At 32.8% G+C, this 72,089-nt stretch overlaps 4 protein-coding genes, 1 long non-coding RNA gene and 1 pseudogene across 6 annotated transcripts in view; 5 read left to right on the top strand and 1 right to left on the bottom strand.

The window, feature by feature from the left end:
* The window catches only part of LOC111624142 (mucin-2-like), a 15,348-nt gene extending 11,267 nt beyond the window's left edge, over positions 1 to 4,081 (top strand). Inside the window, exons 5-6 of the mRNA XM_023366935.1 lie at positions 753 to 1,101; positions 4,078 to 4,081. Of these exons, the coding sequence (XP_023222703.1) occupies positions 753 to 1,101; positions 4,078 to 4,081 (353 nt within the window). The remainder of the gene's footprint in view (positions 1 to 752; positions 1,102 to 4,077) is intronic.
* A 113-nt stretch (positions 4,082 to 4,194) lies between these two features.
* On the top strand, positions 4,195 to 5,320 carry LOC111624146. Its single transcript, XR_002756523.1, has 3 exons — positions 4,195 to 4,866; positions 4,959 to 5,066; positions 5,228 to 5,320. It is a non-coding gene; the product is annotated as an uncharacterized LOC111624146 (long non-coding RNA).
* Positions 5,321 to 31,251: 25,931 nt separating this feature from the next.
* On the top strand, positions 31,252 to 32,658 carry LOC111624141. The gene has a single exon (XM_023366934.1). It carries the CDS (start codon positions 31,252 to 31,254, stop codon positions 32,656 to 32,658), a length of 1,407 nt encoding a protein of 468 aa, XP_023222702.1.
* Positions 32,659 to 34,933: 2,275 nt separating this feature from the next.
* On the top strand, positions 34,934 to 45,220 carry LOC111624132 (patched domain-containing protein 3-like). Of its 2 annotated transcripts, XM_023366927.1 has the most exons (4): positions 34,934 to 35,295; positions 36,794 to 37,111; positions 42,611 to 42,711; positions 42,812 to 45,220. In XM_023366927.1, the coding sequence occupies exons 1-4, from the start codon at positions 35,136 to 35,138 to the stop codon at positions 42,821 to 42,823; spliced, it is 591 nt and encodes a 196-aa protein (XP_023222695.1). In that variant the 5' UTR covers positions 34,934 to 35,135; the 3' UTR covers positions 42,824 to 45,220. The 2 variants fall into 2 exon arrangements, with proteins under 2 accessions (XP_023222695.1, XP_023222694.1); XM_023366926.1 differs by having other exon boundaries at positions 42,611 to 45,220.
* Positions 45,221 to 54,011: 8,791 nt separating this feature from the next.
* LOC111624139 lies at positions 54,012 to 55,199 on the top strand. The gene has a single exon (XM_023366933.1). It carries the CDS (start codon positions 54,012 to 54,014, stop codon positions 55,197 to 55,199), a length of 1,188 nt encoding a protein of 395 aa, XP_023222701.1.
* Positions 55,200 to 70,222: 15,023 nt separating this feature from the next.
* On the bottom strand, positions 70,223 to 71,483 carry LOC111624138 (annotated as a pseudogene).
* Between the last annotated feature and the right edge of the window lie 606 nt (positions 71,484 to 72,089).

The following is a 72,089-nucleotide window of genomic DNA, read 5'->3' as shown; positions in this document are numbered from 1 at the left end:
AAAAAAAAATAAAATTGTGTGGCACCATATGTTTTCAGATTATACAAAGAATAATTTTCAGGATAGAGATGAATTTTTTAATACTAAATGAAATTAACGAATAAAATAGTCATTAATCTGACCCCGGTCGAAATATAACACTCGACTCCCCCCACTTCTCTCTCCACCTACTCAACCTTAACTTACCAAATTTAGTAGGACAATTCTCCGAAGAAACAAACCTCCGTGGAAAAGTGAAGAAATATTCGACTAAAAGCGCAGAAATTAAATTAAACTGGGTGAACAAAATCGTACAAAAATACCCACTTTCCATCTGTTCTTGATGCTCAGCAGGGAATCGAGCTAGCTTGCTTGGCAGACAAACATACAAACAACCACAGAAAAGAGGGAAACTAAAGAATTTCAATGACAGCGATTCGAACGTACAAATAGCTAGAACGTTTTGCGAAGTAATGACTAGACCGATTTGAACGAGATTTTGAATGTTAATAAAAGTAATAAAATGGCGTGTCGTGACGAAAACATAATTTTTAAATTCTACTTACAACGTGAGATATCGAGCTTCAAAATTCATCTCCATGTTAAGTCAATGGAAAAATTTTGTTTGTCTTTAATATTTAGGATTTGTCATATGCCAATTAAAAGACATTCAAATTGCTAAAACCATTAAAATAAAATTTCAAGATAAATATTAAGANTTGTACACCAAGGAAACTTTTTTATGACCACGAATTATTGGATCCTTGTTTTAGATGTATCATTTCAACCTTATGACGAACAATTATACCTGTTGAAACGACATATCCAACTACTAACTACCTTAGTGCAACGACAGATGCGATGGGATAACTCTACTCATCTACCGGCATCACGTTGGACTCTGTCGGCCGATGAAATCACTCTTTTAAAAGCTACCCTGTTAGATTACGAAGCGGATTACAACGACCTCAAAACTCTTGTTACCCTCAATGTTACTCGAGGAAAACGTGGATTAATAGACACCGGAGGGAAACTTTTAAAATATCTCTTTGGAGTTGCTACAACAGAAGATATAGAGATCCTTAATGAAAATATAGCCCGACTAACTGAAACTAACGAAGAGTATATACACCTCCTTCAGTCGCAAGCGACTCTCCTTAACGATACCTTACGGATTGCAAAAGCCAATCGACAACAAATACAGGCCCTAATTAAGAAACAAACACTTATAGAGAAAACCTTAGCTCAAACCCAATATCACCTTGCCTTCGAATCAGCAACTCGATCTATAGAATTTTCTATCCGAGAATTCCGAACTCAGATACTTGAGATCCGAAACGCAATCGAGACTTTGGAACAAGGTCGACTTAGCACCTATTTTCTTCCAAAGGAAACATTACTGAAAACTCTAAAGGAAATACAACTACATTTACCGGAGGGATATGCGTTTTTGGAAGCGCCAAGACTAGAAACAATGTTCAAATACTACCAATGGACTTCTATTACGGCTGTAGCCGTCCCACAACTGCTTCGTGTTTTTGCGAAGATTCCACTCGTTACNTTTAAAATTTTGGTGGCGTCATCTGTTATCATATTTTATTTTAAAAAGTTTTTATAATTTTAACTATTATAAAATGGCAAAAAGATTAAATTTGAGGGGGGATGTGTTTATAAAAAATTGTTAATGCTAATAACGAGTAAAATCGTCATTAAGTCCGACTCTACTCGAGATAGACACGACCTCATTAACCTCGAGCCCCTCGACTTTCAACCACTAAAATTTAATAATATCAATCACCTAATACACAAACCTCCCTTTAAAATCTAAGAAAATTTTAGCATAAAGCACAAGAGTTATCAAGCTTCAAAGAGAGTAAACAAAGACATGCCACACGCACTAACATACAGAAATACCCTCCGAATTTCTTTTAATTTTTCGACGTTTCAGAGTGTCCTATGTCCAAAACTGTAAAAATGTTGGGGGGAGGGGGTAATTTTTTTCACTGATCTCCACACTTTCCCACTGTTATGTACAGTACAACAGTAGCAGAAACACTTAAGAAATAATCAATAGAAGTTTTTAATAATGAAAACAATATATATTTTGTACACTCGAATATATCTATTCATTTAATATTGCAAATATATAAGAAATTTATGAAATTAGATTGTTATGTTTACAGAACGTATTAATCTAGAAACTTTTGTTTACTTTTTGCTTATTACGTGTAAATATTTCTTACGCTGAATAAAGAGAAGATAATGAAACGTTGACAGAGAAATTAATTATGTTTACTGAAAAAAAAAGCTATTTTCTTGAATTCATTACAACGTCCTTACGCAAGTAAGTTTTTTGAAGCACATCAACGAATACCCTGGTTACGTACAGAACAAAACTGTTGAATACGCTATGAGTGCTATTTCTGTTCTGGAAATCTTTCGTGAAAATCAATCAAAATATGACAGAAATGTAAGTATAGAGAGTAGATGGAAACCTTTACTTAAAAATATGACACTTTTAGGACTGAAACTATTGATAGATAAGAAGCGATTTACTGTGCGCACCATTATTGTATTGTTAGCAGCGAGGATATATACATGTTTCTTCGTATAACAAAGATTATTTATTAATTTAAAACAAAATTTATCAGCGGTAGATTTAATTTTCATGTCATTTGTCGTTTTTTTCATTATATCATTTTTCATTTCAAGAAAACTGAAATTAATTTCCATTTTTAAATTCCAAGTTGTTTAATTAAGATATCAGAATTAAAAATAAAAAGCAATGTAGCCACGAGATATCAAATTGTCATGATTACACTCATCTGGCTGAATTGTCTCGTATACAGTTTTACTTATTTTATTGTTTTGTAAAAGTAGCTTCGATTTCGTGTCGTTATTCTCTTTCCTGTAACGAAAACAGAATAGAAGAATTTGCTTTCAGGTTTTTCATTGGGCGATTTCAATAACTTTCCAGGTTTATAGGATGGGGAATGTGGTTGAATGCTTAGTATATGTAGTGTGGCGCTTATTTATACCCTAATTCTCTGTCAATTGGAAAGTTTTAAATAAGCATTTTCTTTACTTTACACATTCACATATTTATAGTGTATTCTCTTAAGGGCGTATATCTTGTTTTTCATTTATATTTGCTATTATGAATTTACTGCTCAATCAATATGGTTCCCTGTTTTATTCTTTATATTGCTACAGTATTCACAAAATTAAAAAAAAAAAAAAAAAAACATTTACTGATTACAGGGCACTAAGAAGACCTTTTTAGCAAGCTTATTATAGGTTGGCCAAACCCACAATAAGACAGACAGGATAAGGGGAATACCTCAAAAAGAATTTCTGGGGATTTTCCATTTGTCCGGATTCCGAACTCGGTTGTTCAAAAACAAAAAGCTGTCAGTCTAACTGTATGGTTATCCGGCTAGTATCAATTAACTCGAATTCAATTAATTCTAATATGAAATCAAGTAAATGTAATATATATAATATTTTTAATATTACGATTTATCATATGCAAATACCGATAGAGGAATTGATTTGAATCTTCAAACTGAATTTTTATTGATGTAGATTTGAATTTCGTTTCAAGTATTTCATGTTAATACCACGTAGAAAATTTAAAATGTTTTCTCTAAATTATTAGAAAATTCAGAATGTATCTAAAGATTTTTAGAGATTTGAATTTACAGAAATATTTTCTACGAAGAATATAATACAAAAGTATACGTTAAAATAATAATTCTAAAAAATCGTAAATTTTAAGAATAAACGAGTTAAAACCACTCTTTTTTATCCGATTTCAAGAAAATTAAACACAGAGATGGATCACAATTTCAAATTATTTAAAAAGAGTTTTAATTTCCACTTCAATATATTCCTGTAACGTTGTTCTATTAAAAATTTTTGTAATTCCATTTGATTAAAAATACATTTCTCTTAATTTCTATGGAACAATATGATTTATAATTAATCACTTTATTATTATTACAAGTTTTCTCGTACTTACGAAACAATTGTTTTTCATTTTGTCTTATGATTGTAACATCTAAATAATTAATTTTACAAATTTTCTCTTTTTCATAGGTGAATCCAATATTTTTATTTAAAGTGTTTGCATAAGTCTGTATTTTTTTATACTATATTTACAATCTGGTATACACTGTAAATAATTTTTAATATGATGTTCTAAATTATACAATATAGAATATTTAAAATCCACTAATGGTCTATAAACATTTCCCACTTTGTGGGTTTTAAGTCTAATATTAAGTTGTGGAATACGTGCATTATTAAAGTTCATTATCTTCTTATAATTTTGACTCGTAAACTCTTTTTTATGTATTTTCATTCCTTTTTTTAATTTCTTCTATTGGATCACTAGGTAAAAGCTCATATTTATCAGTATATACGCCACGGTTAAAGATTGTGGATCGAATAGAGCTGGAATTAATATGATAATGCTAACTTTATTCAACATTTTGGTTAAAGAAAATAGACCTATCGATGTCATAACGGTTAAAGCTGACATTATCGAAAACCGAATACGATTTGAAATTCGGACGTAATTTACCCCATTTTGGAGAAACGAAAGAAAAAACTCAGTATTCCAATTTAGTCAAATAAACTGCAATTTTTCTAATGCAAGTTGCACAAATAAAGAAACAATTCTATTTTTGAAATTAACTAGAAGTTATTCATTTTCTACTTATGAAGCGGATAAAAATAATTGTTGCATGATAATTTAGCAAAATGTCATTCCATTTATCAAAAATGCTATACTGTACAGTATATCAGGGATTGATCATGATAATAATAAATACAACTTGACTACATATTATAAAGTAAAAGAATATGGAAACGTTTAGATCAAAGGTGAGAATTGCAGATACTGGGAATTATGAAAAATGTTCTAATTATGCTAGACAACAAAGGAGACGACAATAAAGGCGAGTTTTCTATAACAGAAGCCAGTGGCAAATCAGAAATCGATAGAAGAGAAAAAGGATAAAGAGAAAGAAACATAAAAAATTGGATTGAACAGAACTCATATACAAGTATTATAACATGACACGGTAAAGTATTGTAATCGTCTAAAATTTTTATTTTCGTAGCTGTTATCAAATAATATTGTAACCGTATCAAATTTGACCTAGCGGGTTTTTGAATCTCAAAGGTTTATGGCCTTTATATTAGGAGACGATGTTTATCTTTAATCAGCGTTTTTATCTTCCAGATTTACTCGTGTTTAAGTTATGTTTCTATTTCGTACCAAGTACGTTTTCTATATCCTCATTTGACTGGTTTCCTGTTTGTAATAAAAGTTAATACAGTAAACTGATGTTTTTGGAATCTATTTCTATTTAGACAAGTTTCCGTTTAATTCAGCTTTCACTTTAGAAAGGTTTACAAACTTATAAACATATGGAAAAACAACAAATTAACGGAGGAGTTTTATGGATCAAAGTTGAATGCTTGTGGAGTACACTTTCAGAAAATTGTTGCAAAAATATATTATTAATATACATGTTGTCTGTCAATCATTTTTCAACAATAGAATAATGAAAACTTTTGTTAAATAATATTATTAATATACATGTTGTCTGTCAATCATTTTTCAACAATAGAATAATGAAAACTTTTGTTAAATAAGTAAACATGTACCCTATTTACAATTCGTTTAATGAGAAATATATTGAAATTTACTGTCGTATTATTTATTACACTGCCGTCAGGTGAAACAAGAATTTTTTTTTTAAAGAAGAAAATTGAAATTTTGGTTGCTGGTAAGTACGAGATACTGTATATTAATATTTTATTTTATCATTTGGCACTAAGTAATGACGCTTACATTACGCTTTACATTTCGCTACGTTTTGTACTTGTAGGTCTTCGTTTTCCAAGCATATTTCTGTAATTACAGTTGAATGGGAAGTTTCTAATAAATAGAATATTGTACTGCCATTATTCTGATTAATACTTCTATTCTGCATTGTTCAGTGTGTTTTTCAAAGCACTTTGTATTGGACAAGAGCCAACGCTTTGTTTTTTCAATTTGCGTTTTCCAGAGTAAGTCTATTTGTGTTTATTTTTCCGATAGATCAGTAGCGAATTATATCCCTCTGAGGCTTTAGGCACTGTTTTGTTTTAAGGCCCTTCATATAAAATTGCTTTTCTTTATTAAAAAAACAATAAAATTCTTGAATAATCACAAGGTTTTTCTTTATAATATATATTATGTAACGTATACTACATTTTTAGAAGCATATTACGTTTTCGCTATGTAATTTTTGAAGCCGTTCGAGACGAGGTGTGGACGTCCACCAAGTGCGCCTATAGTGTCACTGCTATTGTATCTATTAAGTTGCTTTTATCTTATTCTAATTTCCAGTCAAGATATATGTCGAACTTTACGGCATATAAGACGTAGTTTCATTTCAACACGGAATATTTAAGAGAAAGTATTTATGTATTTAAAACTTCTGAAGCACGACTACAGACACGATAGTAATTAATGAAGTATCTAATAAATAAATAACTACTCTCAAAATATATTTTGATTGCAATAACTTTCTAAATCAAAATGTTATGTAAGTACATAAAATCCTCCATTAATGTTCGATAGCGAACTAATCGAAGAACTTCAAAATTGCTGAACTGGAACATTGTTCATTGTCATTTTCTAAGTTGTTCCACATATTAGCCAAGTTGCGGCCGAAGTTTTCATTTGTAAAACGTAAACGTTCGACGTTCACGTTTTACAGATGAAAACTTCGGCCTCAACCTCGCTAATAACATTGTCAAAGAACTTACAAAATTACAAAGTTTTTATTGTTACATTTGTTACATTAACAATAAAAACTACCTATTGTTTTAACAAGCATATCTTTAAATATCCAAATATTATACAAGAAATTTCATTATATAAACTATAATACTATTTTTTTTTCAGAATTAGAATACAACCAATGTGTGGACGATAAATGAATATTACACTACTTTCGCAGATAATTAAACAAAGTTAAAGCAAATAAAATAAAATATTGAAAATTAAACAACACGAAATAATTTTCGGTAAATTTCTCTCATATTTACAGTAAATTACAAGCAATTATTTACAGTGAGAATGTCATAATTCAGGCTGCAATTTTCAATTATATTTCAATTCACAAATATGCTATCTAAATGTGGTATAGATTATCATGTATCTAACACCGTTCTGAAGATAAACAACAGACGGACGAACGGACAAATGTCAGTGGGAATGTACTGGTCTGTAATTTGAAAATTGCAGTGAAATAACGCTTTTAATAAAGTTTATTTTCGAACACATTTTGTATATATTAACTAGCAGATCAGCCCGACGTTGCTCGTACAAAAAATTACAACAAAATAGATTTACATTATTAGATTATTTTGTACTTCTAACCATTCTATTATATTATACGTGGTATTATAGTAGTCGTCCACCCTATAACACTGTTGATAATTTTGTTTTATATGAATTCCATGTTGTACGAGTCACTTAGATTTTACAAATACGTGTGTCGTTCACAGCCCGGCACATGTGGTTATAAAATACGTGGGGGTCGACTGTATTTCTTTTATATTTACGAAGCTTATCTTACTAAAATGTTTATCACAATGAGTCACGTATAGTGACAAACTTTTATGTAAGATAACTTTTGTAAATATAAGACAAATAATGCAATATACCAAACAAAAACGAAAACCATATAGTTTGATCATTTTAACCTACCATTGTGTCGTTTATTGCGATACTCGGGATGATACGAAATGGCACAAATTTTCATTGGTCATGTAGGCACCAATTAAAAATATGATATTTTAAACTTTTTAAGATATATTTTTCTTAATACTAACTGTAAAAAACTACCATTCGCAGCCGAATATAAAATGGTAATCTGCCAACGAATGAAATTTCGCAATAAAACGGACCAAATATTAAAACGCAGCTTTCTGAATAAATATCGGCACAAATTTTTTACTGGAAAATACAATAGAAAGTTTATGTGTAATATATTGATATAGAATTTTATAGGTTATGTCATTTTTCTTATTTTACAGATTTTAAACGTTTTCTACGTAACTCTCGACTGAAGTCAAATTTTGAAATGATCATAGAAAGAACTTGGTCCCCGTTGCTTAAGAATTTGTCATTATGGGGAGTGAACAAAGGAAACACAAGATTTTCTGTGTATAACGTCATACTTCTATTGCTGATGAAAATAACGTGTGCTATACAAGTCTATCAGACGAATTTTGTTTTGTCCACTGATGAATCACCAATTATTATGATGATGTATATAAACTGTTCCATCACGAATATTATTGTTACGATTTTATATTACCACTTTCTGCTTAATAAAACAAAGCTATTTGATTCGTTGAAAAAATTGTTTGAAAATTCACAATTAAAACTTTTCAGTGGAGTAAATTCTAGACACTTATCAATAAAAATTCTTCTGATTTATATTTATTGTTTTGTTCACAATGCTTGGGTATCTATAACAATCATATTTATCTACATACCCGATTATTATAATTTCAATATTCTCTGTGGTACTAATTTTTCTCGTAAAGTAACTTGTATAATTGCTACTTTATATATTTTGATTTCATCGTTATTGATCCTCATCCCGAGTCAGTTATTTGTTCTTTTGTTCATTGTTATTTGCAAAGAAATAGAAATGTCTTTTCGACAACTTTGCCATAAAATAACCGTGCGTGAAATTAATATAGATATTACTGTTAAGGTATATTTTACTATAATGGAAGTGGTACAGATTATCGAAAAAGTGTATTCTCCAATTTTGTTTCTATGGACCATGGCTATGGGAGAAAGTCTGACTGTCGTGCTGAGTCATATTGTTCAATCTGCTTACCTATATAACAAAATACAGTTAATAATTTTAATTATTCTTGTAGGTTTTCCGATTTATCAGTTCTCTGAAATTTGTCTGACATCATCCCGGATGACAGACAATGCGAATTATTTATCTTTACTTTCTTATCAATTATGGTTTTCTTGTACAACTGAATATATGAGGAATGTTGCTTTCCAGTTCTCTGTGAAATGTTCTCAACATTTACCGAAGTTTACAGGTTGGGGATTGTTTTATGTCGATCGTAATCTGTTGCTTGCTATGTGTAGTGTAGCCGTAACTTATACAATTGTTATATATCAATTTGGAGAAAACTGGAAATATAGAAAAGTAGCAGTTCAAAACGTCACAACATCCTAGGTTAATACATTACCTTTTCTACAACAGATTGTAACTTTTAAATAGAAAGCTCTATTTATGTTATGAGCGTTCTCTTACAATATAATAAAGTATATCGGTAGCTAGTTGCATCCTGTGTACACGTTCTGTATAAATGTGTGAAAAAATATGTATTGTTTATAGAGAGATGCTTTCAAAATTAAAAATTCATGATCGAAAACTTAATTTGCACTGTGTTAAACTGTTATCATAGCATCCAATTTTACATGCCAAAAAAGAACACATAATCTGAGTGTATGTAGTGTATGTTTTAAACTAAACACAAATAAGTAATTATACATAAATGACTATTTAAACAGCACTACTTGCCTTCAGAATACTTTCTCCGTTTACTTTGTATATGAATATTTCGTAATTATTTTTATATATTCGTTATAAAGATGGAAATATAAAGTAAAATTTAATATGCCAAAAATTAAGTAAAATATGTAAGATTGAATTATTTTTNCCTGTTGAAACGACATATCCAACTACTAACTACCTTAGTGCAACGACAGATGCGATGGGATAACTCTAGAAACAATGTTCAAATACTACCAATGGACTTCTATTACGGCTGTAGCCGTCCCACAACTGCTTCGTGTTTTTGCGAAGATTCCACTCGTTACTCCTACGGGATATTTTGATGTCTACGAAATAATAAAACTACCAGTATATTTCCCCTCCATAAAATCCTTTGTTTATTATAACAACAAATATCCTATAATCGCTTTGTCAAAGAATCGACAATCCTACATGTTGTTACAGCACCATGACCTAAATAAATGTCAAACTACACCAATCGCAGTGTGCTCTCCTACTGTTCCTATCTGGCAATCCCTTCGACCAAGCTGCGAATATTCTTTATATTTAGGCAACGAAAAAGCAATCAATATATTATGTCCACGACGACTCATCAAATCCTACTCACCTATGTTTCGACGCATCGATAATCAAGGAACGTGGATTTATTCCACTTCCACTCCGATAAGTTTAACTATTAAATGTTCTTCCAGCAATTCAAAGGAACCTTCAACTACTATTAGCAAAATAAATAATACGGGTATATTAACTCTTCCTGAGACCTGTATCGGATACCTACCCGGAATCGTTTTAACATCCCATTTTCAACGAAGAACTACTATTCAAGTTGAAAACGTTCATCATTTTATTATACCACCTATAAAAAATATTGTTAACGAAACAGAGTTAAATTTAATTTACACTCGACTAACCGAGAGAGTGACTCCTAGCTCAACACCTGAACGTCAACCAGATGTTGATATCTTGCGAGCCGATAGCTCATTACACAGAATGGAACTCGACTTAGAACAGCTTCTCTCAACACATCAAAGTCTGAGTCATCCCCATAGTGATCCACAATCACCCACTATCATAACAACTAGCGTAGTCGCATCTCTTATAGGAATATCCATCCTTTCCTTTATTTTGTATCGATGTTGTCAAACTCAACGGACCCATCGATCAACACATTCTCAGCAACAGCCGACCATAAATTTAACTGAAGATCCTCTAGAAACACCTCATCAAACTACCACACCTATATCCTCAATCGAACGTCGTCCAATTATGTAACTATTAAACATATAACTATCATTGTATATTGACTCAAATCTTATCATGCACTGACCCTAAATATCCCAGTTTAATCGAAAAAACTTTTTATAACAGATTGTATACAGTTACGACGCATTTGAATTGGCCTCTCTTCTTTACAGGATCACTCACCTGGACTATCCTTAGAATTACTGCCCCTGTACCATCAGATCCTGCTTTGATAGAACTTGCAACCTGTCCCATTTGTGTCTCAATCAGTCAACCTCCAGTATACCAGTGCTCAAATGGGCATATCGTTTGCTCGAATTGTCGAGAGCAACTAGAGATTTGTCATACCTGTCGAGAGCCTCTTGGTTACATACGCTGTCTAATAATTGAACAAATCGCCTTAAATTTAACAGCACCATGTTCGAATGCCTTCTTGGGATGCCCAGAATTGGTAAAAGCTGATCAACGAGAAATTCATGAACAAATTTGCCCTTTCCGTCAATTCACCTGTCCCTTTACTAACATACAGTGTACCTGGACAGGAGGAAGTTCTCAATTTCAGCAACATTTAACTCAGAATCATCCTCAAGTTCTTGTTATAAAGAAATCAGCAATCCTATTTTTAGGAATTGATTCTCAAATTCTTGCTCCTACTACATGGGCAACAATCTTAGAATGCTATGAACATCAATTGCTTATAACTGTCCACAAGGAAAACACCTTTAGACCTAGTTACACCATTAAAGTTCGAAACTTAACTCCCCCTAACGCATCCAACCTTGAATATACCATTAAGTTTCGAAGAGGCGGGTACACACTCACCTGGACCTCTTCACACATTCCAGAACTGAAGACCGAGTCCAGTACCATCCATTTCCTGGAATTACCTGACACCCTCATCCGATCCTTCTGCGACGGAAACAATTTCAAATTCTCTATTTATATCTCTAAAAAGGACTTCACTTCCACAGATGACCGATGCCAACAACGACTGGTGGTGGTGGGACCATGAAGAACACCCTCCATCTCGTAACAACCAAGAGGAAGTCAACTCATCATCTATTAGAACAGCAATCTCCTTTGCACGCAACCAACGAATCCACCAGAATATGCCTACTGTCTTAGTGTTACCCTTAGGATACACCTGTCCACCTTCANACTGTTAGAAACTACCATTCATAGCCGAATATCAAACGGTAATCTGGAAACGAATCAATTTTAGCCAAATATTTAAACTCGGCACCCTCGAAAACCGCTTAAAACATATTTTGTGCAGGCTGGTAACCTCGTATTATGTAATATTGCTATTCGAATGACATCGTACCACTAGTACGATAGAAAGAAAAAACTGTGCACATGGAGGTTGATGTTAATTGGACCAAAAGTAGTCGTTGATCTCCTCCCAGAAAGGAGGATATTCAATGACTACTGATTAATACTGGTCTAAATTAATATTTGCAGTGTTAGGATGTGATGGCCTCCCTTGTAATCGAAGTTCCTAATCTTAACGTCTGAAGACTTCATATAACTTGTTTAAATAAGAAAATGCAAGAGTAATTGTTTTATGTGATCTCACAAAAAAACTAGTGAAATCAGATTAAAAAAGTAAAGCTCAGCAAAAACATCCAAGTAAAGATAAATTTCGAAACTTGTGGCATAAGCATACCGGAAGTAGATTTGACAGTAAGACTAAACACGCAAATAAAGTGCACATTACATAGACTACAACTACAGAAAATTTTGAATTAAGCAAGGACAACATGATAATAAATAAGTAAAATAAACATCAACACAGAAATACACTTCCAGCTCTACCTTTTCCTTAAAATTTTGCACATAGATTAATTTGGATGTACATTGGAACATCTTAAGCAATACCCGTGAAAGAACTTTGGGCAATGGGCTTATGAGTTAATAAGCGGAAATACAATCGGGGTGTGCAGGTTTCATGGTAGTTAAGCATATCCCTATAAATATCGCATTTATAAAAAAATTATTATAATTGGTTTGGTTTATTTAGTTAAGGTAACGCGACACGTGGGCAATCTGTCAAGGAGGATGCATTTCGGGAAGACTTTTATATAAAGCTGTCCCCAAGTTAAGTGTTACTAATTCAAAGAAAACCCAGAAAACTACGTAGTCAGTCCTTTGGCCATGCGCAAATCCACTGACTACCGGAGTTCGGTGGTTAAATAGACGCGGTTACTGTAGGGTTTTTACTGGGCTGCAATTTGTTAAAGTGTAACTTAAAAAAATTTATAGACATAAATTTCCACTGTGCTCCGTCTGTTGTCTATCTGTCCATTTTTAATCTCAATAATGGAGTTAGACAGTTGAATGGGGAGACCAGATCTGGAAAGTATAGGGGCAGGGAACCCCGATTAACCATGTATACGTTTCCAGTTTCCTAAGGAAATCGTGTAATTTCAATTGAAATTTTCCCCTGAACAGAGTTAGACATATAACCGGCACGACTCTGTTGCGAACAGGAAAAGTATAATTTATAGGAGCAAACACGCAGGAAAGTGCTATGTCACTATGCCTTCACTATGTCCCAGTGAAGGCATAATGACGCATTTATTTCGCGCTATAACATTGTCGCAGTAATTCAGTGGCAATATAACGTACATTTTTTAAAATTACATCCGTTTTTATAAGAATTATATTTAGCTAATTATTTGGCTAAATTTTTTGCCAATAGATAGTGTACATATAAAGCCGACAATCAAATGTCGAGAGAAATTAATAGATATATAGAAATACAATCGATAATTTTCGGTGGAATGCACGACATTATCTTAATTAATGGTATTTGAACGTAACTGTCAAGTTTCGTAACAATTGTTCGAACGGCCTAGGAGTGTATAGGGAACAAACAAATATTCTCCTTTATATGAATAGAAGGTAGAAGATAGACTAGAATTGATTTGATTTGCCATATGGTAAAAAGTGATTCCTCTTCCCTGAACAAACGTTTAATATATCATATATTTCGAAAGTATATTTTGTAGAAATTCTCCCCATATCTACTTCTGTCCAGTATTTCAAAGTATCCTGTGTACTATTTTGCATGTTATTTGCAATTTAACTTTTATAGCAGAGATGACTCTCTCATTTTGTGATATGCTAAACATTATTTAAATTAATATTCATTCATTTATTCATTGCATTGTAATGTTATTTGCAAAGAAATACCAAGAAAAAGAAATATCAGTTCATGTGGCAAAATGAAGGAAATCAGAAGACAGACGAATTTAGCCTTGTGATGACCGATGACATGTTAAATATGAAGCTCTATATTCATCTAGTAGAGACATTAAATTCTCGTTTATTACATGTACAAAATATATTTTAAAGCAGGGCTGTGGAGTCGGAGTCATCAAAACATCCGCCGACTCCTACTCCTTTTTTACTTCCCAATTTATTATGTATATAAAAAGATAAAGTATTGGAACGTGTCAAATTTGACCCTCCAAGTTTTTTGCAAATCTACACATTCGGAGACCTCCCGAACCCGAAAAATATCAATTAAAGGGGAAAAATTCGCGCGCGCGTGTGTGTGCTGGCATCAAATTTGTTTAATTTTTTAATTCTTTGTTCTGAGATATTTAATATCTCACAATGGGTAAAGTTTAAGAAACGAAATTTGGCACTATAGCTTGCGTATAAAGGAGCATTAAAGGTATTAAATTTTGGTTCTTAATTAAAGGTCGACAGGGTGGAGACATAGGAGTGATGTGTCATATCTCCAGTGCGGTCGAACTTAATAAATATTTTACTCGTAATTAGCATTCACAATTTTTTAAAAATAAAACTTGTCTGTAACTTCAAAATTAAGCATTTTGTCAATTTATAATAGTGTGAGGACCAGAAATTTTGTGTTTTAAACTAAAATTCTTTTTAATAAACTTTATAAAACGGAACGAGAAAACATAATTAAACGAGAAAAAGGAAAACTGAAATCAATAAAAACCTTGATTCCCACGAGTTAGGTTCCTTGTTGAGATGAGTACATTTCTGTGTCACGATTGTGTCACCCGTCCCCTCATTGGACCAAGAAGATCGTCATCGCTGACGAAAACGGAGAAAAATTCGAAAATGAGGACTTGATATAAAAGGGCCAGGCATGATGAGTTAGGTGGGTGGAAGTTATTATTGGTATCTGTGTGCGCGTTCCGATCGTCTACCTCCCGCCGAGAATCCGAACCTCCTCCTCTTGGACAAGACTAGAAGACCTGAACTTAACTGAAATCTTTCTACTCACCTGGAAAGAACTGTTCACCTAAAAAGAACTGTTGGACCTTTTGTGCTGATTTTGGACTTGAGCTCCTACAACCTAAGGTATTTATCCTGCCCGCGCACTATTGTACATTCTCTCTCTCCGCGTAACGAAACGCGCACCCGATCGTTAATTTGGACTAAAAATTGAATAATAACTCATGTAGTTTATGTATCGTATTTTATTCGCTGATGTAAACTTAATTTAGAATTATATATAAATAAACGGGTTTTTATGTTTAAAACTTCTGGAGTGCAGTTTCTTCCGTTTGTCTCTCAGTTCTCCATTCCGGGTCCAACCCTCATACCTATCCGCTCGCGCGAACTTGTGGTCTCTGTATCGACCGAAAGATACAGTGGTGTCATCCTGACGAGGTATCGAAGAGATACCGACCCTATGGTCACAATAGTACAGTAAAACCCAATAAGATGTTCTTGCCTAAGATGTTAGAATGTGATATTGGTCACGATTTAGTTCAACCACTATGAGGCTTAATAACTCCTATGTTAAACCATCCGACTCCGATTTAAGAACCACAGAAGTTATTAGGCTTCAAACAGGGTGAACAAAATCGTTCCCCCCACACAGTCTAATATCCATACAAACAGAAAAAAACCCCGAATCTTTTGTATATCTCGACATTTCAAGGTGTCCTGAGTCCTTACTTAGAGGAGTATTTTAGTATTTAGAAATAAAATAGTTTCTACGTTCTACCTTTATTAAAACTCTATTTATTAAATCTTTTATCCTCAGTTCACGTGATGACATCAGAATTTCCGGGTCTATTTTAGTATATTTCTTACACGACTTCACATCCCTGTTTAAAGTCTGAAATAACTTGATATAAATAATAATTGACATACCATTTTAATTTAATTAAGATGTATAAAAATATCCACGATTGGTATAAAGTATCAAAGTACAAAGTGTACTAGATAGTGATTTTGTTTATTACAGAAAATGTACATGTATACAGATTGTTTTAAAGCATAGTTATAAAACTATACTTATATTATAAACTATTATAAACTATACTTATTTTTCTTATAATTATAAACTATACTTATATTTTCGAACATTTATTATAATTTTTATTACGAATTAATCAAATTGTTAATCGTAATAAAAGAAATTTCCTTATTGCTTAATTATCATGTATTAAAAAAAAGTATATTTCGTTTTTATGTTTAGAATTCTAATTATATTTACTATCTAAAATTATATTTCATCTCGACATGATCTAAATATTTAATTTAAGAAGTATATATATATTTAAACAAGTATTTTCTACGTAATTCGTTCTTGACCAATAGCAAATCATTTTCAATTTAAAAACCGAAATTTTTTTTTTTACATTATTTTATTCATTTCTGTTTGCAGGTAGCTACTTATCATGGCAATAATGTGAGTTTACTTATACATATGTTATTTATTTATATATTTAATATAGTATCTTATAATTTTAATATATTTTATAACAACTTTTGCTCTAATTATAACCCTTCGTCCCCCCTTTCGTATCTTCTATATCAGTTACACATATAAAAATCATCACAACATATTAAAATTCCTCTACGAATTTTAACATTTTTATATTATTTATTTATATAATCTACATATACTTAATATATGAACAGAGTAATTAAATGCAAATACATTTTACGGAAGTGATAGTTATAATTTTGTAATTTATATAGGTCAGTTCACCAATAAAATATTATAGCATATTTGATAAGAATGTCAATCTATTTTAAATATCGTCGAGTATACCTTACGGTTATTAATTAAGAATACTTGATTGTGTCAAATGAAAAAAAAAACCCGAAAAATCCTGATTTTTATCTCGTCTTTTAATAAAAAAATGGATCGAAATTTCTACAAAAAACAATTAAAATTTTCTGTTTAAAATGTGATAATTAATTAAATTATCTACATAATATATTAACATTATATAACTATAATTTATATTGGATATTTCTCTTTACATTATGTGTGTTTAAAATAATTGTCGGTTTATTTAATTTTTTATATTTCTTTACACATTACACGCCTCATATAGGGTACGAAGCATACAAGGCTCTAGAGGAGTTTCTGGTGCTTTTAACCTCGATATAAATGACATTTGAAATTATTTACAGCAATATCTATTAGTTATTTACTATTAACAATATCGAAATTATTATACCAATTATATATCTTAGAATAAAATTCAGTATCAGTATCTGCTCTATATTTTCATATATGTATCCACATTTTCGAGATTAACGAAACACAAGAGGACAGAGAACCGGAGGACGACATTGTCAATGTATTAGTCTTTCAACTAAAAAATTTAGCCCAAACCTCATATTGATGAATTATTTTAAAACTTTAAGTGCCAGGAACAGAGCAAAATTTCAGAAATTTTGAACAAAAAACACAGGAGTTATTACGCTTGATAGAGGGTAAACAAAATCGTGCCCCTCTACACACAACCCTCCCGAACTTTGCATTTTTCGACGTTTCAAGGTGTCCTAACTCCAAAAATTTAGATCTGGGGAGTCATTTTTTTGACCGATCGCCATACTTTCCTCTGTTACTGTATATATATAACAACAGGAAAAATAAAAACAAGTGAAGAATTCGAAACAAAATGATCTGAGTTGTAAAAAATTGCACCAAATTAATGACAACGAATTTTACTTTTCTTAAGAGATTTACTTCGGTAAAGATAAACTTCGTGCTCGAAAGCGAAATGTAGAAAAAGAATAATACAAGTAAAAACTTCTAAGTATCGCTTGGAAGCACCAAACTTATCTTTACCAAAGTAAATCTCTTAAGAAAAGTAATATTGACTGTCATAACTTTTAACTTGGCACAGTTGTTTACATCCCAAAGACTTCTATTCGGATTATACGTTTCCGAGTTATTTATACGAATATTTGAACAAATTCAAACAATAGATATTTCAAACTTGCTTTGTTAATGACACTCATTAGTTACTCTTCTATATAATGGTTGAAAAAGTAATTAAAAAAATAGACAATTTATTTAACTTTGAAAATAATTTTTATAATTATTCTTTTACGTTTATCGAAATACAATAAAATTACTTTTTCTTAATATTTACGCTTGTATGAAATTATTAAAATTTACGTATTAATATGTATTAAAACAATAGGAGAATCACCTGATCAGATCTCAAGGAGGAAAGTCGATCAGTTTTTTTTTTTATCTTGAAAGCAAACAAATTTATTGGAGTTTCTTCCAGAAATTACTTTAAGGATAACTTTCGTTATTATTGTGAACTGAATTTTAATTTCTANGCTTAACTTTCTCATTTTTAACGATACAATAGCGATGATTATTATTTAAAAAATTTTTTGTTAGGCTTAACATCGATGAAAATTCAACGCAAAGTAGGTTAATAGCGATATACTAATATACTAATTACATGGGATATAATAATATACTACACTAATAATAGATTTTTTCATACTTTTCGGTTATCCGCCCTTTCAATTATCCGACCAACCCCAGTTCCCAATTAGGTCGGATAATCGAGGCTCTACTGTAGTTGTTCTAACAATTGTTCTCAGAACTGTTTCTGTTAATAAAGTAGTATTTAATTTGTTTTGTAATTGCAGTAATTCTTATGCCGTTCATAATAAATTATAATACCTCTGTTACCTGATATATTAGTAATTTTAAGAATTTAACGTTTCGAACTGTTATTATATAATTGTAAAACTGAAATATGTAACCTGTCAAATGTTACTGTATGTTTTGTTTTAATAAAGATATATAAAATCAGGAAACTGTTCCTATTTTTGTAATTATAAACAATGTGAGTATAGCAGAAGACGTAATAAAATTCGAACAGAATAAAATTCGATTGTATTTTTCATACTGATACGCCATTTTTTATTATTAATTCATAGGCAAAGGAATTAATTCTAATTTTATGAATAATACGTTTTGAAAACTTATTTTCATCTTAGTGATTAAAGTATAATTATTGATAATTACCTATTATATATGATGTTATATATAATAAGGTATCGCTCGTAACCCACAAATTTTTAGAGAATTGTCTATTACGCGGTTTTCTGTTACATTGTAATTATAAATTAAAAAAAAAGTAAATTAAATGTATTTTGATTCATAATGGTATTAAGCATTTATATGCAACGCGGCTATTAGTCAATTATGTTTGACAAAAAACTAGAAAATATAACATATTTTTGTATTATTATAGAGCTCTACGTTACTACTGTATTACTGCATGTTAGAGCACATTGCATTATTTTCTAGCTTTAAGGATACTTTAGAAATACTAATAGTTTTAAACTGGTTTTCGCAGTGTCTGAAGAGGTATCTTTCCATTTCGTAACTTTCGTACCGTTTGAAAATTATTTGCATTTTGCCATCATTCTGCAGGAATGTTTCGGCCGCCCAAAACATTCCATATAAGTTTAATTTGGTTCAAATTAAAATTTCTAGGTCATTCCAGTACCATAATTTTCATCTTGTTTTTGCTAAAAAGTCTGTAGAAATCTTGGATGTATGACTGATCTTTCTGTCTATCTAAAAATATAATAAGACCAATTATTGTCGCAAATTTAACAATAAATCAATGCTGTATTACTTAAATTTGACATTTATTATTATTATTATTTATAATAATTAAAACTTTTAGGGGAGATCGGGGCAAGATCGGCATGTTAAGCTTTACTTAAATTTTGNAATATTTGGGCATAGTTATGGACCAGAAACTGAACTGGACAGACCATGTTCACTATGTCTATGAGAAAGCAACGAAAACTGCCCAGGCCCTAAAAACTATTTGCAGGAACCGGTGGGGTTATGGCCCTTTGACAAGCAGGACTCTCTATATAGCGGCAATTGAGCCTATCATTACATACGGAGCAGAAATTTGGGGCTCAGCGGCCACCAGAGTACATATTCGTAGGAAGCTCCTGTCAATCCAAAGGCTGTTAGGTATCAATGCTGCCAAAGCATACAAGACAGCCCCCACTGAGGCCCTTCTTGTAATTAACCGGACTTTGTCCATTGACCTAAAGGTCAAAGAAATTTTCTTAAAATATAATCTCGACAAAGTGGCCAAGAAAGAGAACAGCCTTGAGCATTTTAACAACATAATAGCAAAAGAGAAGCACTGTGAGGATATCAAATCTCTTGCGGAGCTCCTTATCTCCAATGGTTTTGACAAGCATTGCGACTACTACCCCATCCACCCCAGTTTTGTCCCATCTTACAGCCTCGACAACAGCTACAATGAGAACCACAACATCCATATTTATACTGACGGGTCCAAGGCNTCTACATAATATATTAACATTATATAACTATAATTTATATTGGATATTTCTCTTTACATTATGTGTGTTTAAAATAATTGTCGGTTTATTTAATTTTTTATATTTCTTTACACATTACACGCCTCATATAGGGTACGAAGCATACAAGGCTCTAGAGGAGTTTCTGGTGCTTTTAACCTCGATATAAATGACATTTGAAATTATTTACAGCAATATCTATTAGTTATTTACTATTAACAATATCGAAATTATTATACCAATTATATATCTTAGAATAAAATTCAGTATCAGTATCTGCTCTATATTTTCATATATGTATCCACATTTTCGAGATTAACGAAACACAAGAGGACAGAGAACCGGAGGACGACATTGTCAATGTATTAGTCTTTCAACTAAAAAATTTAGCCCAAACCTCATATTGATGAATTATTTTAAAACTTTAAGTGCCAGGAACAGAGCAAAATTTCAGAAATTTTGAACAAAAAACACAGGAGTTATTACGCTTGATAGAGGGTAAACAAAATCGTGCCCCTCTACACACAACCCTCCCGAACTTTGCATTTTTCGACGTTTCAAGGTGTCCTAACTCCAAAAATTTAGATCTGGGGAGTCATTTTTTTGACCGATCGCCATACTTTCCTCTGTTACTGTATATATATAACAACAGGAAAAATAAAAACAAGTGAAGAATTCGAAACAAAATGATCTGAGTTGTAAAAAATTGCACCAAATTAATGACAACGAATTTTACTTTTCTTAAGAGATTTACTTCGGTAAAGATAAACTTCGTGCTCGAAAGCGAAATGTAGAAAAAGAATAATACAAGTAAAAACTTCTAAGTATCGCTTGGAAGCACCAAACTTATCTTTACCAAAGTAAATCTCTTAAGAAAAGTAATATTGACTGTCATAACTTTTAACTTGGCACAGTTGTTTACATCCCAAAGACTTCTATTCGGATTATACGTTTCCGAGTTATTTATACGAATATTTGAACAAATTCAAACAATAGATATTTCAAACTTGCTTTGTTAATGACACTCATTAGTTACTCTTCTATATAATGGTTGAAAAAGTAATTAAAAAAATAGACAATTTATTTAACTTTGAAAATAATTTTTATAATTATTCTTTTACGTTTATCGAAATACAATAAAATTACTTTTTCTTAATATTTACGCTTGTATGAAATTATTAAAATTTACGTATTAATATGTATTAAAACAATAGGAGAATCACCTGATCAGATCTCAAGGAGGAAAGTCGATCAGTTTTTTTTTTTATCTTGAAAGCAAACAAATTTATTGGAGTTTCTTCCAGAAATTACTTTAAGGATAACTTTCGTTATTATTGTGAACTGAATTTTAATTTCTACACGAAATTTCCTGAACTTGTTTACTTATTTTAAACTGACAAAGGTTAAAAACATTAATTATCGAATATGAAAATTTAATAGAAATTACACAATTTTTTTAAATATTTAACTCGAGAAGGCTATTGCAGGAATAAAAGGGGAATAAAAACAAAATATAGACTTAACAGTAGCGTTAGACTTGAGTGAACTTCTTCAAGTGACCTTTGAAATATCTTGTTATCTCGGCCAACAAGATATTCCCAAATATTTTAAACTGTAAATAAGTAATTTTAAGCAAGATGTATACCAGTTAGCACCTCCTTACAAGAAAGAGTACGTTGTAATCTATTATAATATAAAACAATTTGTACTATGAAAAATTTATGTTCGTGTTTTATTATGTAGCCAACAGAAGAAGAGCTTATGTCTCGGCCAACAAGATATTCCCGAATAAAGATTGATGTCAGAAATGCCCAGTGTCTGTCTATGCACCTAATTGTGACGGTAAAAACAGTATGGTTTAATGTCATTCCAATCAAATATAAGTATAGAACATTAAGCAATTATTTGTATACAATTATTTATGAAAGGTATTTTTTATCTACAACAATTATACTTTAAAAAATCCAACAACGAGTTTCTTAACTTTCCTGGCAACATAGGGGAACGCCATATGTTACGATATTTTACTTTTAAAAAGACAAAAAGCTTAATTGTGTGGGTTGAGATGGGTTTTATAAAAAATTGTAAATCGTCATTAAGTGCGATCCTACTGGAGATACACACCACCTCCTTTATATCCCCAACCCTCGATCTGTAATAATCAAAATTTAATGGGATCAATCTTCCTAATAAACAATCTTCCCCGCAAAATTTTAGAAATGTTTGAGGAAAAGCACAGGAGTTATTAAGCTTCAAGTACGATGAACAAAATCGTGCCTCCCCCACTCACACTAACATCCATACATACAGAAATTACTCAACAATTTTTTGTATTTCTCGACGTTTCAAGGTGTCCTAAGTCCAAATATCTTATAATACACGTTTTTAGATTAGTACAGTGTAAATGAAGTATAAATTATTTAAATGCCTGTAATGATCTGTTAAAAATTTAAATATTTATTTTGCATTAATGAAAGTCTTAGTAATAATAACCAGTGTTTCCTCATTTTCTGATTATAATTAAGTTCTATACATTGTCTAGCTATATATTTAAAAATTTAATTGCAATCATGCTTATTATGCAGAGTAACATTTAGTTGTCTCAAGGATAATATCTGTTTAATATATAATACGAGGAACGTGATAAATGGCATCTTATATGTAAATACTATTTTTACGATTACAAAAAAAAAGTTGAAATTAAACAATTAACATTCTTCCAAGTGGAACAATTTATTGGTTTGACTTCGAAGAACACTGCGTGATACTTGGCCATCGTTTCCTACTGTGTTTCGTAATTAAAGTAAGTTTATAATAACTTTTCCCCCTATTTTCTCTAAATTTTAAACAATAAAGAATATTTTATATATTAATAATTAATATTTATATTTTATAATTGTAACATTTCTATATTCTGATGTCCCGCACTAGCATTTACTGTAAAACCTGCTAATGCGACCACCTGCGTAAGATGACCGCTTTGAGCAGGTTCCTTCAGTGGTCATCTTAGCAGGTTTTACTGTAAATGTTACTGCCAGTTATTGAAAAAAAAAAATACTTATATAAACTCAACCATATACGTAGTTTAAGGTTGATTTTATATAAGTGTTTATATAAGCTTGAGCCTTAAGTTTACGCAATTATTTCTATGTACAGTGCATAGAATAGTTTTAAATTAAACAATTTACAATTTATAGTTAAGTTTCAGTAAAACTTAGAATACTTACTTTACTATATTCGTTTGTAATTTACTGTAAATCAATAATTGGGCTGCAATTTGAAAAACTTCTAAACCTATGAATTTCCACTGTCGTCGGTTGTCTATCCCGTTCGTCTGTCAAACGGCTCTATTTTCTTAGTCTCTAGAACGGAATCGGATAGATAAAAGTCAAGATCGGATATGGAAACCATAGAGTCTGAGGGCCCAGATAACTGTATAAAACCATCCAATGCAAACCGTAAGTCGTGTTATTTCAATTCACAATTTCTCCCTGAAAGGTGTTAGATAGATGACTGATACGACTCTATTGTTAAAGGAAAAAAGGCAAGACAATATTAATTTAAGGTGAGGAGCATGTATTTTAAGTTGACTAAATTTAAAATATGAATAAAGATTGCAACCTGATATTATAGCAATGTCACACAATAAATAATTTCTTGTATATATATATTCTACTTTATAATATAAAATAATGTTTTAAAGTAAATTACTACTATATATCAATTTCTAAGTTCATTAATATTTTTATCTTGTGAATATTATCACGAAAACTTAACGTAAAACAATCAGATAAATTGTAATGAATTAGATTTTGTTTACATTATGATTCATTAATATTTATCCTTTTATACATGACAACATTTAATAATTAATCACAATATAATTTTAAATAAAAAACTAATCCAACCACTTTTAAATGTAATTATTGATAATTGATATGCTAGAACAAAAGTCAGAAACCCGTTTACATCAGAAGGTCACGTTTAGTTTTAAAAAAACATCTCATAAGCAATATTATTCGTTGGAGGTTGCATACATAAAATTCTATATATTCAGCATACCTTTATGAGAAATATATAATATTTATATAGATGCTTTTATTGAAATAAAACGCAAAACATATTTTTGGCTGCAATTTGAATGAAATTGTAGACCTATAAATTCACACTGTCGTCTGTTTGTCTGTCTGTTCGTCGTTCCTAACTCTCGAGAATCGAATTAGATGTAAGTCAAGGCAAAATATCGAAAGCCTACCGACAACAAGCCCTGATTAACTATATACGAATTTCCTGTTTTAAGCGGAATTTACGTTATTTCGATTTAAATTTCCTACTCCCGAAAGGTGTTAGATGACCGACATGACTCTACTGTTAAAGGAAAATTATTATGTACAGGAGCAAGCCACTACAATTTTCAGGTAGAAAGCATATTATGACAATTCTTAATAAATTATATTGTTTTCGAGCAATAGGTCAACGGGATTTTTTGTTATTCTCATGATATTTAGGCCAACAATGAGGGATAATCTTGAAAAACTTCTGAAGAGTTGCTTAGTGCCTCGGCCTTCTGGCGAATTACAATAGATAAAACCAATAACAATTTAACTCATTACAATTATCTTTCCTAGTAAAAACAGAATAACCGTGGGAATACCTCTTCAAGTTTCGTGAAACGAGCCTTACCTAACGGTTCATTATTGGTATTTTGGTTTCTGAACTATACCTATGTGATGAAGGTGAGAAAATTGAATCGGAAGAAAGGTTCAAACGGTCCAAATCAGAAAAAGAATAGAAATTAAAAACAGAAATAATAGATATTCGCTAGCTGCTGTGTTAAATAGACACGTATCTAGAATATTTCTGATGCAAGAAGAATTCGATTCTTGCTTCAGAAATATACTAAATAGGTCGCTTCTGACCCTTATCGCCTCGTCGAAACAGAGAAGTGATTGATAAAAGGCCTCTTAATACCTACGGAGAAAATACAGTACAGTAAAAACTTTAAATATGTATTTTCTTTAGATTTTTTAAAGTAAAATATTTATGGGTTATTATTATTAATTTATCTCCAATCTACATTCCAGTTTTCCTTGTATAAAATTGAATACACTACGTGCGCACAGGAAAAAAATTAATTGTATGATAAATCTTACGAATTAAAAACCTGACTTGACATCACTTTATATTTATCAGTAAGTAATAATAATTTAAATAGCCACTAGATACGTGACAAATTTACTGATGAGAGTTACTCAATTGTTTTCGTTTTGTGTTAAAAGAAAAAAGAATAAAGCTATTAAAACTAATAAATTATTTTAAACATTTCTTAAGAATAAAAACTCGATTATAACTTTTATTTATGTATTTAAAAACATTATTTTTTAATTCAAAGAATTAAATTAGAAAATGTACGGTATTTTTTACTGGAAGAAATCTTATATGAAAATGTTCATTTTGTAATAATAATATTCATATTCGTAAACAATCGATACGTAAAATGTAATAAATTTCAATTATTAAATACAAAGCTGTCGTTTTTTTTTCTTTTTCTGTAAAATTGGCACTATGATAAACCGAAGAACCCCTAATTGTAATTACGTTTTAAAATAGTCTACATGAATTAATATCTTAATGCTGAAAATATATATTATTTGTTGTTAAAAATGCATCTTTTGTGCAAAATTTTACATTTATTAATCCAGTATTAACGAAGGATATCCTCTGTTTAAAGTAGTTTTTCAATTCCGTTTGCCCTGTGTGGGCACGTAACCCCCAGATCTTTCTGAATACTTCAAGATCAGCATAGCTCTTCATCACGAGCTTGAAGGCTTGCCATTCTGTAATCGCGAGTAATTATTTATTACGGTATTGTCACAATGCCGGGATACATTTTCGATCGTATTTTTAATTTATTTAGTTTAAAATACATGCTGTCCACCTCAAATTAGTAGTGGCTTGCCGCTGAACATCATACTTCCTTGCTAGCAATAGAGTAGTGTAGGTCACGTATCTAACACTTTTCAGTGGAAAATATTTGAATTGAAATAAAGTGATTTCCGGTTGGTATAAAAAATTTATATAGGCCTATATTTAATCGGTGCCTATCTTCGATTACGTTTCCACATTTTGAATTCTCTCTTATTTATCTAAGTCCCTTCTCCAGATTAAGGAGATGGGCAGACATACACAGTAGGAACTTATAGGTCGACAATTTTTTTCAAATTGTAGCCCAACAAATAATTTAAACTAGCAATGTAAAAGCAATCTAAAAACTTTTTTGAAAACATATTTATATCGTTAATTAATATTGAAATCTTTTAAAATAAACAATGTCTTGAACACAACAACTGCAATTTGCTTATATCTTGATTTATAGCCTATTATTATTATTTAGAATTCAAATCATGTTCTCCATCTGAATTATAAGTCAGTTGTTCTAAGGTGAGGAACATTAAAATGTATGAGGAAAAAGCTTAAGTATTATATAAGTAATTTTATAAATATAATTTTTCAAATTAACCATTTGCAACATTCGATAGGTTTCACTTTCAAGCGCAACTTCGGGATTTCAAATCGTCTCTAATCTTCGTGTATTCGTGTACAGTGAGTTATTCTTGAATTATACTTTTTTATTTTTATACGATATAATTGTCTTTAATTATTTCAATTAATTAATCAAATTCGATTTTAATAATCGTTCGTCTTAATTAAAGTATTATTTGAGCGTGATATAAAATAGAGTAAATATTTTTTTTTTATGTTTTGCAGAATTTCATTAATTATCAATAAAATATTCAATATAATTATGTGAAATTTTAGTCAAAGTTTAGTATAGAAGTGTTTAAATAGCAGTAATAATTACTTAAATATATTAAATAAATTAACGTGTTACTTCAATTGCTGTGTAAGAAATTAAAATATAAACTTACTTTTAATTATTTGCTGTCACTATATGTGCCAATTTTATACGAAATTCCACATTAAAACTTTTTTATAAGGTTTATAGTTATTTAAATATCAATTACTAACGTAACAATGCCGAAGGGCCTCCCTATTCTTCAGCACCACGTGACCGAAGGGTCGACATCGCGTCGGCGAAGATCGCAATGACAAGCTTCGTCAGGACTGACACAGAAACCGTTGTGTTCTCGCGCGAATGATCGCGTGTGTGGAGATAGCGCACCGGAAGTGACTTACTCAGAGACGGGTTAACGTAACAACTATTTAATGGGTAATTATAGAACATACAACATTTCGATTTTAAATATGCTAGATTTTAGATACATTTCTACGATTGATAGATATTAAATATATATATAGGATATTAACGGTTTGTGCGATTCCCGAGAGAGAGAGAGAGAGTTTACAGATGTTGCGCGTGGCGATAAATACCTTTTTTTGATATCTTGATTGAGATTCTCGAACGTTCTTTGTGAAAGAGAGGAAGTTCGGGATATCAGTTCGGGTATCTTGTAGAGGAAATATCCGTAAGCCTGATGGAACGCACAGTATCCGCAAAGGTGTTAGACGATGGTTTCCGATGATATTTTAGTAGGATATAAAAACGTAAAATAAAATATATTCACAGATATCCGAATATTGAGGCATTTAGGACAAGGTACAGGTGACAACTTGACTCTTTCGAAGGACGGGGGACGACTGGCTCACTTTGATGTTCTGTTCTAATGTTGTAATGTTGAAATCGAGATTTTAGGTCGAAAGGTGATGAGAAAGCGTCGTTATTAGACCTGAGAACTTAACAGATGTTTAGCTCCCAGGTGTAAAAGTTGACAGTTATTTATCAAGTTTATAGTTATGTGACGTTGTGAACAAATGATGTAAACACACGGAAAGTCTGGATTCGGATCCTCACACTAATTAACACTATGTTAATTTAATTAGAATTACTATGTGGAATTCTATGTAATAAATTGTTGACTATATTTTTGATAAAAATATACAGTTTACGTAATAAATAAATAATACCTTCTGTTATTATAAAGTCGAAATAATTTCTCTATTTATATAATTACGTTACGGGTTAAGCATTAATTTCAATGACATTCTATAAAAGAAAAATTTTTTAATCATATTATTTTTATTCATTTTACTATTTTTCTTTTTTTACGACTGATTTATTTTAGTTGTATATAATGAGTATTTAATTATTTTTTAAAATTTGTACTAATAACTTCTCCAGACGTCTAGCCCACCCATGTTAAAGTTCTTCTCATCATTCTTTATAACAAGTTGGCATTTATCAGTCCATTATATGTGGTATTTAGCCTCTTATTTTCCTCTTATTTAGTGGCAAAATTTGTTTCCATTTTTTATTTTGTTGATGGTTAGATAATTTAATAACTTTGTATACTGCTGATTTTGACACATAGCTGGCGGGGATGAAATTTCCCTAAGATCCATTGTAGAAATGCTAACTTTTCTGCAAATGAATCTTTTCTGACGAGAATTCGGTGCAGGGGTTCTTCCAGTTAACGTTTCCCCCATATTTTCCACTAAAATTGATGTAATTTGCCACAGGATTAGAACGATTTTCTTCTTCCCATTTTAATTTATTATGTGTGAGAATCTAGAAATTGGAAGGGTCATTTTGGGCAAAACAAGGAGAGAAAAAGATTTATAAATTAATAGAAAATAATATTTTAAACTTCAACGAATTTTACAAAAACGGATGTCAAAAGAAACCTTCGATTTTAGAAAGGAAGTTGTTTTTTCTTTCCACGGCCGACTCATGAGATGAGTCGAGCTTTTGCACACGCTACTGGGCCGATATAAAAGGGACATTTTCCCGCCATTCGAGGAGACCGTCATACGAAGGGAGATCGCCATTCAGGGAGTCTGCCATTCGAAGTGTTCTCCATACGATATAGAGAGCCCGTCATACAAGTCTGTCATACGAATTCGTTAATTGAAAGTCATACTACAGAGTCTTCCATACGAAGTATAGAGTCAGTTATACGACAAGATCGTCAAAGTTATCTTTAAGGGAAAGTGCCATAGAAATTATGAGAAGAAGAATATCCATAATTACAGAAGATTCTCATACATTGAAATATTGAAAGAACTGAAAAGGTAATATGATAACGGTTAGATCTATGTGAACTCTCTCTCATGCGTCAGGTTTAAAATAAGATAGGTTTAAGTTAGTTATTTAGATTTAGGTTTAAGAACGATTTGTTATTCATTCATTTGTATACTTTTGATTTATTAAATTTTTTGGTTTATTTTATAAATATGGTCTGCTTAATGTTAGATATTCACACTTATACTTATTCAGGTTACTTGCGTTCTTCATACTCGAAATTCCGTGATAACGTGTGTTAACCCGCGTGTAATAAAACTGATTAACTAGTATCAACATCCTGACGTGATCTAGACCTTACCATGTAGATCTTTTTAACATATTATTTAAAGCCCATCACATATTATTTTAGGAGAAATAATATGTGAGCCAATCTAACAATTGTGTGTCAGTAAGTGACATATGTGAGAAATCAGGGGCATAAGATTTACCTATGTATTACAGAACTGTATTTTGTAGAAATTCATTCCTAATGCACTACTGTCTTGTATTATATATTATGTTGTGTTTTATTCTGCATATTAATTGCAATTTATCTGCTGTAGCAGAGTTGTGTTTCATTTTCGGAGAAGTATATTCTAAAGAACATCGTTAAAATTCATTTATATTGTTAATTTTTCTGATTTTTGATAAAATTATTAATACACCTTATCATAATACAGTATATCAAAAATCAATTCGCTTTTATTGTTTTGTACCGTTCTTTGCAAAGAAATACGATAGGAAAGAAATGGATGTTGTTGTGGAAAATGACAAAATATCAGAAGACAGTTAGACAAATTGGGCCAAGTGATAATTAATGATATGTTAATTATGGAGCTCTATATTCATCTAGTAGTGGCACTCTATATTTACTAATAGTATAATTAATAATATAAAAGTTATTTTTTAAATAAAAACTAAACAAACTTTAAATTTAATTAAATTAATATTTGGTTATTCTATTTTAATATTTTAAAAATTATTAATATTAAAAAAATTAATATATTATTAAAATAATGGCAAATAACACATAACAATATGAATTAATTATTAATACTTAAAGTAGATAAACTAAAATATGCACAACTTTCTATACAATGAATTAAAAATAATCCGTGTATTACATTAATGTATGTTTTTTGGGAAATATTTTCGTGTTCTGTTTGAAATTTTTCTTCATTTTTACTTTACCGTGTCTGTTATATATAACAAAAAAAATCAGTTAAAAAATAACCCCCACAAAATTTTATATTTTTGGACTCAGGAAATCATCAAACGTTGAAAAATACAAAAAAAAAAACGTCGGGAGTTGTTCTGTATGTATGGACGAACACCTACCTTCAACAGAATATTTACAGAGGCTGCCCCCAGGGATCAAAATCCGGACCATATCTCTGGAATGTTATTTATAACGACTTACTAAAACTCCAAAACAGCATCCCCAAGGAATACGAGGCTCACATACAGGGGTATGCTGATGATACGGTTCTATTGCTCAGCCATGTGAACAATGAAGTCCTCCAGGAAAGGATAAACAATACACTGAAGCTCATATCTAACTGGTGTGAAAAAACTAAGCTAATAATTAATTATAAGAAATGTGAAGTGATTGTTTTCCCGAAAGGGAACATCCTTAAGAAAGGTCCTAGCATTAAGATCAACAACATCAAGATAAAGAATCACACGGCTGTTAAATATTTGGGCATAGTTATGGACCAGAAACTGAACTGGACAGACCATGTTCACTATGTCTATGAGAAAGCAACGAAAACTGCCCAGGCCCTAAAAACTATTTGCAGGAACCGGTGGGGTTATGGCCCTTTGACAAGCAGGACTCTCTATATAGCGGCAATTGAGCCTATCATCACATACGGAGCAGAAATTTGGGGCTCAGCGGCCACCAGAGTACATATTCGTAGGAAGCTCCTGTCAATCCAAAGGCTGTTAGGTATCAATGCTGCCAAAGCATACAAGACAGCCCCCACTGAGGCCCTTCTTGTAATTAACCGGACTTTGCCCATTGACCTAAAGGTCAAAGAAATTTTCTTAAAATATAATCTCGACAAAGTGGCCAAGAAAGAGACCAGCCTTGAGCATTTTAACAACATAATAGCAAAAGAGAAGCACTGTGAGGATATCAATTCTCTTGCGGAGCTTCTCATCTCCAATGGTTTTGACAAGCATTATGACTACTACCCCATCCACCCCAGTTTTGTCCCATCTTACAGCCTCGACAACAGCTACAATGAGAACCACAACATCCATATTTATACTGACGGGTCCAAGGCTCCTGAGGGGGTGGGCTGTGCGGTCGTAATCTACAAGGACCAGCAGTGCCTATATCAGGCATGCAGGAAATTAGCTCCGCACTGTACCAACAATCAGGCGGAGTCTCTTGCCATCTACCTTGCCATAGATTGGATTCTATCTAATCAACACAACTGGAAGAATCACAGCTACGGAATATTTAGTGACAGCAGGATAGCAATCCAACAGATCATTAAACTTAACTCCACCCTCCCCATTGTTAATGACAGCATCCGCAAGCTTCAAGAACTTACGGCTCTTAACATCAGGGTGGACTTTCATTGGATCAAGGGTCATTCAGGGATCACGGGGAACGAGCGGGCTGATCTTCTTGCTCGGAAAGCACGTACTTTGGCCTCCACCACTTCTTACACTGGCATCAGCAAAAACTATGTCAAGAATGAGATACACAAGATTATCCTCAAGCTCTGGCAGTCCCGCTGGGATAATGGGGACACGGGAAGGCTCACCCATAGCTTTTTCCCATCTCCCACCGACAGTATGCACGACCCACGCTACACCACCTTCCAGCTTACTCAACTCCTTACAGGTCACGGGAATTTAAACTCCTACCTCAAGAGGTTTCTCAATAAGACTGACGGTCAGTGTAACTGCGACCTGAAGGAAGAGGAAGAGCCTGTGCACGTTATCTTCCACTGCCCTTTCCACATTACTCATCGTAAGAAACTGGCAGAGACTGTTCAGGCAAATGGGCTCAACTGGCCTTGCACTCTCAAAGACTTCACTATTGATAAGAACAATTTCAAGGCCCTGAAGAAATTTGCAGCTGATATCAAGAAGCTCGACTAGATTGTATCTTCCCTATAGTTGATGATGGACTTTCAACTACCTATGGAACTGTGTTTATCATCTTGCATCTTTTGGTATCGGCTTAATTGGAATTAGCTACCTTTTATAGGTACGCTTTTGTGTCTACTTGTCTCCACTTATTGTATTCTCCGTGTTTATTGCCCTTACATTTTCAGCTGTTTTGTAACCCGCGATTACATCTGACATTGTCGGTCAACTCCTACTGTTAACCTCTTTATACTGTGTAAATAATATATGTCTCTGTCCCACGTGTATTTTTGTATACTCCAAATTACTATTGTCGCGCCTACCAATCTTGTAATTATATTTCTATGTATGTAATTCTGTAATAATCCTATTGTTATTTTGTACTGTGTTATTATTTAATAAATGCGATGCAGGCGCCCAAGGGTCCCATGACCCTGGCTACTTTTTCCCTCTATCCTATCTCACTTTACTTCTCCTTACTCTTACCCCTTCTTACACTCTCAACTCTTCCTCCTTTTCTACTCTGAACATGGGCTATACCTCTGTGTGAGGCCCTTATCTTTCTCAGCACTGTATGTATGGACGTTAATGTCAGACGGCACAATTTTGTTCATCATCTTTGAAGATTTATAACTCATGTGCTTTTTGTCCAAAATTTCTCAAATTATACAGAGCGATTTGTGTATTAGAGTCATAGATGCTACTAAATTTCAGTTGTTAAAGGTCGAGGAATAGTGTGATAGAGGGCGTCGCGTGTCATATCTTGAGTAAAATCATTAAGACTCAAGTATCTCCAGTCTTAATGATTTTGCTCGTTATTAATCTTTACATTTTTTTATAAAAGAAATTTCTACCAACAATATTGATTTTTTGTGATTTTACAATAATAAAAAATATCAACAGTGTTTTTTTTTTTTTTTACTAAAGTAGCATAACAGACGGCTTGAAACGCAGTACGGCAGCTTAACGCTGCCGGAAAAGCTAAGCAACTGATTCCTGGATTTTTATAATTGTAAAGTATCTCTCATTTTCTTTAAAATAAAATTAACTTCTAAACTAATAACCATACCAGTCAATTCTTGTTCAAAATTATTTTTGAAAATCAATACTGTATTCTGTTTTCTCGAAAAACCGCAATTTATCGAAAGCTTGTTTTGTTGCGAATATTAATAATTACCCTGTCAATAATTAACCAAGGTGCAAACAATTGTAAAAAAAAACACAAACAGTTATGAAATTTTTCAAGTCATTTCAAATTTGACATTTTAAAGTAATTCATCCCATGTCACTCTTTTTTGTATATGTATTCTATTTTCATAAATGTTGATAATGGTCTACGCATTTAAACCGTGTTTTATTTAAAAGTAATTTTTTCAAACTTCTACTTGGTGCGAAACCAGAAACTGTCATTTGCAGAAAATTTTCGCAGTTTATGTTATATTAATGGTAACAGAAAACGACTTGATACAACACATTACAAACATTTTCAATTTATTCTTTAATATTTTTCTATTGTTACAATTGTTTAGAGATTCAATATTGCTATGACGTTTTTCAAAGTTTAATTTTTTTCTTTTTCAGAAATTTATTGTACGAATTAAGAAAAACAATATAAATCAGTTGCTATAAAGTATACTGCAAAGAACGGAATAATGAAGATAACTTGTATAAGCGACTCATTATCCTTTCAATTTAAAAAACTCGGTAGAATTATAGCACGACATCCAATTTACATTATCCTTGCATCAGTGCTTCTGTCAGTTCTACTTTCCATGGGATTACTGAAACTTAAAACATCGGAACATGTAGATTATCTAGTAAAGTCTGACAGTGGGAAGATCTACAAAGATAAACAATTCATTGAAAAAACATTTCCTATAAACACATCTCATTTCTATGATTTCACGAGAATTACCGATCGTCCACAAGCGGCAATGGTTTACATTAAAAGTAAATACGGAAACAATTTGATACAAAAAGACAATTTACTCGAAACGCAACTCTTGGATGAAATTATTAAGAACATAACGATTATTGTAGATGAAAAAGTAGTAAATTACAGAGTGATTTGTGGAATTGTGAACGAGAAGTGTATGGAAAATCCCATAATAAATATAATGTCAGAAATGGATGATCTGCTTTCTGGAAGAAAAAAGTTGAAATTTCCTATTCAAATTGATTCGTTTACTTACAAATACGATATTTGGTTAATTAACCTTGGAGGAGTAAAATATGACGAGGAAGGATATGTTAAAGAAGTAGAATGTATGAGACTTGTTTATCCTGTTGACGAATCTAATTTCAATAAAACACATTGGATTCGGGAATGGCGTAAAGCGTTTCTGTCGAATGTCAACAAATTAAACTTTCATTCTATTGAAGTATACCCGTGTCCAATATTAGCTACTGAATTAGATGTTGAAGTTCTTGCTAAGCAGATTATACCTTTGATAGGTGTTGCTTTTATTGTGGCAACATTTTTTTGCGTAATGACGTACATGACGAATAGTTGGGTAAGAAGTAAACCGTGGATGGGAATTGCTGCAGTTGTTTCTGCTGGATTAGCAGTGGTATCTTCTTTCGGACTGATGAGCGCATGTGGAGTAGAAAACATTAAGTATAATGTTGTACTGCCGTTTCTAATTTTTGGTAAGTATAAATTTGGAAGTTCAGTTTAGTTACAGTGACTAGACTTATGTAGTGGCAAATGGAATTCGTTACACCTATTTGGCGCTCATGCACACTAGAGACATTTTTATCAAAACACTGCTGTGCATGAAAGTATTCACCTCTGGCGAAAAAATACTGTACTAGGAATAAACTTACTTCATAGGTCAAATTTTTGGCTATCAATTAAGATTAAGTTAATTACGTTTCTATTTTTTTATATGACTTATTTACGTTTAAAAATTTAAAGGCTTGAAACATTATCATTATATAAAGTTAAAAATCAACAATATAGGTTTACTGAATACTAATTATTTAATTTAGATTATTGTCTCCTAGTAAAATCTCTTTATCTTCTATTAAACTATACAGGCATATAATATTAAAATACACTTTTATTTTTACAAGGTTTCGTGTTGTGTTTCGTACTCCAAGTAAAGATATAGGCTTTTCATATCAAGACTATACTTATTTCTTAAACATTTCTTTATTTCCACAATAAAACATATGAAATTCTATTAATTATAATGACTGCTTTTTCGAAAGTTGTAAATGACACAACTATTGACGTTCTAAAGGTACACTTTAAACGTAATTTTTATATAAACAATGATGTTTGTTGTTTCAGTGTTTTTGTTTAAGTATGTTTACTGTTTTTCACTGACTTTTTGTTGTTTAGTGAAAAATTTCTGCACATCTAATCCTAATCACAAAAACGAGACTTCAGACGTCCAGAAAAAATATGGATGGCGGTAATAAAATGTCATGAGTGATAGTAGTTTTACCAAAGCAAACTGTCTAGTCATCATAAGGTGTTCATAAACATGTAGAAGACATCAAAAAGTCTAATTAAAAGGGAGCAAATTAATATAGTATTTTTCAAAATAATCATCCCAACTTTAAATATATATTTTAAGTGACTTTTTTCAGTTCGTGAAACATTTATAAAAGTCACTTTTTATGATACAAATTATCTCGGCTGGATGGCCGAACGGTCAAGGTTACAGCCTACCAATTTGGGGGATCCGTTTTCGAATCCAGACAGGTAGAAAAATACCCAAAAATTTTTCAAGGGTGGTTCATTTAGATATGTCGAGCACTATCCCTCACCATCCAGTTGGCCCATTGTAGGCCTGGTCGAACCCGTAATGAGCCTGCTAGAAAGAGGCCCTTTTAGTGCCCACAGAATGGAAGAGTTAAAAAAAAACCACAAATGATCCACAATAAATGAAGTAAGAGAACTTCACGTATATTCTTCTAGTACTGAAATCGTTTTATTTTTATATTCGGAGTATTGAAAAGTCTGTAGCAACTAGTACATTTTTCGGCGAGTTTTTACTTTTCCAAATTAATAAAATGTTTTACGAAAAATTTCGAAAATTTTGCGATTGCTGAAGCTCTATAATGTTCATTTTACAAACTTTATTGAAGATTATATGAAATATAATTTATTTATTTATCATTTTTACATTATTTGCAGCTATAGAGATAGACGACGCCTTTGTGATAGTAGCGAATTGGAGAATTACAAAAGTTCAAGATAGCGTAGAAGCACGAATGGAGAAAACTTATTCCAAATCTGCAGTTTCTATAACCATAACAACTTTAACAAATATTTTATCTTTCTGCATAGCGATGACTGCAGAATTTCCTGGTGTGAGGATCTTCTCTTATTATGCTACTACTTGCGTGTGCTTCACTTATTTCTACCAGATTATGTTTTTCGGATCGTGTCTAGCTCTTAGTGGATACAGAGAACAGAAATCACTCAATGTATTTACATTCAAAGCTGTGAAAGGTAATGACTTTTTTTTACATTAAACAGATTAAAAGTAATAATAAACAACGCTTTTTTGCCAGATAAATTAGACAGAATTAGATAACCTAAATAGGGTATAACAATTTGCAGGGCTTATGAAAGAAGGCCGACTGAAAGAAGGACCAGAACTTTTATTTAAAAAAAAAAATTTGGTCTTTAATAATCACATATCAAATTTAGGTAAGTATGCATTTCGGGTAGAAGGACCCCTCATCAGCTTACAAACACATGGTAACAACGTAACAAATACAATACTAATAACCTGCCAATACAACGGGATAACCAATATATGCAGTGCACTGCATTTACAATTTCTCAATGCATACTAGATATCGACTCTTTCGTTTGCAAAATTAATTTAATTAATAAATAAAAATGTTCAATTCCAATGTGAAAAAGAAATAGATAATAGACTGAATTACTTAGAACTTACTATTGTTAGATTAAATGGTAAATTATTATTTAAAAAGTATGTTAAAGACTGTGCTACCGGTAAAGTTATAGACTTCAAATCTAATACAGTCGACCCCCTATAACACTGTTGATTATTCCGTTTTATATGAATTCGTAGTGACTCGTACAACATGGAATTCATATAACACTTAATAATCAACAGTGTTATAGGGGGGTCGACTGTATACCTTTATATATAAAAAAAAGAACACTTTTCAGATGTATATCAACAAAATTAAAGAAAGAACGACATTGCAAACCGATCAAGAAATGGAAATACAAAATATAATAAGAATGTTTAGCCCAAATAACTACTCTAGAACATTATTGTTTAAATGGTTGGAAATGTAAGGTCGCCGACTTTAGGGGGGCAATACGTTAATTGCGCGTCAGGAAAACCTAGGGTCAAACCGTATGTGGGTGGTGGCGGTAGGAGACAAAAATGACAAGTGTCTTACAAATACCGTTTATTTTTATCATAAAGTTAACTTACATAATGACAATAACAATGCGGTCTAGATCGGCTTTGGTGGGAGCTCCTTGATGTCGACGAACGGGCGCTGACTGGTGTCCCGGGCTTGACAGGAGAGTGTCCGTTGCACAGGGGCCTCTGTCCAGTGATGTTGCGGATGCACGTAGATTTTGGTCACTGGTAGAGAACCTTGTCCGAGTGGAACCTCCGAGGATTGGCTGAGAATTCCTTTTCGAAGAGAATCGGCTGAGAATCTCCCCTTTGTCCTTGAGATTCGGGGGTTTTATAAGATTTTCCCCGAATCTCACCCTTTTGATTGGTCCCGTTCGCCCTCTCCCTTACCCCGATTGGTCATTCCTTTGTTTCTAGGCGAAACTTGAGACCGATCCGGGTCGGGAAAAGGTTGGAGAGGTGATGACGGGGCTTTTAATGTTTGCGCTCGTATTTTTCTCCGTTATGGCCCTTCTCTCGGATATCTTTGAACTTAAACGGTCCACCAGATGTTCCTGTGGCCATTTATCCCCTACCGCGTTCGGATTTAACAGATGTCCCTTTTGTTCTTAGACCCCCCTTTTTCTCGCTTGCTTCGACCCGACACCTGTTCGCGCGCATCTCGACAAAGCTCTTTCTCTCTGTCGACATTCCCCCCTGTTGTTTATTATCGTGTCGCGTTTGTTATACAATTCAAAAAAGTGTTCGTCCCATCTGGGTTCTGTCATTAACACACCCTCTTCACCCGATTCTATCTTCGAAACTCTCTGACGTAAAAGTTTCGTAAATAGTCGTAATTTCGACGCGCTTTTACGACCCTCACAGAAACAAGTAAAGGCAAAAGGAAAAATGTTACGTTAAATAGACAACCAATAGCTGTTAAGACTATCTAAAAATAGAACATGTTTTTGGTGTTTTTGAACAATTAAAAAACGAATTAAAAAGATTAGATATTAATTTAGTACCAAACAACGCAAGAACCATAGCAAAATTGATAAACAGTAAACATGAAAATAATGTATATAATGATTTAGAAAAAGATAATGTACTGTAGTTTATTCATTAGATTGTAATTGTTCACATAAAAAGATATATCGGGGAAACTGGAAGAAAATTAAAGACGAGGATTAAAGAACATATATATGCCATTAAAAATAATTTGATATCATCATCAGTGGCATTGCAACACTGAAGGTTACGAAATTTTAAAAGATAGCATCAAGTGTATTATGACAGAAAACAATCAACTAAAAAGACTACAGAAACACCTAGAAATTCTGAAAATACAGGAAGACATCAGAATTAATAACAACATGGAACTGAAGCTACATGAGGGGTGGGTTGACATAGTTTTCACTTAACCTCGAAACAGATGCTGAACAGATGTAGGGAGTATAGTCACATCACTTTGTAAAATGCAGATAGACAGTGCAATTGACTTCACAAAAGCTTATAGATCAGATGTATTTTGTTTGTGTTAAAATCTGGAGACCAATTGGTTTTAATAAGAGTAAGTTCATTGTTATCTTCCTTAACCCTATTTTGTGTTTTTTAATATACTTAACAATATTTATTATTAATAGTGTAACCGTCTACCAGAATTTGGAAAATGTAGGAGAAACTAAGACATTTACTGGTCCCAGATAATATGTTATACCACATTGTCATTGTATTCTAATTTGTACTTGATGTTTTAGTGTATGGGTTACATTGAGAAATTGTAAATGCAGTGAACTGCATATATTGGTTATCCCGTTGTATTGGCAAGTTATTGGTATTGTATTTGTTACGTTGTTACCATGTGTTTGTAAGCTGATGAGGGGTTCTTGTACCCAAAATGCATACTTACCTAAATTTGATATGTGATTATTAAAGACCAACTCTTTTTTTATAAAAGTTCTGGTCCTTCTTTCAGTCAGTCTTGGTGTGATGAGCCCTGCAAATTGTTATACCCTATTTAGGTTATCTAATTCTGTCTAGATTAAAAGTACTTTACATATACAAGTTTTGGATTGCAGTCAATATAATTTAATTTTCTGGAAATGAAGCATTTCCTCGAAATAAATATTTCCATAAACTTATTTTTACCTATGTAAGTATTCGTTCCAGCTCTGTTATATGTAACAGAGGGATATAGTATGGCATCTGTCAAACAATGACGCTTCAAGATTTTAAATTTGTGGACTCAGAGGATCTTGAAACGTCGAAAAATGCAAAAACATTTGTAGTTTTTTTTCTGTTTGTATGGATGTTAACGTATATGTGGAGTATGATTTTGTTCATCCTGTTTGAACCTTAATAACTCTTGTGCTTTTTCAAAAATTTCTAAAATTTTGCAGGGAGGATTGGATATTAGGAGAATTAGTGCTGTTAAATCTTAGTTGTTAAAGGTCGAGGGGGTGGGGAAATAAAAGAGATCGAGTGTCTTATCTTCACTTAATAACGATTTTACTCGTTATTAGCATTTACAATTTCTTATAATAACCATCCCTATCATGAAAATTAAGCTTTTTGCCATTTTATAATAATTAGAAATATAAAAAGTTATTTAAATAACATATCATAACAGATAGCGCCGGGAAAGTTAAATAACTTGTTGCTAGATTTTTTTTCTTTCTTCATAAATATAATTAATCAAGTGTTATTATTTTCAGACATTCTTTTAAATTTACAAAAAAAATCTTACAGATCAATCATTGTTTAAGAATATTTCATTAATCTTGTTAAAGACCATAAAATGTCTTTTCATATTTCACTTTTACGGTTTATTGAAATTTAAAGGTGGCGAAGTTAATGTTAGAATATCGATTTGATTGGTTTAACTAGAATGATTAAAAGCGAAAATTTTAAAACCCGATGTAACTCTCCAATAAAATATTAAATGGGATAAGAAAAGTAATTAATGTTCTCACAGGTTTACTATACAGGGTGACTGTAGTCTCGATCAGTTTTTGTGAATATGGTAATGAAATATATTTGTATGCAGGTCGTGCAAAACATAATGATCGAATAAGAGAGAATCGCTGTTGTTTGAACATGTTTTAGTACACTAACGTACATGAAACGTAACGACTAATTTTACCTACAAATTCATGAAGTCTGCTCCTACCAATGTCGATACCAGACAGTTGGTTACCAAATTCAGGCTAATGGGTCATGTACAATACATGATACACAAAGTTCCAGGAGACTCACCATACCAAACTATACGGTTTAACGTGTATAAACTGCAACAACACAGAGTTTACGTAATCAACCAGAAGACTAAGCAGTTGTTCAGTGTGCCATAACCAAGCCTCCAAATGTGGAAGATCTTTCCTTACCGAGTCATTAAACCTGCATAGTGTGTGAATAACCTGGAGGAGGAAAAAAGGACTATGCCACCAACTAAGAGATAAACTGCAATATCTTGAAGGCTGTGGAGTTGGAGGATGGGGGAAGGGGTTGGAAGCGATCTCCAATGGACTTTACCAATTATGAAATAGTGGTTGAAATCTCGCTAATGGTTATATCTTCGTTTAAATTCAATTACTTTCTATTATTTTAATAATTTCCAAGTGTTCTATATAATTTCCTTTTAATAATATATATATTTTTTTCTTTTTTGAGAATTATGACTTCATTTAGTGAGATCTAGCAATCTTATAACCTTATAACCTCATGACAAAGTATGGCAACTGCTGAATTGGTATAATTATATTTTATTGAGCATATATGCTCTCTTGTTCTAATTTTCAGTACTCTTCCAGTTTCACCTATTTATATTTTGGTTGACAACTGCAAGAAATTCTTTATATAAAGTTATTTTGTTGCATCGTATCAATTTTTTTATCAATAATTTCTTTAATTTTTAACAATTTTTTAACGTTATTATACTGAAACAAGGGCAATACTGTATGGTTTTAATGAAATTAACCTGACTATTATCAACCTAAGTGAATATTTGACTTAAGTAAAGATCCTATATAAATAGAAACTTTTAAAGCAGTTTTCAACTGTATTAAAAAGTTCTTTTGTTTGATAACAATATTACAAGAATTATCAACAATATTACAAGAAATTTAAAATAAAGATGTCGCGTCGTTGGGAAATGTAAGTAGAGAGTTACATTAATATATACTGTAAAAGTTAAAATTTGCTTTGATACATAATATAAATAAAAAGATGAACATAGGAATCACACTGAAGAGTGGAACAGGATTCACAAAACACCTGTATGAAATAAGTATGAAACAAAAATAAAACAAAAAATGCGATTTTGGTAGTATTAATGCTCATTCTGGTAAAAATAAATTTAAAATAAAAAACATGCTTCCGAAAATGAAAGACTATTATGAAACTTTCAAAAAATTTGTTATTTGAAAGCTTAATATATTTAATTTGTTAATAGATATGAATAATATTCTGTAGTGATAATGTTACGCACTAAATTAAACTAAATATTTCTTTTTTCACGTATTAAAATATTTTACCTAAATTAAATATTCTATATATAAAAACTTATTTTTGAACTATCATTATGTTTTTTACGATTTTACATAATTGACATTTGTTATTTTCAGAAAAACTCAACGAAAAGCACTCAAGTGAGAAAAATGGATTAACTTTTATGAACTTCTTTAGAGAATATTTCGCTGAATTTCTTTCTTATCCCTTCACCAAAGTATTGGTTATTATTTTGTATATACTTAATCTTACAATAGGTATTTGGGGAGTAACGTTTCTACATGAAGGATTAAATACTTTTACGTTTTATCCAACAGATTCTAAAATAACAGAAGGATATCGAATGTTTTATGACTACTTTACTGAATTTGCATTTCCTGTTCATGTTGTCATCAACAAAACATTAGATTATTCTCAGGATGACGTTCAGAAATCCATTGAAAATTTAATGATAAAACTCATATCTCACCCAAACGTCGCCGGTTCGGAATTCGAATTTTCCTGGTTGAAATATTACAAAGAATTTCAGAATCATCCAGTATCAAAATTCGCCTTGAGAGGTTATGATATGACGCGAAAACAAGATTTTATTGACGGTCTTCGCAAGGTGTTCTTGAGAATTAAAACAGCCGAACAATTTTCAAGTGATATAGTATTTAATAGTAATTATACAGATATCATATGCAGTCGATTTTTCTTGCTAACGAAAAATATTACTCATAGAGAAAGTGAGCGTACAGTAATTACAGATATGTGGAAAATTTCAGAACAATCAGATTTACCAATTATTATCCATTCCTGCTTTTCTTACTCGATAGAACAAAGTATTATTACTAAACAAATTACTCTTCAGTTATTTTGGTTAACAGCTGTTCTATTATTTCTTGTCTTCATTTCTTTTGTTCCAAACGTTATTTGTGCAATAATTGTTGCAATAGCTGTTGTTTCAATAATTGTCGAAACTGTTGGATACATGTCGTTATGGGCTGTTAACCTTGACGTTTTTTCAATGATGATCATAATACTTTGTAACGGATTTTGTGTTAATTATCCGACTCACATTTCATATGCTTTTCTGACTTCGTCACATTCAGATTCAAAAGAAAAGCTTAAAGAATCGCTTTATCACGTTGGTTTTCCCATACTGCAAGGTTCGATGTCAACAATTATAGTATCACTAGTATTTCTGTATAATAATATGTATGTATACATAACATTCGTAAAAATCATCGTTATTATATCTCTACAAACGTTTTTCCATGCTGTGGCCGTTATTCCTGTATTTCTTAGCATATTATCTCATTTACTTGAAAAGAAATATAAGATTAATTGTTTTGATAGTGTTAAAAATAAATATAATTCTATTCGGAATGTTGAGAATTCAAAGTAAGAGTATGAAACTGCATTATTATCAGTAGTGTTGAAGTCTCTATAGAAATCAGTAAGGGATAAATACGTTTCTATGTTTTTTAAATCAGAGACGTTATTATAACCAGCTTTTCAAAAACAACATTAAAAGAACGAATTCGTGGAATTTGCTTTGTGAGATTTTTTTAAATCTGTAAGTCTAATGACACAAAAATCACCATAGTATTGTACAATTTAGTCTTTGTAATAGCTATTTTCAATTTTTTATGAATTTGAACGACTTATCAAAGCGCAGATTTTGGAAAATTGACTGCGATTTTATTAAATCAATATGTGTATTTGGGCCTATTATTACGTTTCAATAGTTGGCTTTATTCAGAATATCGATTGTAAATTAGAATTTAATGTGAAATGTAATTTTGAAAAAACAAAAATACCCGAGATAAAACCAACTAATGAAAGACATCATTTTTATGCTTTCGTTTTTTACTTCTCTTTTCATTTATGAAATAAACTTAGTAAAAATGTATATCATCATCGATGCCTGCTTACTACTGTCGTGGGTTGGCATGCATAAACTCGTCGAATGACGCAGTAACACGTTTCTCTAATGTCAAATTTTTGCATGCATTAATGGTAACAATAAAGTTATTTTATATGCAGAAAAGTACAAAGTAAAACTGGTAATTTGAGGTCGTAACAAACGCTATTTAAAGTACTTCTTAACACTTCCACTACTCTGATATCTTAACGAATAAGAATCATGTCGAAAAAATGTTTCTAATTTCTGTTTATGGTAAATGCAACATTTTACAGTCTGCTATTTCTTTTATAATGTTTTTCATTTTGTTCAACGTGACCTTTGTGATTATATTAAGACGGTTGTTTTGAGTTTTCGATTTGCTTCCTTCATGGCTTCTAATCCATCCTGTTATCATGTCAGTTTTCTATCCCAGGATTTCGGCCAGTTTTTAAATTATATTATGTTTTTTTAGTCTATCACGTACACTACAATAATACACATACACTCTTCTAACGAGCGTTCGAATTAAAGAAAAGCAATGCAAAAATTACATACTCGAGATAATAAAAACCAATAGCAACTTTTAAATGTTACATGCTATAAATTGTAAAAACACTTTAAATTCTTAGTACGTACAAAAGGTCTAGAATAAACGTTTATGTTACCTTTATGTAAGGTGTGTTTTTTAATCAGTTATTTCTAGATACAGCTCCATATACTATGTTGTATTATCTATATTTATGTTATATTCTCTATACTTATGTAAATTAGTTCAGTACATTGCTAATATAAATAAATTTATAAATTATGTTTAAAATTTGGTTTTAAATGTAACACAAACATTAATTACAATTGACACATTTTTATCAATCATTAAGAAGTTATTTTATTTTAAAATAAATGAATACGATAAATCATGAAATAGTTATATTTTAAATAAATATATTTGTATAAATTTTAAATAAACTCGTTTTGCGACGAAATATTTTGAGTAAATTTTCAATTACAAAATTACTACTAGATTATTAAATGGAAGGTTATTATACACAGCCGGTTTTATAACAGCCAATCATTTTAAACTTCTGAAGTCTTAACATTTTATGTATTAAACACTAAGAACACAATGCCAAAAAATAGTGAACTTTCAGATGCTGAAATTCGAAATATATATGAATTACGAGGTGCTGGAAAGTTTCAGAGAAATAGTTACAATAATTAATTATTGTAAAACTGCTATGACCAATGTATAGAGAAAACAAGAAAATTTTAGGAAATGGAGAGAAGTGGACACAAGAAAAAATTAAGTGACAGATATAAACGAAACATTTTTTTTCCTTACAAAACAACAAGGAAATTATCAGCTAACAACTGGACAGGTAGCTGCAAATTTACCAAAATCTGTGTCCATTCAGACGATGTGGTAACATAAAATAATGTACACAAGAAACAAAGATTTCAATAAGCTAAATCTGTCATAAGCTGGACCGAGGAATTGGAAAACGTTGTGTTTTCTGATGAAGAAAGTATAATTTAGATGAACCAGATGGTTATGGATACTATTGGCATAATGTGAAAAGAGAGCCCAAAGTTAGAATGAGTAGTTCAGTTAGGAAGCGGCAATGTAATGGTTTGAGATTCAACGGAAAAACTGATATTGTCGTTATTAATGAAAACATGGATTCTTCAAAATATCAGGATATGTTAAAAAAAATTTCATCGCATTTGAACTTTTAATTGATGGAAGTAATTAGATATTTCAACGAGACAATGCTCTATTCCATGCATCAAAATTAACTAAAGTCTGGTTTATTAATGTAAAACATAAAAAAATGCATTAGACTGGCAAACTAGAAGTCCATATATTAGTCCGACAGAAAATTTATGGAATATAATAATGAAAATAGTTTATGGTCAAAATAACAATTATTATTAAGTAAACAAGTTAAAATTACATATTATGGATGAATGAGAAAATATTGAAATAAAACAAATGCAAATTGGATTCAAACGACATGTATGCCTGATAGAGTAGTTGATGTTATTCAAATGATAAGAGGTCAAATTAAATAATAAATTATATGAATTTTGCCAAAATATGGTGTCCTTATAATTGTTACATTTCAAAAATAGTTGAAATTATTTTAACTATCATCAAACATTAATGACAATGATTTTTACTATTTTGTTTCGTGTTTGTTCTGTATCTAAAATTTCAAAAGTATATTACAAATTAAAGTTAAGTAATTAAAACTCATAATTGTCCTCATAACTCTGTTACAAGATCAAAAGCGAAAGCTAACAACTGTAAAAGCATCAATTTATACTTATTATTTTAAACGTGTACCTTTCTAAAAGTTCTGCCTTTGTCCCTTAATTCGTTTAATTTCTTTTGTAATTCAGAAACTGCGACATTTCTTAAATCCTCATGTTTATAAGCAGGTGAAACTGAACGGGGAGTTTTCTACTGTTCACTCACCTTGAGAGTTTTAAGTGCTAAAATTCGCGTAAAATTTGTTCTTTCATCATTAGTTCCCTTATTTCTCCCGTCTTCACCCCTTTGCCCGGAGAATAGATCTTTTGACCCCGCCAGTTCGGTCCAATGAAGTACGAACCTGTGTATAATCGATAAGCGCCGTCGTAACTTATCATTTGCATTTTCAGGACACTTCTAACTTAGACTTTCTTAACGATAAAGTCGACAAAAACGCATGGTTAGATTAGACTAGGGGTCCCCAAAGTGGTCGATTAATACACGAGGGTCGAAAGGAGGTCGATTAATACCAAAGATGATCAATTAAACTATCTAGGTAAAAAATAGAATATTCCAATAAAAATTCGAAATACGGATATGATCTACAACATTACTGACAACCCTAGTTATAACTTGAGTTTTGCCTTAGCCTACGCCGCTTTAAGCATGTGTTACTCTGTTTTCACGCATCTGGCAACTGTACTAGTGTTACAAACATATTAAGATCACTGGTAGTTCATTACACACAGACATACGTTACATTGTTACACTAGAGTGTAACAGTGCAACTTATGTCTGTAGGGTTGTCACGCTAAATATTTTATATCTAAATGTAGATATTTTGTCCTTTACAGAGAAAATATCGTAATATATCGAAAATCATTAATATAGTACATAAGCGTTTGCGAGGAAAAAAAAGTTACAATTGTTCAAGCTCGAACAATTATAATGGCCTTTCAAGTAAAAATGGAGCTATTTAAATCTTCACTGGCACGATCCAATTTTATATATTTTTCAAACTTGCGAGTACTAAAAGAAAATGAAAATATAATCTCCATATAAACCGGGGAGGAGACGAAAGAAAGAAAAAAAAAATGAAAAAAATTCCTACCGTGATTTGGAGATATATATTAAACATATTGATAAATTAAAAGAAGACTTTAAAGCACGTTTCAAAGAATTGGAGAATATGCATGTTTCCGAATGGTTTGCTAATCCATTTGATATAAAAATAGATAATGAAGGTAGTGAACCTGGCTTAGAAGATAAACTGAGTGAAATATGTGTAGATCTCGAAACTAAAGCGTTGTTTAAAAATAAAAACCTCGGTGAATTTTGGAGCAAAAACAATATTGCCACAAAGGGTGCGTTTACTTCTGAGCTAATAGTGCTACTTCCGAACACCGGAAGTGATGTCATTAGCATGTGTATTCGCGTTTACATGTCCAGTTCGAAAGTAAACGCGAACGCTAACAAGAAATATGGCGGTTTCCTGCAAATAATATTGTCAAAGCTGCTATTTTAAATCTTACGTTACAGATATAACTACTTGATTCCGAATCGGACGAGGATGATTTTATTGTGGATATAATTGTAGAAAAATGAAAAAAGAAAAGTAAGGTAAAATAAAAAAGATAGAAACTTTTATTGAAGAGACTCTACCCTTTTATAAGCCAACTGATTTTAAACAACCTTAGACTTACAAGAGAAAGTTTTGAAATTCTCCTCTAAAAAATAAGCCCAATTATAGACACCGAAAAATTACTTCCTCTGGAAGACGACCCGTGTCTCCTCAAAAGCAGCTTTTACGCTATCTATGGACATTGGCAAATCAAGAATCATTCAGGTTTGTTTATACGAAGTAATATATGAAATTAGATGCAGTTTATAAGAGAATAGTAGATTATACATACATATAATACATATTTAAAGCAATTGTTTTACCCAGTGAATAGATGTGACGTTGTTTTGTTGTGGTGTAACTAAACTGAGTTCAAAATTAACAAATAATTGATATTAAATACAAAACACTTTTTCTTTCTTTCCTCTAAGGGTATTGGCGATCGTTTTAATATGTTTAGACGGACTGCGTGGAATATTTTAAATAAAGTTGTTAATTCTTTCTTACAAGTTAGTGTTAAATGAAAATGAAAAATGATCTCTTGGCCATCACACAGCAGGATGATGTAAGGAATTTTTTATACCCAATCTGGTTTTCCTGGAATTAGAGGCTCTATTAATGAAAAGCATATGGCTATTAAGACATCAACTGAAGAAGCAGTAGCCTATTTCAATAGAAATAAGCATTACTCTGTCATCATATAACTTTAGTTTGTAATAGAAAAATGGTATTCAAATAATACAATTTCTTGAGAAGTCATTTCCCATATGTAAGTGAAAATTCATTCAAGTATACAAACTTATGTAATTTTGGATTACAGTATTATTAATGCTGTTCATTTCTTTACGATTTATTTAATGCTCTGAACATAACATTTCTGAAGATTCCAAATGCGTATTAGGTAAACCTCACTTTTAATTATAAACAATGAATTCGAACTTAATTTTTTCACATTAATTAACTCTGTTTACGAATAAAGCCATCTAAAGCTATTGAACCTTACAATGAAAAAAATATCATTGTAAACATTTTACACAACAAACAATTGAAATTTACCAATAAAAATACTTTCTGCCGTTTATATTTCGAAAACTAATTCCATCTTTAGTACTTTGTACAGAAAGTAATTTTTTTATGAGAGCAGCCATAGTGAATTAGCGCAAAGCTCGATAACGAACTAGCTAGCACTCCGAGCTTACCAATTTCGCTACACATGACGTTACATAGCTCTAAAGTAAACGCCAATGAGCGTGGCACTCGGACAAAAAGTATACAGGCTGAGCGTGCTGATAGTAAAATTAGCTCAGAAATAAACGTACCCTAAATATCTTAAGCTCAGAGTAGAAGCCGAACCTTTCTTACTTGCGTTCCCAACTTCATACATGGCTGAAGCTGGTTTTAGCCAAGCGAACGCAATTTTGACAAAACAGAGGAACAGATTGAACTTGGAAAACTGTGGTGATTTGCTTCGGTTGAAAACTTATCAATTTTCAACCGAATATCAATAATCTTGCTGTTTCTCTTCAGACACATCCATCCCACTAATATCAACTATTTTAATAAAAAGGTATGTTAATTAACATATTTTTAAGGCATTCAGTAGTAGTCGCAACATGACAGTAAGAGATTTTTTTCATCCAATATAACTTATGTTATGTTTTCAAAGATAATTGTGTTTTACGTATTATGACACGTACGGTTTAAAAACTACAAGGCTTGTATAGGCAAATTTCCATTTATCCATAATTTTGCTATTATTTTTTAAGATTATAAATCAGTGGAAAATATCTCCGTTTTCTGTTAATGTTATTGGGTGGATTTCATAAGAAATGGGAACTATAAATTGTTTTGTTGGGTTGTTATGCAGGTCTCCTTATCGCTTAACATCAGAAATGCAGAAATGATTTAATGTTTTTGTTAAATATATAATCTGGGGGTCGATAAGAAGGCAAATATTCTATAAAGGGGTCGACGGGATAAAAAGTTTCGGGACCCCTAGATTAGACGCTCTTTTGTGTAATATAAAAAGCTTGAGAAAATGCCTAAAGCTATTTCAAAGGACATTAGGGAATTAGTTATTCAGCATAGAGAAGATGGCAAAACTGTTAAAGAAAAAAGTAGAAATGTTTAAGATCAGCAAGCGAACAGTTTATAAAATCTGAAAACAGAAGATTGAAAGCGGAATTGTTTCACCAAAAAAGCCGAAGGGTCGTTTAAAGTTTACTACCGCAGAAGAGGATGCACAGTTAAAACAGGGTTGTGAAGAAGACCCATTTATGACTGCCAGAATACTTAAATCCGAGTTATCTTTACCTATTTCCATAAATAGGTGACCATGACCGTTCTATCCTTGAGTTTCGAAGTAGCCCCTCATGACAGATATAGGATTGAAGCTCAGCAACGGTGGGTGCAACAGATAGGGAAATACATGACCTCAGGACATGTAGAAGGTGACAAGATGGACGAGTACTCTGCTTTTGCTCCAGAAATATTATGTTCCTCCCCGTCAACGGAGCTAGGGAGCAAACACGTGGAAGAGATACGTTCCCCTTCCACTTCACCTCCAGCATCCAACACCACTGATTCATCGACTGATTCAGAATCAGATGAATCGTCCGATGCATCATCGCCCCCTGCCAAAAAGACGGAGGCGATTCTGATATTAACTCCTGCTATACCCTGGAAATATCTTAATTACATATAGAAATATTTTTGTAATAAACTGTTATGTGTATTACAACTTTTTCAGATAATGTCAGAAAATAACAACCGGCCAATGCCTGCTAATATCCAGGAGGCGTGTCTGTTATATGCTGCCCGAAGAAGGAGACACTTCTTAGCAGAAGAGGAAATGCAGGAGCGACCTCACACTATAACTCTTAACATAGAGTGTACACTCCAATTGTCAACAATAATGCAACTAATGCAAATAATCTGTCAAGGAATCGTCCCCATTCCCAGCCGAGAAACAGAATACAGCATCCCCACAGTATCCCATTAGAATTCGCCACTCTGGACCCATATTTATTGCCGGACGACATCATCAACCAGAATGAGTCGCCCACTAGACAAGCAGAACGGTACCGCCAGGAGAGAGCAGCCTCTCCTCCTAGGCGAGTTACCCGATCAGTAACCAGAAGACGACGTCTGAATCGTCAGGTCCCCCATCAACAATAGATGGACTCGTTAGAAAGTGTACGATTGAACCGTTTACAGTCCTCGAAAAGCACCATTGACATGTAACCGGCTATGTAGAATAAACAGCAGGTAGATACAACAAAAGAGTCTTAAGAAAGATAATGGTGTAACTAATAGGACATTCCCAAATAAAATAACCACAAAAGTGCCTGGACCCCTATGTATTTGTTTTCCCGGCACCGCCTTATTCCTTTTGTTACGCGAAACATATAAGTTAAAACCCAGAAAACCCTTTTTGAGGTGTTCTTTATCATTTTTAGGATAATCAAAATAATTATTTAGAAGCAACTTTGAAGTTTATGCCTGGTGCATTTGACTGTGATGTAATTTGGCAAACTCACTTTACACTTCATCACAGACTATATACTGGACAGAGTCGCAGTAACATGTCTAGAGGTTTGTTTTATAGATTCTTTAAAGTTTATTATTATTTAATGTCAGAATTTGCAGTAAATATGTAAATACAGTAGATCCCCCTATAAGATGGTAGATACGTTCCGTTCTTTATGAATCAATTTTGTAGGAATCATAGTTTACGGACTACGGCTGTTTGAAAGGTTTTCTTTCATAAAATTAATCGATTCTAGACTAATTCGACTTAACATTTCCAAAATACGTATATTTTTTNTTAGTAATATGATAAATTTTATATATCCTGTGTATATATATATATATATATATTCAACAAGACGTTTGATAGTACGAATAATAGACGCAATTGATAGTACGAATAATGTGCCCGAAAATTGAATTTTCGTCTCCCGGCAGCAACTTTTAACTAATGTTAAAAGCAAATGCTTGAACTTGTCCATCCAGCTGTAGAGAAAGGAAAGAGTTATCAAACCAGATGATGATAATTTACAAGTGGGAATAAGTTCCCCTTTGCTAATATTCACCCGTTACTAAATTATATCGGGTAGAAATACGTATTGAGCCGTTTTACCTGGATTCAAACATCCCTATTGTTTCCAGAACCAAACGGATGATCAGGCAGAGAACCTTCGTAAGATAAGACGAATAAGTTGTTGCTAAATTATAAGAATCATATAAAAACACACAGTAATCTTCAAAAAAAATTTGTACTGTGGTTTTTAAGAAAGAGGAGAGTGATGTAACCATTCCGGACCGCTATCCGATGGTGCTGTCCGCCGAATTAATCTACCAGTTGGCCGAGGCCAGGTAGAGTACATAACATCGCTGGACCTTTGTAAGGGGTACTGGCAAGTGCCGTTGGAAGCAACTAGCAAACACCTCACCGCGTTTGTCACCCATCATGGTCAGTTTGAGTGGGAAGTCATGCCTTTTGGGTTAAGAAATGCAGCTGCAACATTTCAAAGGCTGATGGATTTGGTGTTGGCCCCTTTTAAAATCTTTGCTGTAGCATATATCGATGACGTAGCCATATACTCGCAGAGTTGGCCAGAACATCTACACCACATTAAGATGGTCTTAGGAGCATTAAGGGACACGGGACTGACGATCAATGTCAACAAATGTCAGTTTGCCAAACTGCACATCTTATATCTCGGGCATGTTGTAGGGATAGCCCATAGCCGGGTCGTGTCAACTTGTGCTCCGTCTTTCGATCGTCACATCAGCGTTCCAGAGCTTCAATCCACCGACTGTTATACATCGTTAGATTCAGCTAGACGACCACTTTTGATTGATGTATAGTTTTTTTGGATCTGACCAGCCGTGACGGAATTACAGAACCCGGAATATTTTGGATTTTCCACAACTCTTTCCGGCCCGATTCCGCCGGTAGGTTGTTTTGTTTTACATCATTAGATAGGGGGTTTTCCGCCCTTTCGGACGGTGACTTTCTTTTTTCGGGCGACGTGCCATTTCCATTTTTTGGCGACCGAAACTTTTCGGGTTTCGGGCTTATCAAGCCACCGGAGCCGCTCTCCTTTGGGTGTTCCTTTAGTTAGCGTAATAGCTATCTGGCGTTAAAATCTCGTCTCGTTATTTCTATTTTTAAGGAGTTACGTCGTTTTTAGATTGGGAGAGAACAAAGGGACCAAAGGTCATTGACCTTAGCATGTGGCCGGGTTAGTCTCCCCTTACTGACCCCTTTTCGTTCGTTTTCTCGACTTTCGCTGGTCGTCTCCTGGTGTTTTATATACCAATCGACCTGTTATTAATTCTACTTTTATTTGTATCATATATTTTTCCTCATTTTTTATTTGAACGTTTTTTCTCACTTATTAAATATTTAACTATAATTTTGTGTTACTTTACCTTTTTCACNTTTTCCTCATTTTTTATTTGAACGTTTTTTCTCACTTATTAAATATTTAACTATAATTTTGTGTTCCTTTACCTTTTTCACATCTTATAAGTTATATTTTATTCGATTACTACTTTTAGCATTTAGTTATTTGGATATTATATCATATAGCATAATTTTCATTTAGTTTTATCCATAGTTTGATTTTTATTTCTATTTCCTTTCATACTGTCTCATTGAGTGCATACTCGGTGTTTCAGTATTGCCTGGGCACTGTGCCAGCCTTTATCATTACACACATCCTTCTTTTATATTATTATATCACTATGCCTACTTTTGATACATCACTCATTGCGCCAAGAGCTACATTAACTCCTCTTAACGAGGAGTTGGAGGGAAGAAGAAAGGATTTAGGGCAAAGTAGTACTGACATACCGGAAAATACCCTTCTAAAAGATGCCAATAGGCTTCTTGGGATTGTTCTAGAGCTCTGCCCGGAACACACCAACACGAACATCAAGCAGAAGGAAAGAATAAAAATAAGAGAAAGTGTAGCAAAACTTTTCGGCTATTTGCACGAGATGCACGCCATAGTCAAGGAAGTAAGAAAGAATACCAAACCACAACAAAACGAGATACAACCAACATACAGTGAAGTAACGAAAAGAAATATAAGACCGAGTGAAACAACAAGGAAGATAAAAAGATCATTAGATCAGAAAATAAACATTGAGGGCACAGGAGGCTCACACGCAGTGCTTCTGTACCCAAAAGAACAGGAGGACGGCAAACTGATAAATATGAACGAGGTAACTGAAGAACTCAAAAATAAAATAGAACCACAGAAGTTAAAAACCAAGATTACAACAGTGAAAGAGATAAGGGATAAAGGACTGTGTATAAGAGTAGGGAATAGGAACCAGAGTAAAATTCTGGAAAGAGCCATAAACGAAATACCGGACATGAATAGTAAAATAATATGTAAAAAATCGGAGGGACGTCGGCCAAGAGTAATACTCCTAAATGTCCCACAAGCAATACCAGAGGAAAAAATACTGACATACGTTCACAGTCAAAATAATATCTGGAACGAAATAGAGTTAGAAAAATTTAAGGAGGAGTGCAGAATAAGCACGATAATAACCAGAGGAAATCAAAAACCAAACTGTAGACACGTGGTTTTGTCCGTAACATCACAAATAATAAACATTTTCATTAGAGAGAAACACATATCCATGGACTGGGCAACGATAAAGGTAGACGATTCTGTACCAATTTTAAGATGTTACAGATGTTGTGGAACAGGGCACAAGGCAAGAACCTGCACTAATAAACAACATTGCAGTCACTGTGGTAAGGACCATAAATTCTTAAAGTGTGACAGATTAAGGGAACCACCATGCTGTATTAACTGTCACAATGAAAACAAACAACAAACTAATGATAAAAAAAATCCGACAAATAATAGTGCCTTACACCCGAACTGCCCAATAGCAAAAAGAATAGAAACGTAGAACCGATTATGGACTATAAGGATATAACCGAAATTACTAAAACACCAACAGCTAAACGAAGGATGGAAGGGAATAAAAAAATAAAAATACTAAAAATAAATGTTCAAAGAAGTAGAGCAGCAAGCTCAATTGTGATAAAAACAGCCAATGACTTAGATATAGACATAATAACCATACAAGAACTAAACACAATTAACAATAAGATTACCCGTTTTAACAACTGGAGAATAATAACCAACAGTAAACAGAAAAATCCAAAAAGTGAGATTATTGTCAGGAAAGAAGAAATTGATATTATGTTAATGCCTCAATACAGCAATGACATTATTACAACGGTCATCCTAAACCAAAAAAACCCAATTATTCTTGTAAGCATATATTTCTCACCATATTCCAACAATCAGGAGAGCATAAACCAATTAGAAAAAATTTTACGGGAATTCAGAGATAAAGACATTATTGTTACGGGAGATGCAAATGCAAAGTCCACCTGGCAAGAAGACGAGAGAGGAAGACTGCTTAATAACTTGATGGACGAAATAAACATGGTGTCATCCAACATGTCAACCATACCTACCTTCTACACTGGTTTCGCTGAGGGTTGGACAGATGTATTCTTAAACACTAATGATATTATCCACAAAATTCTCAATTGTGAAACGCTTCTATGGACATCAGTGAGCGATCATCGATACATCTTAACAGAACTACAAATTGACCACCAAACGACTAAGAGGAGTATCACATATAAAAACATAAACTGGAATCTCTTTCAGGAAAAATTTGCGGAAAAATGGAGGAACTACCATTCACATAAAATAAAGAATAAAGAAGAATTAGAACAATATGTGAAATACATAACACAAATTATAAAAGAGTCCTGTGAAGAAACAATGCATTTCAAGAAAGCCACTATTAACAAAACAATATGGTGGACAACAGAACTTACAAGAAGGAAAAAGGAAATAAGGAGATTAATGAAAAAAAAAATAGATAAGATCACAAACGAGAATGAAAAAAGAAAGGGAAAAGAAGATTATAATAAGGTATTGAAATTACATAAAAAGAAAATAAATAAACAACATAACACCACCTGGAGAGAATTTTGTGGAAAAATAAACAATAAAGACCCTTGGGCAACCATACAATATAATATTTAAAAGGCAGGCGAAAACACACATTCCGGACATAATCAGTGATCAACCAAACATCAATGTGGAAGATAATATTAAACGTATCCTAGACTTTCATTTTCCAAATGATCAGCAATCGGAGGACTTAGAAATACATAGGGAAATAAGACACCAAGCACAACAAAAATCATCAAATGAGGAAGATAATATTTTCACATTCAAGGAAATAGAGAAGGCAATTAATACACTAACAAACAAGAAAAGCCCAGGAATAAATCAAATAACCGCGGAGATAATCAAAAGGATTTTTCAGCATATTCCTATTGCACTGGTACATCTATTTAATCAATGTCTTAAACTTCAACACTTTCCGACAGTGTGGAAACAAGTAAATGTTAAACTGATACCAAAAACTGATAATCCGGAAAAACCCGATGACTATAGACCTATTAGTTTCTTACCCGTAATGGGGAAAATATTGGATGGGCTGATCATCAAAAGGATAATTTGGCATCAACAAAACAATAACCTCATGAACAGTAATCAACTTGGTTTTAAACAAGGGAGATCAACGATAGATGCAGCAATGAAGGTAAAACAATTCATTAACACAGCATGGAACAACGGACAACATGCAATCCTAATAAAAATTGATTTCAAGAAAGCTTTCGACTATATGTGGTGGCCAGTATTATGAAAAGACTAAACAAAATAAAGTGCCCAAACAACTTAAAAAACATAACTAAGGACTACTTAATGGAAAGAAAGGCAGGGTATTACACAAACAGCATAACGGTGAAAAAACAATAGCCAGAGGGTGCCCACAAGGCTCCAAGAGTGGACCAGGTCTTTGGAACCTGGCATTTGATGGGTTATTGAACAGGATACCAAATACTGATACAATCCGGATACAAGCATTTGCAGATGATGCATTGGTTATGGTCGCAAATAACAACTGTGACATGTTAAAGGAAGAGGCAAACAAAATACAGTAGAACCTCGAAAACTCGGCTCTCGATAACCCGGCACTCCGGATAACTCGGCCACACCTGGCAGGGCAAAAAAATCCTTAGTTAATTAATTTTCATTATAGACAGCTTTATGCTCTCATAAAGTATTTTTCTGAGGTCTGTCTTATCAGGTAAATTACTGTACACAGTGTATTCATTAATTTTCATTTTCATGTAGTAAAGGCTCTATGCCTTCATAAAGGACGTACTTTTCCTTTGTTTAAGGGTATTTGGGCAGTTTATTCTTTGTTATATTGTCAAGTAACCAATACATACAAGTACAGTACAGTATTTTCTGAGGAAACACTCGTACTTATTTTTTTAACCCCATTCCCGATAACCCGGCATTTTCACAAACTCGGCCACCCTTCAGTCCACATTAGGCCGAGTTTTCAAGGTTCTACTGTACTAAAAATCATAAACGATTGGAATATCAAATATAAACAGCACATCAACCACTCTAAATGTGAGGCACTAGTCTGCACAAGGAAAAACTAGAGAAGACAACTGAAAAAACCAATTGGAGTCAAAATTGGGGGAAGAAATATCAAAAATGTTTAGAGTATCAGATATCTGGGAATATTCTTTGATAGAAAACTAAATTGGAAAAGTCACATACAAGAAATCTACAAGAAAATGGTTGAAAAAGCTAACTTAATAGAACAAATCAGCAGGAACACATGAAGGATAAATTCTACAAATGCTCGATTGATCTACAAAGGAGACATAGAGCTGGGAGTGCTGTACGGAGTTCAAGTATGGGGAGAAGCACTGCACACCATTCACAATAAAAGAAAATTAATATCCATCCAAAGGAAAGCCGCCATTCGAATTTGCAGGGCTTACAGGACGTCTCCCACCGATGCCCTACTAGTAATTGCAAAAATTAAACCTATCCACTTGATAGCAAAAAAGATCATCTGGGAGAGGAATCTTTTAAAGGAGAATATACATAATAAAACAGAAAATGAAATAAAGAAGGAAATAAAAACAAGAAACCTCTCCAATAATGTTCAATTATTAAAAATGATTATTAATCATGACACAGAAGACATAGATAAGGCCACAACAATAAGAAATCCAGCAAAAAAAGAGAGTTACACTATCAACATGAACTATCAAGAAAACATAAACAAAGGGACATGAACAAATATATACACTGACAAGTCACGCACATCGGATGGTGTAGAAAGTGGCATAATAATAAAAGGAAAAAATGACCGGATAACTTGTCAAGCATCACTGAAAATTGCCAACCATTGCACAACAGTACAAGCTGAAAGTTTTGCGATTTACAAAGCTCTTGAATACATCGAGAAGAACAAGAACCAACGCAAAGGTGACATAAACATTTTCACGGACAGTCAGATGACTCTGCACTTGCTTAAAACGAAGAACAGAAGAACAAAACTAATAAACGAGCTAATTGAACTATCAGAGAAAGTCCACAATAAGCAGAAAATCACATACAACTGGATACCAAGTCACAAAGGTCACGACAGAAACGAAAAAGTGGACGCATTGGCCAAACGTGCAACAAAAATCAATACAAAAGAGTGCTACACCAGAATCCTGATCAAGTGAAATCAAAAGACAAATAAGGAATATAACAGACAAACAATGGCAAGAGGAGTGGACTGATTCAACAACTGGCAGACATTGTTACAAATTCTTTCCAAACATCAAAGATAGACTACAAAATAAAAGCTTCAAACCGTCCTTTGGAAGCACACAATGCATTACTGCACACGGCAACTTTAAAGCATATCTTTATCGCTTTAAAAAAACGGTTAAACCTATGTGTGATGTGGACATTGACAAAGAAGACAATGTTCACCACTATATATGTGAGTGCACTAAATACATAAAACAACGAGACAAACTTACTAAAAGTTGTCTACATGCAGGTTACAACTGGCCGCCAAAAACACGGACATAGCGACAAACAAGAACCTAATGAAGGCATTAGAAACGTACATTACAGAAACGCAAGTGCTGGTAAAATTTCCTCACCAAATTCACCAACGTACTGGCCACAACCAGAAAAGTGAACGTGAGGAGAATTCAGAAACAGAAAATGAAAATGAAAACACCGATATAGAAGAAGAAGATTATGAGGACGACAACAGTAAAGAAGAAATAATGACTAGTGAAGAAAGCGAAGACGACAACGAAGACAGCTACACGGACTAACCGACATTGAAAGTATATGTAATTAGGAATTAACAATATAATCGTGTAAACCCATTGGGTATTTTAGTTTGAATGGCAGAAAAAAAAATTGTAAATGGTTAAGTAAACCATAAGTATATAAATTGTAACACATTCTCTTAGGACTTGTAAATTGTGATAGGGTTCTACTGTTATCTTCGCCATTGTAAGGAAAGGTATTGGACGACATGTGGTAGTCCATTCTTCCAACCTTACCCATTAGGTACTGATATCACCATGTTAATGTTGTGTTCTAAATCGAACTACAATAATATATAAGATAAAATTGTCAGGACTTTAATAATTGGATTGTCACAAGTTTGTATATTTATCTGGTTTACAAAGTGTATGATTTTGTTTTAATAAAAGCGGAGCAGGCGCCCATGGGGCCCATGCCTTCCTTCACACTATCCTGTCCTACTGTATTTCACACTTCAAATCTCATGCTTCCCCTTCTTTCAGCTTCCTAAAGGCTAAGTCCAATGCTTAAAACTGGACAGCTCTCTTATCCTTTTATTTGAAGGGCATGTTGTAGGCTCCGGACAACATGCTCCTGACCCTGAAAGAGTCAGAACGATAACCAACTTAGCTCTGCCTAAGTCAAAAGAGCAGCTAAGAAGTTTCTTGGGCATATACGGTTACTATCGGGATTATATTTCGGATTACAAAGGGTTAACTAACCCCCTCACAGATTTACTCGCACGACAGGCGCCCAAAATGATAGAATGGAATCGGGAGCTCGAAAATACCTTCGAGACTGTAAAAGCAAGGCTCGGAAGGGCGCCGTAGTTATTTTTGCCAGACCCGGAGAGTTCTTTCATGTTATTCAAGGATGCATTGAATCAAGCTATCGGAGTTTGTTTGGCGCAATTCTCGCCGGAAGGGCAGGAAAGGCCGTTAGCTTTCACGAGTGAAAAACTAAAGGGTGCGGTGGTCCGGTGGGCTACCATCAAGAAAGAGCAATCATTTGGGGTCTTTGGAAATTTAACTACTGGATTTATGTGAGACCAGTCAAGGTGGTCTCGGACCACAACCCCTTAAAGTACTTGACATTGTCAACACCCTAGAGTGCAAAACTTACGCGCTGGGCTCTTGCATTACAAGGACACGACATCCAGATTGAATACCAAAAAGGGAAATTACGTGGTAACGCAGATGCTCTCTCTCGATTAGAGACTGAGGAAGATAGCGATCATTAGGCATCAGTAACAAAGGCATCTCTGCGCGTAGATGGATAAACTTCCTGGATTTTCCGGAAGTATGGGTCAGTCCGACATCAGATAATTTTTGTAAGATTGTCGGGTGTTGTGAAAGGGATCAAACAGGCTTAAGTAAGCTCAGTTTGATCCTCGGCCGTGGAGGTGTCGGGATAAAATCGTCCGTTACATGATTTCCCGTGCTTTTCCATTTTTCAACGAACGACGGTTGTCGCCATAGAAACAGCAATCTGACAACTTTTGAAAACTCGACCGCGGATTGGTTGAAAAACATCGGACCATCAGCGGACGTCTTGTAGCGCTACTAAGTGCTGATTGGTGGAATCCGATTTACTTCAATCCGTACAAAAGGATTGAGTTGTGGCGGAAACTTTAGTTCACCTTGGACACATGAAGTGGACTCACAGTTGACTTTAGTTCGTCTCAAACATATCAAGGGAACTCATGGTCATTCTAACTTAGCCTAAGCAGACCTAGAAAATTATTTCGTCTCGCTGTGCGGTAAATAACATTAGAAGTTTTCGTCGCAAGGTGTCTTTCCGACAAACCTGTTGTAGTGGATACATGTGTTGAACTTTGTTAACATCTGACGTTTTGTAATTGTTATTTGTGAAAATTTTTGTAACTGTACATACGTTTACTTTCAATATATATAAGTTTTTGAATTTAACTGGCGTATGTGTGTTTTGAACTTGACTAATTGACTCGTGGAGTGGACAAACAAATATTAATATTTATAATACAGTATTTTAAACATATACAAATCAAAATTCATGCGAAATATTAATTATTCCACCAAAGTGTACGTCTGTATGCAAACCTTTAGATGTTGGATTTCTTAGACAATTAAAACTTTTAACTAAAGAAATTTTAAATGCTATACAATTATTCTGTAATGATTCTTCGATGAAATTGTTTTGGACAACTAGAAATGGCATTATAAAATTACATTCGATTCATCATCATCAATTATCTGCACCAATATTTAATAATTTGATTAAGCATGCATGCTTTGCTTCTGGCCTCATAAATAAAAAGTGTCAATTCTTAAATGTAAAACAAGTTTGTTTTTCTTTTTTAAACACTGAGAGTTTAAATTGTGTTGAGATTAATTGCCAAAATCTTCGATTTGATAAATGTGCACGATGCCAACAGGTTCTTTGTTTAGTTTGCTTTGTTGAAAAATATCATGTAAATAGTTGCCCATCTAATAATTTATGAATATAATAACTTTTAAATATATCTATTAAAATGTATTTACTTATTACGTTTTGATTGTTTTTTTTATATTTATTCTATCATTACTTTTATATTATATATATATATATATAATCATATTTGAGTTTTTCCTTATTTTACTCTACAAATGTAATACAAAGATACCTCGGTTTTCATAGTGTTCAATACTAAAAGAATAAGACATTAATATAAAATGAGTATAATAAACTAATACGATGGTCTCCAAAACAGAATCGCCATCTAACTGTTTTGATTGATCGAAATTAATAATAACTGTTCGGCATCTTCAACTGTTTGCAGTCTCTGTTTTGTTAGCACATTTACGCCTTTCGCTAACATTAGCCTCCATTTTCGCCACAACGAAACGAGAAGTCGCTTTCCAGTGAAAAACGACTTCTCGTACAGTATTATATGCGGCCGATTTCAGCAATCTTAATGCCGATCTCTCATTTTTTAATGATTTCCCTTAACTCGATCGTGTTCCTGGCCTTCTTCAAAGGGCTGCAGGCTCTGGAAACTTTCTTTGGTCCCACGATGAAACTAAAAAGAAGGGAAGTAATGAAATTGTTTTGCTAGGCGTGCAAAGTAATGCTCATACAGCAAGAAACAATGCCATGACGACTTGTGAGCTCAAGCTCTTTGTTTTCAGAAAATTAGCAACGAAATCATGTGGCATACCAACAAACTCTGAGGCAAATTTTTTGCAAAAAAATCGACGAAAACCAAAGTCAACGAAAATCGAAGTATTACGGTATCGCTGTCTTCCTCTGTGACCGTTTCACTACTAAAAATTTTCATATTTGTGTAAATAGTACGACATTTGATTGCTAGTAATCCTGACTCGTGGTTACGCGCGGAGCCCTAAATGTCGCACGGAGTTTTAAAGGTGGGGTGCTATGGCACCCCACCTTTAAAACTCAATTTTTCATAATGCATAGTTTTTTCACGATTTTTTCATTTTAAATGTTTGTTGGCATGTGTTTTTGATATTAATCAAGAAAACTACTTTAAATATGTCGTTTTTATTTATTACTAACGAAAAACAGAAAGTTTCCCGTTTTTAGAAATTTTTCGAAAAAAAATTGTCAACTTCAAAAGTGTATTTTACAAACTGTAAACAAGTCTGATGCTATCTAAGCTATCAATCGTCTTCCTGTATGTGTTTTTTTAACTGTTTCAACAATTAAATTCTTTGTACCAAACACCGGGCCAAAAATATCTCAGTATTTCCAAAAATACACAATCTAAAATCATACAGCAACTAGAGGTAAAAATAGAGATTATTGGCAGATAACATCGATAGTAAACTTCTTTTACACTGTAATTGGTTAATTTATATGTCTGTTATTAGATCGACCTATAAAAACAATTGCTGGAAATATTCCCGCGAAATGCCACGCCCCCGAAGGCTACCACATCGAAGTATGTAAACAATTGCTATAAAATCGCTTGACAGTATTTAGACGAATAAACATGTTTTCAACACCATTTAGCAATAAATATCACCAAAAAACACCACCTTTCAAACTTTCAATGCTAAGTCTACGGGAAACTTTTTCGCCGTTTATTGGCTTTAAAAATCCTGTTTTTACGCCTTTTATGGTCTGATTGGTCATTTCTATGATGATTGACTCGATATCAACCGATAAGCGTTTTCTTGAAACTGTAAATCAGATCGACCCACCTCCGTTAGTCGCACTAATAAAAGTTACTCCGTTAGGCGCGCGGGGTACTATAGTACCCTACTGATTTCCATTGTAAGTCTATGCAAAAAATTATTTTCGTACAAATTTGAAATTTTTATAACACATAGGAGAAAAATCTGAAGAGTTTCTTCTCCATTTGAACCCTTAAAGAAAGAAAGAAAGAAAGTTTCTTGTACAGAAAATCAAGTAATTGGTAAGTTTAAATTGATAATTTTTACAAATTTTAAATGTTTTAATAAAATATACAATTAAAAAATGGAACTTTCATTAACTGTAATGTAATTTTTCTCTTTAGTCAATAATGCCTGATATAATTGTAACATGTTGCTTTCAACCAGTCCATACTGACAACTTTTTTACACCTTTGAGATGGAAGAAAGGAAGTTTACTCGCAAAGGTTAAGCATATAGCTACAATCAAAGAAATCAAAAACGATGGAGGAAGTACAGTTACAGCTACAGGCAAGTAGTTGTAACTGTACTTCCTCCATCGCTATATTTTTGTGAATATTAATTTAAATTTAGTCTCTTCTTTCAACCCTTTGTCCTATTGTTCTATTTCCTTCTAGGACTTTTTTATCTATTTCTTATGTAAATCCCTCCCTTGGACAAGATGACCAATTCTGAGAAATGTGAACAACAAAGAGTGAACAGGACTGTGAGGACAAAGAGACAACGGACAAGTCATTTTCTAGCTGGACTGCGAAGTATACAAACGTGAGAGAACGCTCCGAGTCGTGTTAGCAACGACCAGAGATCTCGGAAGTATGTTAAGACAAGGAGTCCTGTTTTAAGGTAGAATCGACAACAGTGAAAGAAAAAATCTTAAGTATAGAAGAAGAAGAAGACAATGAGTCAAATTTTTGGAGAATATCGTGTGGTGTCCCACCCAACAGCACGCATAGTGCAAATACGCCAACAAAATCCCGGGTATTTCTGTTTCTATTGTATATATTCTTCCTTCGTCCTCTTGTTTCTATTCTTTTCTTCCATTATTGTTAAGTTAGTGTATAAGATTAGTTTTAAGATCGGGCTTCATATTATAGCGATCAGGATCGGTACCGCACATTTGGATATAACGAACTATTGTCCTAGCGGTAACTTCGCATAAATAGTAATATATCATGACGTTGAAATTCCCAAAGAAGAAGAATCTGTATATATACGTGAAATTGTTTACTTGTAAAAATATATCAATTATTTTTTTACTGTATCCTGTCTGCCATTGTGGTAAATTTCAATTTTGCGCTAACTTTCACATGCCTCACCCAAATGAAAATTAATGAGAAATCATATTATATTTGTATTAAAGCATTTTTTACATTTAAATTGCTGATTTGCACATTTAAATAATTTTAGATGTCAGCATAACATCTCTGCAATGAACAAACGGGATGGTTTGCATGACAACAAAATTGTATATCGCTGCTTTTATTAAGCTACATATTATTAAATTATTCTTGAATAAAAATATTTCATATCATGTTTTGTGAATAATTTTTAATACAAATTAATTTTCAGTTATCAGCAGATAGAAAAATAATTACAGCAACAAGTAAGTGCAAGGGTCAGTGCAAACATGTAGCAGCAACGATTTTTGCATTAAATAATTATAAAGACAATAGTGTTACCAGTGGAAAACAACAATGGGGAATTCCACAACATAAGAAGATATACACATCAGGTGGATGTCACCTTAGTAACTGTGTAACTCCAAAAAAACAAAAATAAATAAAAATACCAGCATCGTTATCATCAAATGCACCATTTTCATTATATCAAAAAGTAAAACACATTAATTGTGATCTTTCTTCAATGTTAAGAGCTGAATTCGATGAAGAAACACAATGTCAAGTGCTGCTATCTGATGTAATTGACACAGTTCATGAACAATACGAGGAATTATATTTAAAATCTTTAATTACACAATTATTTGAAAGTAAACATATGAATGATCGTTATAAAATTGTTGAAAACCATCCTACAAAAATAAAACTAAAAAAATTTAATACATTTACAAATGTTAACATTTCAGAAAAATTGTCACAATTTCATAACGATAATGTGATTGTCACACTTCAAAAATTATTCAAATAGCATTTCTCACAAGAAAACAAAGCACATATCCAGACTGGTTCATTTACAAACTATATAGATTAAGCAGCTCTATGGCTCATTCTATAAAAACAATTTCAGAAAAAATTTAAGATTTTTTACTTCTTGGTCAAGATCACGTTATTGCTCTGCACAATAACTACAACTCCCCCAGCTACTCATTAAAAGCCATTTCTCTCCACCACTTTCTCATGATGTACTAAAGATTTATCCAGAAGTGTGTCCAAAAAGCGGAATGGGTGAATTTTTGTACATAACAGTCGAAGGTTGGTTTGATGTTTTAAGATAGAAAGAAACTTTTAATATAATGTTACAAAACAACGAAATGGTTGAAGATGATGGTTCCTTATCCGTGTATGCCGGAAAAAATAACATTAGATACTCTAACGTGGAAGCAGAACATGATCATTTAAAACAACTGCTATCTAACAACTGCTAACAATGCTATCTGCTTTGCATAGTATTTTATTTCCAAATGCAAATCAATCCTTGACAGTAGGATTATAATAACAAAGCTGCTTACTCAATCAATGAACTGCCTGTCATTTCATCTGGCTTCTTAATTCTAATAACTGTAAAATAGTAGGGGCAATGTCAGACAATTTTCCATCTCTTAATTTTAAATCATTACAAGATACAATAAATGGAACTTTATTCAGTGTATGTGTTGTGTGAGGTGTATCATTTTCTTCATCGAACATACATTCTACATTACCATGATCTGCAGTGACAATTAACGCAGTATTGCTTGACTTTTTAACAGCACTCAGCACTTTTGTAAGACAACCATCTATAGCCAGCACAGCCCTCTCAGCTGCTTTCATGTTACCTGTATGCCCTACCATATCAGGATTGGCATAATTTGCAACTATCGATGCAAACTCTTGGAAATTAATTTTTTCTACAACCTTTTCTGTGATTTCAAAGGCTAACATCTCTGGTTGCAGGTCACAAGTATTAACTTTTGGGAAAGGAATGAGTATCCTTTCTTCACCAGGAAAAGGCTCTTCTTTCCTACAATTAAGGAAGAAAGTCACATTAGCATATTTCTCAGTTTCAGCAATACGTAATTGCCGCAATCCATTGCCTGCTATTACTTGCTCTAAAGTGTTAACAAAAGATTCAAGAGGAAAGATATAAAAAATCTGAAGATTTTCTTTATATTTCATGATACTCAAAATTGAAGAGAATTTTGCTACTTCAGTATAGTCCGTTTTATCCAGCAAAATACTTGCCAACTGTATCATTCGATCAGCACAAAAGTTAGCTAGTAACACTCCATCTTCTAACTTTATACCCTGATAGCCTTCTATTACTACAGGTTTAATAAACTCATCAGTTATAACGTTTTGATAACTTTCATCAATCAACGACACTGCATCACCATAACGAGGCGCTTTCTCAAATGTGATAGCCTCATAAGCTTCAATTGTCCTCTCCCACCTATTATCACGGTCCATAGCATAATAACGCCCAGAGATAGTAACAATCTTTATGTCATTATTCTTTTCAAATTCTTAAATGCATCTCTTTCTTGAATTTGGTAATGTGTCTCTGCCATCTAAAAACGCATGTATCACCACCTTAATTTTGTGCTGTGATATCTTGCTTGCTTAGGTTGCAATGTGATTTTGATGCGAATGAACACCATCATATGACACCAACCCCATTATGTGGCATATACTATTTTTGCTTTTCAGATCATTAATAAAATTCTTCTGATTTGCATTGTTCTCTATCGTTCCAAATTCTTGGTTAATATGCTGAAGGCTCTGCATCACTACCCTACCACTGCCTATACTCACGTGGCCGACTTCTGAATTACCTATCTGATCACAAGGTAATCGAACATCAGTTCAACAGGCGGATAAGCTACACTTTGGATAACTAAAATTAATGTGTTGCCAGCAAGGCAGATTCGCATTGCTAATAGCATTGCAAATCCACCTTGCTCGCAACACATTATTTATTATTTTAGTCTCACTTATTACTTTCTACTTTATTTAAAAAATACACTCAAAGGAACAATTGCAACTGATTATGGAATTGAATTAAAGCAAATTGCAAAAAAATTTGTTTTCGCTTAAAAAAATATTAGAATAATCGATGCAGGAGTTATCATTTGTAATGAAGTTCCCTGGTTTCGTGCAAACCCTGATNTTAATAAAATTCTTCTGATTTGCATTGTTCTCTATCGTTCCAAATTCTTGGTTAATATGCTGAAGGCTCTGCATCACTACCCTACCACTGCCTATACTCACGTGGCCGACTTCTGAATTACCTATCTGATCACAAGGTAATCGAACATCAGTTCAACAGGTGGATAAGCTACACTTTGGATAACTAAAATTAATGTGTTGCCAGCAAGGCAGATTCGCATTGCTAATAGCATTGCAAATCCACCTTGCTCGCAACACATTATTTATTATTTTAGTCTCACTTATTACTTTCTACTTTATTTAAAAAATACACTCAAAGGAACAATTGCAACTGATTATGGAATTGAATTAAAGCAAATTGCAAAAAAATTTGTTTTCGCTTAAAAAAATATTAGAATAATCAATGCAGGAGTTATCATTTGTAATGAAGCTCCCTGGTTTCGTGCAAACCCTGATGGTATATGGAAAAAACGAAATAAAATAAGCTTATCTTGTAAAAATATATCAATTATTTTTTTACTGTATCCTGTCTGCCTTTGTGGTAAATTTCAATTTTGCGCTAACTTTCACAGCCTCACCCAAATGAAAATTAATGAGAAATCATATTTATACACTCAAAGGAACAATTGCAACTGATTATGGAATTGAATTAAAGCAAATTGCAAAAAAATTTGTTTTCGCTTAAAAAAATATTAGAATAATCGATGCAGGAGTTATCATTTGTAATGAAGTTCCCTGGTTTCGTGCAAACCCTGATGGTATATGGAAAAAACGAAATAAAATAAGCTTATTAATTGAAGTTTTTAGACTATTTACAAAAAATTAAATTTTTTTTGCTTACTCTAAATTAAATGCCCATACACGTAAAAAGATAAAAAAATTGTTGATTTCAAGACAAATGAGATATGTGAGGCCGAGACCACACCCCCGGACGGAAACCGGCTGTCGAGCTAAAGTCAATATATCAGTGACTTATTACGTAAATAGGACCGGTGTGACCAAGGAACGGGGTGCAAGACGACATAATTGTCGCATTCCAAGCCTAATTGAAAGATCTGCGATCGTCAATCGTGAGAACGAGACAGGGATTTTCCGCCAAGTAACTTTGGACGATCACCTTACAGAGAGTTTATAGCAAGACCTGCTGACACTCCTGTAAAAGGGGCAGCGGCTGGGACAGCTGCCTCCTCTCTGGGACAGAAAAATAGACATTAAGTAAAATTTACAATACCGTCATCCGGGAAAGAGCTTGACCCGACTCCAGAGGAAAACAACCCAAACAGGGATATTTGGCGACCCCACAGCCTAAATTGCGTCCTTGGAAACAGATCCGGGGATCAATAAAATCTCAGGAGACCAACATTTGGACCAACCAAAATCTCAGGATTTCGGGAAGAAAAAGTTTATAAAAGCCCAGAATTCCAAGGACAATGGGAGGGTGAATGTAAACAGTCAGGTCGGCTCAGTTCGGGACAAGAGGCTAACGGACTGAGCACTGCAGAAGAAGGATCTAGGGACTGAACTTCTCGTCGCAGAGTTTCCACCAAAGACGAATTCACAGATCAACCTTCCACATCGGACTTGTGCTATGAGGACCGGCTACACCTCCGCCTCCAACAGCAAAAGAGGAACCCTCTACGAACAACACCGAAGAATCGTTGCCGCAATCTTACCTACGTGCCCCAGGAAGGAACTCTCCAGCGTTTGGGACGATTCTTTATGAGGGACAGACCATCTTACTATTGTAAGCATCTTTTAACTGAATGAATGCGGTAAATTTATAAAATATGGTCTTGGTATGAGTCATCTTTGCGTCCAGCAAACCACTACTCCCATACGAAAAGGGCTTTCTTGTGTCATCCTGACAGATCACAAGAAAAGCGAGTGTGTTCACCTTTAACTGAAAGGTCGACACTTCCTCTCATCGGGGTCACCAACTACTCCTCCCAGACCCACAAATATTTGTAAAATATTTAGAATTTAAAAATTCTAAACTTTATTTTAAAAAAATAGCTCGTATTATACACAAATCCAATTAGCTTTATATGTAATAAATATTCAATTTTCTTATTTATTTATCTATAGTGATGTACAAAATGTAATACTTAAAGTGGAAAAAAATAAGACATTCATTTATTCACTATTAGAAAACAAGCAAATGTTCTACTTTAATTATTCTTTACCTGCAATTGTAAATAGTATTTAAGTATTAAGTGTAAAGTAATAAGTATTTAGTTTTACACTATAAAAAAAATTTGACTCATTTATAATTGGTAGCTGCAAATTTATTAATACTACACAAACAAACATTAGTTTATCTACATATGGATGAAGTGAAATGAACAATGTACAGTACAGTTCAATATTTCAAAAATTTTAATTCTACCAATGGATCTCTCAACGTGAATTCATACACGAGCAATTTTGAATGTTTCAACCATTTCATTACCACTATACTGCTTTTGATTTGGTTTTAAAAAAAAGGCATAATTATAATAGAATTTTTATCCGATATCATTTGTTATAAACAAATCTGTACTTTGTGGCCGTATGCCTTATTTTGTATATGCTATTCTTAGTATTCCATTCGTTTCCCTTTTCTCTTTGTTAGTTCCTTTGTCTATCATCTTCCAGAAACTTCTTCCCTAACCCTTTCCTGCACTTTGGGTACCCATTCTTTTCTATCAAATATCCATCTATCCTATTGCCTATCTTTTCTTCATCCCTTTTAGTATAAGTAGCTTTAAGTATTTAGTTATAGTTCCCTTATGTTTGTACCACGGTGAATACTTTTGTCACGAGATTTTAATAACTGCCGAAATTGTCTATAGAAGACCAAACGAGGAGTGTCGGAGTAAAAACTGATCCTGAAAAGGAAAATAAACACTGGTGAAAAAACAAAACATCTATTTGTATTGTTTATGTATCCTCTAGTTGAAAATACACTCACCACGTACGTATCTTACAACTTCTTCCTCCATACCCATTAGAAAGGAAGGTTATAAGTGCTGATGAAGCAATTCCAATAAGACATTTTATAGTATTAGCAGATTTATAGTAGGAATAAAACTGAATTTGATGTTGAACTGATGATGGCTTCTCAGTTTTAATTCTGTACAGTCAATGATTACTCTTGTTTCAGGATAATTTTCTTTAAATAATTAAAATAATGTAGCCTTAATAGATGATTTTGTTGGCCAAATGATCCAATCTTGTGTTGCAATTAAAAATAATTTCTAAAATTTGTAAAAAATACATTTTAATCCTAGTTCTATGAATTCCAAACAATGCATCTAACACTGAATAGCCCAAATCTAACTTTAACTTCATTAGAAGAATTAGTAACTTATTTTCCCAAGACAATTCATAAACTCTGACAAGACTGTTTCGAAGCATGTCTAAAAGTAAATTGAAAACATTGAATCCAATTCATGTTAGATGATTGGATGGTTGGTGTTTTATGGCACAAGGCTGACATAGGCCAAACTGTGCCATGCCAAATAGTCAAATTCTCCAATTTAATATATATATATATATATGATACAAAATAACAACAAAGAACAAAAACAAATTCTTTGAGTTTAAAAGAGGTATTACAGTTTGTGTGGAAATAATCAATTCTCCACCCTGTAAATCAATAAGAAATTCTTTTTCGGATTCAAATTATTATAATGAGTTCTTCAATTGTCTCTTCGCTAATTGCAGCTTTTAAAGCTTCATCAAAAGTTATAGGTTCACGGCTCATGGTTTGTTGTCTGATGCATATATCTACTCCACTTAAAAATTGTGCTTTTAACCATTCGTCTAGTTCTTTATTTTGAATTCTTCGCATTAGAGCAACTTCCACATCATTTGCACATGGTTCCAGCGTGACTTCTATCTCCATTGCCAACGCCTGAAATTGAGTGGCATATGTCTGAACATCTTCGCCTTTTCTTTGCACACAAGCATAGAATCTACTTAGTCTAAATAAAAATGGTTCATGCTCAAAGCACTGTATCATAATACACTTAAACTCATTGAATTCATCAATCTCCTTGATTCTCCGATCTATTCTCACAAATTCCCGAGCTATACCCGTCAGTTTGAGCTTGACCACAA

The sequence above is a fragment of the Centruroides sculpturatus genome, unplaced genomic scaffold (assembly GCF_000671375.1).
Source record: "Centruroides sculpturatus isolate CEXI.00-Female unplaced genomic scaffold, Cexi_2.0 scaffold214, whole genome shotgun sequence".
NCBI classification, from domain to species: Eukaryota; Metazoa; Arthropoda; class Arachnida; order Scorpiones; family Buthidae; genus Centruroides; species Centruroides sculpturatus.
Note: the sequence above shows the minus strand (reverse complement) of the source record. Positions and strands in the feature narration are given on the sequence as shown.

Excerpts from the sequence above, each read along its gene's own strand:
- LOC111624141 (XM_023366934.1), top strand. The coding sequence starts at position 31,252 with ATGGACCAGAAACTGAACTGGACAGACCATGTTCACTATGTCTATGAG.
- LOC111624132 (XM_023366926.1), top strand. The coding sequence starts at position 35,136 with ATGACGTACATGACGAATAGTTGGGTAAGAAGTAAACCGTGGATGGGA. Across the intron at positions 35,296-36,793 it reads ACTGCCGTTTCTAATTTTTG|CTATAGAGATAGACGACGCC; the intron begins GTAAGTATAAAT and ends CATTATTTGCAG. Across the intron at positions 37,112-42,610 it reads TACATTCAAAGCTGTGAAAG|AAAAACTCAACGAAAAGCAC; the intron begins GTAATGACTTTT and ends TGTTATTTTCAG.
- LOC111624139 (XM_023366933.1), top strand. The coding sequence starts at position 54,012 with ATGCCTACTTTTGATACATCACTCATTGCGCCAAGAGCTACATTAACT.